The sequence below is a fragment of the Orcinus orca genome, chromosome 16, assembly GCF_937001465.1.
Source record: "Orcinus orca chromosome 16, mOrcOrc1.1, whole genome shotgun sequence".
Lineage (NCBI taxonomy): Eukaryota > Metazoa > Chordata > Mammalia > Artiodactyla > Delphinidae > Orcinus > Orcinus orca.
The window spans coordinates 65,401,643-65,473,731 of NC_064574.1; positions in this window are offsets into that span (position 1 = coordinate 65,401,643).

A 72,089-nucleotide genomic window follows, 5' to 3' on the forward strand; every position below is an offset into this window, starting at 1 on the left:
AGCAGCACACAGCTGCATAAGGGCAATTAATATGCTAACATGGATTAAAACTGTAGGTCTTCTTAAGAAGGCAAAACATCAAGGCTTTCTTGGCTTCAAGCCTTCTTACTCCGGTTATGTGATTCTGAAATAGAAGGAGCTTTTTCCTCGGCTCTTTTGTGATCTTATGTGTACCCGTGTGCGGAATATCAAAGTTTCCTTAATGCAGGGGCATTGCCAGGGAGCGCAGTGCCGTCGGCCACCTTCCCTTCTGGCCCCTCAGGTTTTTTTTCTCTATCCGGAGGCGCTATTGGCTCATGTAATTGGAACGTCCAGGAGAAGATTTATCTCACTGCAAATTTTACTTTGGTTTCATTAACTATTTGTGATTTGTACTTGCCTCTTTGCAGAAAGGGTTCTAAGGAATCTATTATGTGGGTAAGCTCGGATTTCCAAAAGTCTTTTATAGCCCTTGCTGGGAATGCTTTGAGAAACTAACCTCCCCCAGGGCAGCAGAAAAAAAAGCAGGCTGGGAGTTAGCTTTGCCATCCTTCCAAAGGGGACACGGCGTTTGGGGTTGGCAGCATCTTTTATCTGTGGGGTAGAGCCGGACCACCCTCACCAGCTTCTGATGTCAGCAGCTTATAGGTCGTTAATCAGCTACTGAAGCTGGGCCCCGGAAGTCCTTTCCCAATAGTTCTGTGGGACGGTTTCTTTAAAAAGATGCAATTTTCAGATGTATGAGCTTTTGTAAGAACACATGCCTTGCATATGTAAACAAGAGCCTACAATCTTACTTCCCCCTCTCATTTCCTGGGCCAATCCTTTTTCACCGCATGCAGGGAAACCTCAGTTTTGGTCAAAGTATCAAGAATTCTGAATTACAGGAAAAGCATCCAACTCCACAAGCCACTATGGGACAGCCACGATGTGGCCTGTGAGGTGATGGTGGGAATTTCATCAGTGTGGGAGGCCTTTAGCCTCTGCAGCTTGATGTCATCGGGAAAGAACAAACACTGTGGAGATTGCAGATCCGAGTTCCAGTCCTACCTCTGTCACTTAGGAGCTGTGCGCACGTGGGCAACAAATTTAGCTCCTCCGGCCTCAGTTTCCTGAGGCTGACATGCTCTGCGCAAAGGATGCTATGTCACTTGTACTTTGCCTGGGACATAAACGAAAGCTCAACAAATAGTTTTAATTACTACAAGAGGTAGCCAGGAACAGTGGAGTGAGCTTTTGGAGTCAAACTGACCTGGTTTTAAAGCCCAATTGCTCTTTTTTTTTTTTTTTTTTTGCGGTACGCGAGCCTCTCACTGTTGTGGCCTCTCCCATTGTCAATAAATGGCATTAAAAATTCTCTAGAAGGAATCAATAGCAGAATAACTGAGGCAGAAGAACAGATAAGTGACCTGGAAGATAAAATAGTGGAAATAACTACTGCAGAGCTGAATAAAGAGAAAAGAATGAAAAGAACTGAAGACAGTCTCAGAGACCTCTGGGACAACATTAAACGCACCAACATTCGAATTATAGGGGTTCCAGAAGAAGAAGAGAAAAAGAAAGGGACTGAGAAAATATTTGAAGAGATTATAGTTGAAAACTTCCCTAATATGGGAAAGGAAATAGTTAATCAAGTCCAGGAAGCACAGAGAGTCCCATACAGGATAAATCCAAGGAGAAATACGCCAAGACACATATTAATCAAACTGTCAAAAATTAAATACAAAGAAAAAACATTAAAAGCAGCAAGGAAAAAACAACAAATAACATACAAGGGAATCCCCATAAGGTTAACAGCTGATCTTTCAGTGGAAACTCTGCAAGCCAGAAGGGAGTGGCAGGACATATTTAAAGTGATGAAAGGGAAAAACCTACAACCAAGATTACTCTACCCAGCAAGGATCTCATTCAGATTCGACGCAGAAATTAAAACCTTTACAGACAAGCAAAAGCTAAGAGAATCAGGACATGGAAGCAACCTAAGTGTCCTTCGACAGTTGAATGGATAAAGAAGATGTGGCACATATATACAATGGAATATTACTCAGCCATAAAAAGAAACGAAATTGAGTTATTTGTAGTGAGGTGGATGGACCTAGAGTCTGTCATACCGAGTGAAGTAAGTCAGAAAGAGAAAAACAAATACTGTATGCTAACACATATATATGGAATCTATAAAGAAAAAATTGGTTCTGGAGAACATAGGGGCAGGACAGGAATAAAGACACAGACGTAGAGAATGGACTTGAGGACACAGGAAGGGGGAAGGGTAAGCTGGGACGAAGTGAGAGAGTGGCATGGACATATATACACTACTAATGTAAAATAGATAGCTAGTGGGAAGCAGCCGCATGGCACAGGGAGATCAACTCAGTGCTTTGTGAACACCTAGAGGGGTGGGATAGGGAGGGTGGGAGGGAGGGAGACGCAAGAGGGAGGGGATATGGGGATATGTGTGTATGTATAGCTGGTTCACTTCGTTATAAAGCAGAAACTAACACACCATTGTAAAGCAATTGTACCCCAATAAAGATGTTAAAAAAAAAAAGGCAATCTGGCTCCAGATCCCAAATCCTTAACCATTGGGTTGTATGAGTTTGTTCCCATCTTGCAACTTTTAAATGTTTGTAAATGGATTCAGAAGGAAATTGACAAAAAAGAGCACTCTGGCCATATTGAATCACTGTGTCAAGGGCTGGATGCAGGCATGGACTTCCTGGTGTGACCAGGGCACCTTTTAAGGGCCAGTGTCGGAGACTGGGCTCTGAGTGGTCTGGGGAAAAGAGGCTTCCTATCTGAGGTCACACAGGGTGCAGAATCTCTAGGTTTGGAAGACAGGGAAATGGTAGGGAGACCAAGTTTAGGGAGTAAGTCCCAGGGGTCAGAGTAGGATCAAAGTTGGGACAGTGCGGGGAAGAATTCATTCAGAGTCGTGTGGCCCAGGCTTTCAAAGAGCAGGATCCAGATTCCCTCAGAGGTTCCAGAAAGCAGGAACTACTGGGCACTGTCTTCAGGGAGCCTCTGCTGGATGAATCTGAACTAAGGCTTTGCTATTTCTCTCCATCCTGAGAGAGTCCCATTGGCTTGGATTAAATGGGAGGAACAGCCTGCTATTATTGGCGTTTGCACTGTAATAATCAGGAAAGGCTAGCTGTGCTACAGTAACACCCCAAAATCTCAGTTTCTTAAACAATAAAGGCTTCTTTCTTTTTTTTTTTTTTTTGTGGTACGCGGGCCTCTCACTGTTGTGGCCTCTCCCGTTGCAGAGCACAGGCTCCGGACGCACAGGCTCAGCGGCCATGGCTCACGGGCCCAGCCGCTCTGCGGCATGTGGGATCTTCCCGGACCCGGGCACGAACTTGCGTCCCCTGCATCGGCAGGCGGACTCTCAACCACTGCGCCACCAGGGAAGCCCATAAGGCTTATTTCTTACTCCTGTCACAGTCTGGGCAGCTCTCCTGGTGGTTCTCTTCTAAGCAGTGACTCAGGGATCCTGCCTCCCTCCATCACGTGACCCTGCCATCTTCAACACAAAGCCTTAATGGTTGCCACAGAAGGGGAAAAGAGAATGTGGGTGGCCACTTGGGTTTTGGGGGGCCATACCCGGAGGTGGCATTCATCACTGCTGTATACCTCCCGCTGACAGATCATGAAGGGCTGAGTAGATCCTGTAAGGAGATGGGTTTTACTGCAAGAGCAATAGGGGGCTAATGGGAGGACTCAGGAATGGGGGAGCATGATCGTTTTTGCAGTTCAGAGCCTTTGGCTCCAGTGAGTTGCACAAGGGGTAGGGTGGGAGGAGGCCGACAAAACTCTCACCTTTCCTTGTCCTAACTGAGAGATGCTGGATGAGCACAGGTGATCTAAAGTGGGATATGAATCCTTCTTTGAGTACATGACTTCTAGCAAGCCTGACATCACAAGCTAGGGGCACATGTCCAATATCTGGCTCGTAGACATGCCCTGTTTGGCCCTCAGAAAGATCTTTTAAGTTTATTTTTAAATTTTGAAACAGTGGACAGCGTTTATGAATCAGGAGATTTCACACAAAAATCCAGATGTCCAGATATATTCGTTTGCCTGGACCGCCATAACAAAATACCACAGACTGAGGGGTTTAAACAACAGAAGTTTATTTTCTGTAAGTCCAAGAGCAAGGTGCCAGCATGGTTGGTTTCTGATGAGGCCTTTGCCTTTGCAGGAGGCTGCCTTCTTGCTGTGTCCTCATGTGGCCTTTTCTCTGTACATGTGTGTTCCTGGTGTCTCTTCCTCTTCTTATAGGGACACCAGTCCTTTTGGATTAAGGTCACCCTTATGGCCTCATTAAACCTTAACTACTGCCTTAAATAGCCCTGTATCCAAATATGGTCACATTGAAGGTTAGGGTCTCAACATATGAATTTCACCATAATTTCAGTTCATAACAGCAGATTTCAGTTATCCATTGAACAAATGTTTATTGAGCACTTATTACCTGCCAGGCATGGTTCCAGGTGCTTAGGATACAGCAGTAAATAAAGTAAAACCTGTAAATAAAGTAAAAGACTTTTGGGGTAATATAGGTGAGAGGTGATAAATGCTGTACGAAAGAATAAAAAGCCGAGTAAGGAGGGCTGGGGTGTGGGGAGGGCAGATGGCAGAGGGTAGTTAGTTGGAGTGAATCTCATTGAGAGAGTGTAGATTAGAGCAAAGACCTGGAGGTGGTGAGGGAATGAGCCATGGGGATGTCTGGGAAAAGAGCTTGCCAGGCAGCACGTGCAAAGGCCCTGAGACGAGAGTGTGGCTGGTGAGTTTCAGGATCAGCAGGGAAGTCAGAGTGACTGGGGTGGGAGCAAGCAGGGTGGGAGTGATAGGAAAAGAGGACACAGAAATGGTGGCAGTGGGAGAGGAAGAGCAGATCATGACGGGCTGACAAGCTTTTGTCAGGACTTTAGCTTTTACTCAGAGTGAAATGGGAAGACTGCTCCCCTAAAAAAATCGGAAGACTAGGCTACACTGGACCCAGTTGGACCCACTGGACCCAGAGCTCAGAAGCAGCTTTCTCCTTGGCATTTCCCCTCCTGTTTGCCGCAGTCTCTGCTACTCCCTGCTGCACCCACCCTGGCGTGCTTCACTCGCAGATATTTCTCATATGGCCCCTAAAGGTATTTAAAGATGCAGTCCCTGTTTTGCAGATTAATGTGTCTCAGGCAATGGCATTCTTGGGAATTCCTTTGAGCGAAAACTTCTTTCTGGTTTGCAGAGAAAACACATGCGTCACGGGGCCGCTGCTAGTCTGGACTGATGCTGGCTGTATCACAAGTCGTTAGAGGCGTATTGAATCTGGTGTGGAAGGATCCATCATGACCCCCCTTGTCAACTTGTCTCACACTTCAGAGACTCCTCCCACACTCTGTCTTGGAAGCACTTGGCACTGATGTGGGGCTTAATTAAAAGAACCAGCTTCCCTCCACTGAGAATGGATGGGCTGGGAAGAGGACACGGGATTCCCCAGTGTCCTCAGCAAGGCTGGTTGAATTGGAATGTTGCCAGGGCTGGGGCTGCATCGGGCACTTGGAAAGCTGCATGTCTTAGGAGGGTCAGCTTACAAGTGGACATGCCTTCACATGGGGTAGCTTTGCTGTAATCTCCATGGGGGCAGAGGACCCTGCAGGACTTTTCAGTGCTATGATCCTGGCCCTGAGCCCAGCCCTGGGCATTGGAATGAAGGTTAGGGAGGGGACATGATCATAGAAGAGATGAACCTGAACTACAAATATTGGTCAGATCCCCTGTCCTCAGCAATAGCGTGAGGTAGAGATTTTTGTCACCATCCTCAGAGTAATGACATACGGGTGATGATTTAAATGAGATAATGGGATATTTTCAAGACTTTAGCCAGCGGTTCTCAGCTGTGGTTGCTTTTTAGAATCATTTCAAGAGCTTAAAAAAATGGATGCATTGGCCCCATCTCAGGCCCATCAAACCAGAGTCTGTGGAACAGCCTGGACATTAGGATTTTTAAACTCCCAGATGATTCTAAAGTGCAGCCAGGATGGAAAACCAGCACTTTGGTCACTTGGGCACCATTTTTGTCATATCCGACCCCAATACAAAAACAAAAACAAGATAATGTTCTCAGTGCTAGCTATTTACCATTGCCTGCCAAAGACTGTGGGCCGGAGGCCACTCTGTTAGAGAGGAAGATTAGCAAGCATCAGGGGGCAGCAAACCAACACTCCCTTTCAACACAAACAGGAACGAACACATTTAAAGGGGGACACCCTTCTTACTACCAGCTCTGGCGTTATTTAATCCCATGGCCAGGCGCCCCTCGTGTCATCTCCGTGTGTGCCCATCACCGGACGCGTGAGCCCTACACCCAGGGGAAACGCTGAGAGAACGCGTGTGCCTGGCGCCCGGGCCAGAGTCAGGTCTTTCCCTCCCTTTTCCCTTTCCCTCCTTCTTTCTTCCTCTCCTTGCTTTTCTTTCCTTGCTCCCCTTTTCTTTTCCTTGGGTTTCATCCTTCTCCTCCCTTTCCCCCTTTCTTCCTCAAATTTTACAGAATCACCTGTAACTGGCTGCACCCTCCTCTCCAGCCCTCTTCTCGGGGCTCAGCCCCTCCATTGCTCCCCGGCACACATTACCGCCGCAGCCCCCAAAGCACGAATCTGAGCAGGTCTCTCTCCTGTTCTAGAACCTCGGTGACCTCAGACCTTCTCTTGCTCTCATGCTTGAGCCCCCTCCTACCAACCTTCTCCTCCAGGACCTTCCCACCGGCTGGTGAGGTCCACTTTCCAAGCCCGCAGGGTACCCTCTGTCTGTTTACTCACGCTGTTTCATCTGCCCGAATGCCCACCCTCCTGCATCCCTTTCGGTCCAAACCATATGGGATCTGGGAAGCCTTCCAGGGTTCCCTTTGTGCACTGCCTTGAACACTTTACCCCAAAGCCCGAATGGCCCTACTGCTTCCTGTCCTGTGTGGACTGGAGTGGAGGGGTTGAAGGCGGAGGCTCGAAGCTACACCGCCTGGTTTCTATTCCTGCCTCTGCCACTTGCTGACGGTGATCTTGGGCAAGTCACTGAACCATCGTGTCTCACTTTCTGTGTTTGTGAAATGGGGATCATAACTGCACTGACGCCACAGAGCGGTGGTGTAGATGAAGTGAATGAATGCCCAGCGCCTAGCACGGTGATGATTACGTGCGACAGTTGGTGCACATGTCTACCCTCTCTGAGCGCTCTTCCTGGGCAGGATCCTGGTCCATTCAGCTCCATGCCACCCATGCTCTGTGCCAGGCCCCGTACAGACGTACACTCCAGAGTGAAACACCCAAGGAGGAGGAGAGACTCAACCCCCGTGACAGTGGCAAAGGCTGATGTGACAGCTGACTCCTCTCGCCATCGCGGACCTGTCCGGGCTGCCTCACTCAGATCCCCTGTTGTGAGGTGACACAGGTGTCCAGAGGACCTTGGGGCGTTATTTAGACGGCACGGCCAACTAGTGAATTGTCTCACAGGCCCCCCAAAGCCTCCTCTCACATGTCATTTTTCCAGGAATCCCAGCGACCCTTATTTCTCCGTGATGCCAACTGGATGATAGACTGTGATGCTCCCTGCTTCCCCGGAGCCCTGATGATTCATCCAGGGCCCCAAATCTTTCTTCGTCTGTGCTGCCTAGGGAAGTGATTTCTGTATCTGAGGATTGTCTGCCCAAGGCAGGAGCCGGCTTGCTCTTTCTCCCTTGCTGTTTGGAGAGAAATTAAATAACCAGGAGGAAGTTATCCCATAGCCCAGGAGCAGAAGCCAGCAGGTCTTGGAGCCTGGTGGGAAGGAGAGAACTGTAATCCCCTGTGGGGAGAAGTGGCTGGGGAACCTTTGTCCTAAGGAAGCAGCTGTGGATTTCACGGGAGCTGAGGCTGTTGGCTGTCACTGCAAAACCCTAAAGGCCCCGGGAAATGGGAAAGAAAGAAGAATGTTTATGTCCCCCTTCCTGTGTGCCTGCCTTCATTTAATTTGATGCTTGCAACAGAAGTTAGCAAATAGTCTACACTTAAGTAAGTAGAAATGGAAGCTAAGAGAGGTAAAGTGACTTGCCTAGGGTCACTCAGCTAGTAAATAGCTGAGTTGACATTCTAATTCACATCTGTCTAATCCTCTTTTTACCATCTCATGCTGCCAGGAGAGACAAGGCAAAGGAGTTGCCACCTAATGGGGCCAGAGAACTAGGGTCTTCTGGGGCTTCCTCCACTGCTACTACTGCCACCTGACGTTCAGTGACTATTTATTATACGCGCTGTGTGCAGAGCACGCATTGTTTCCTTTCACCCACCCGCCACCCTGTGAAGGTGACAGCATTACACCCACTTCACATCTGAGGAAATGAAGCTCACAGCGGTGAGGCGACAAAGCCCGGGGCCACTTGGATGTTTTTCCCATTGTGTCCCATTTCCCTTAACTGCTTTTCCCCCTATTGGTGGGAAGCTTTGGGGGATGTAATTTTATCTCTACTTGCGGTAGCCTGGGAGGCCTCTTAGCACAGGGCCAGGAAGAGCCCTGGAGCGTCCTACAGAGCAGCAGCTTCCCCACCATGCTTCATGGGGCTCCAGGGGTCCACAGAGTTGTCCTAGGCAGTAAGGAGAGGGAACGGGAGCAGCAGAGCTCCGGGATCATGATTCAAAACAGGCAGAGCTGCCTTTCCCTCATCTGTTACGTGAACTGGGCTCCCACAGCCCATTGCAGTTGGGGAAAGCTCTCTACAGTACGGCATGGTTGCAAGCTAGAGTCAGACAGCCCTGGTTCAAATTCTCGCTCTCCACTCACTAGCTTGAGCAAGTGACCTCGGGCAAAGTACTTAATCTCTCTGTGTCTCAAGTTTATCAACTGTAAAATGGAGAAGATAATAATAGAACCTGCCTTACAGGCTTCTTTTGAGAATTAAACGTGCCGGCGCGTGCAACTGTTCTGTCTGGAACACAGTAAATGCCAGTAAGTGGTAGCTCTGTTCCTCCCCATGCCTCAATTTACTTAATCCAAAATGTCACTTTGGGCAAACACTCATTTTCCAAAAAGGATGGAAAAGATCTAAACCATTTATCCTTCCATCCAATCAGCCAGCCAACCGGCTTAACTCTTGTTTGTGTACCTACTATGTGCCTACTGCTGTGTCAGGGGATTGAGTTACAGGAGTGAAGTGAGGGCAGGGTGCAGAATAGTCTATGCGCTCTGCATCCATTTATCCATCTGTCCCCTTGTCCGTCCGTCCGTCCATCCATCCAAGTATTCACTAAGTACTGTGGCAGGTATAGGCAGTGACCTGCTTGGGTATTTCACCGTATCCCGTGCTTGCTTCTAAGTCTGCATCCCTTCCCATTCCACTTGGCCTTACAGGTATTCTTCATCTTGGCTCTAGCACCTTATATGTCCTCCTAGTCAGCTGGGTAGCCCCGAACATGCGGCGGGCAGACTGCCAATAGAGAGGGTGAGATGTCAGTTACCCCAGTGGTTATGGGTGCAGAGTATGGGGTGGACCTCTTTACAGGCACTTCCACGATATTTTATTTTGTTTTACATTGTGGTGTGTTGCATAATCCCTGATCTTGTTCTAAATGTCCTTCTGAATGTAGGAAAAAAGAATGTGTCCTAAACACAGGACAAGGGGCATCCCCAATGAGAGGGGACCTATGAAGATTGGGAATTGATCCCCACATTGCACAGCAGGATGACAGAGTGACAGGTTTTGCAGTCTCTCCTCTCCCTCCGTCTCTGTTTCTCTCCACGTGTGTACGCATTTGTATGTGTGTGTTAGTGACATAGCCACACTGGTGTGTGTGCTTTGTGTGGAGATATATGAACATGTGAATGGATAAACAAGCATGCATAGGGTTGGAACACGTGCATATCTGAGTGTGTGTGAAAGTACACATAGGAACATGGGTGCCGGGTGCATTCATTGACGTGTAAGTGTGTGTTTCTATATGAGCCAGCATGCTGATGTGTGAGTATGGGTACATGGGCAGCTGTATCCACGAGCAGCTAGTTTTCCCCACATCTATTACTCTATTCTTCTGTGGTGATAGACTTTTTGCCAGGTGTGTGGCTTCTCAGAACAAAGGCTGCTCTCCAGTCTCCCCTGCAGTGAGGCATGGCCATGTGACTGAGTTCTGATCAATAGGGTGTGAGCAGAAGTGATATTAGCAGCTTCCAGTCATGACTCTCCCCATTCCTCTCTTTTGCTCACCCCTGCCCCACACTGGTCAGAATGAAGGTATGAAGATGAGCCCTCTTGGACCACACAGTGAAGGAAAGACCGTATGTGTGGAAGAACAGCAACACAGTGGGAGATCCTGGGCCTCAGGCGCCTGGAGCCTTCTTACTGGCTCTGAACTACTTACGTCCAGATTGTTTCATGAGACAATGATGAGCTTCTTATTTAAGCCACCCTCTTTCGGTTATAGCAGCCACAGAAGCTGTACTAGGCTATATCTGATGACAATGTGTGTATATGCGCATAGTTCTAGTAAAAGTAGTTTCCTCCTTGTAGACTTTGAATGTCTCAAATCCGATACCTGCATGTTATCTGGTTAGAAGGCTCTGCCTGGAATCTTGTAAATTGTTTGGCATTTTTGAAAAGGGAAGGATGTGAGGCCCCAGTGTTGAGGACCCAGCTCTAGGGCCATTTGAGATGCCCAGGAGAGTAAAAAAGGCATCCGCCTTCTAGTTAGAGATCTGACCACTGCCTGTGTGACCACAAGCAAATCCTCCGTTCTTCCCACCCAGGCTATGGTTTCTTTCTGCTAGAACGAAGGAGTTGGACTGTGTCATCTCTATGGATTCTTTCCAGCTCAGAGGTTATATGACGGCAGCTTTGACGTTATTCGGAATTCTCTTGGCTTCTGGTTCCCAGTAGTTCTCGGTATATTCCTAAGAAGATGTATCTCACTGGAAGGCATATGGGTCCTGATACTTCAGGTCAGCGGCTACGAGAGAGAAGTCCTGCAGCCAGCCACGTGCACAGAGGCCCGTGGACCTTCGGCTTCACAGGCCCTGAAGACCCGCAGAATCTGGCTGTCTTAGCCCAAGATTATTGGTGAAACAGGCATGAATTTGTTCCACTGTGCTGGGGTGCAGAAAACCTCACCTCTCTTCATTTTTCTAAGTCAAATAAAATCGGACTCCGAGGCCCCACCCACATGACTGATGAGATGTGCCGTATCTGTCAGCACTAGGCTGCCCCCCACCCCGCCCCATGGCATTTTATCAAATCCCGGAGTTTATTTTGATGCCAGTGGGGGCTTGGTCCTCACCCATCTGTTTTGGGAGATGCTTTCCATAGTTGAGCTGTGGCTCAGATACAGGGACCTCCCTATAGCCTTTGCAGTCATGGTTCTTGGCCATCACCCCTAGGATCCAGGAGTCACCCAGTCAGAGGGTTGTCTCATCTAGGGCACTACAGGTCTCTGGCGCTCATGGTCTGCCTCCCTCCACCCTCTGGGCCCTAGGATCTCCAGTTCTCCCCAGGGTGACACTATTCCCTCCTCCATTCACAGCGCCCTTCTCCTCTGGCTCCTCTATGACAACTCTAGCTTAATTCCATGGTCAGTCTGACCTACCCACTAAAGACAACAGTGGAACTTTCTTCTGAAGGACTCCTGGAACGCAAAGAAGTTCTGGACACTCCTTTCCCCCCCGACTAGCCTAGACCTTCAACTGACATTGTCCCAGAGAAATATAATTTGAGCCACATGTATAATTTAAAAATTTCTAGTGGCCACATTAAAACAGGAAAGCAAAATGGATGAATTTATTTTAATAATATATTTTATTTAACCCAAGATAGCCAAAACACTACCATTTTGAACATGTAACCAATGTAAAATGATTAATGGGCTATTTGACATTTGATTTTAGGGCTACGCCATTGCAACAGTGTGTATCTTATGCTTACAGTGTCCCTAATTGGGACTAACCACATGTCAAAAGCACACAACAGTCACATGTGGCTAGTGGCTACCTTAGAAGAATGAGTGGAATCTTAGAACAATAAAGCAAAACCAGAAATGTGGCTGTTCTTTCAGGAGGTGGGGAGAAAGAGAAAATTACTTCTCATCTTTCTCTCCTTGAGCAGAGAAACAAGACAAAAATTAATATCTCAATAGATTATCTTGACACATTAGGTTACTGAGAACAGAAATCCCTCAAAATAACTTAAGCAAAATGGGAACTTTTTTGGAAGGATACACGAGCATCTCAAGGAACACAGGAATGGGAAATACAGCATTTCAGAAACAGAAAGGCCAGTGGCGCCAAAGGCAGGTTCTTTCTATTTCTGTCTCTGTTCCTTTCTCTGGGTGTATAACTTTCTCTGCTGCAGGTTGTCTCTTGTCCTCTCTGTAGTAAGACTTTACTCTTTTCTCTCAGGGATTGGCTTTCTCCATTTTCCACCTCAGAGAGCGGGCTGACTGACCCTGTGGCCCTGAATTTACGTATTGCACAAGTCCAGTACTTGTGGACTTGTGCTAACTGACCCAGTCTCTTCATGAGTGTCAAGTCCAAATTTGTGAGAGGAGGAATTTGATGGGCTGATCTCAGCCAATGGCTTGGCTTCCCCTGGTCAGAGTTTTCCCTTATCCAATCAGATGTGTCCAGGGAAGGGTGGAGTCACTCCCAGTGTTGGGATGACATCAGCGGCATCCCAACTGATGGACGAGGAGGCAGTTGTTAGAGAACAGGGATATGGGTTGGCAAATGCCCACAAAGCATCTACTTCAATGATGAGTAAGGAGTTGAAGCACTAAATGTTCAAGGCTGCTCATTTTCTACCCAGTAAAAATCCAACAGAAACAAAACAGCCTCCGGACTTTTGTATTGGACAAAAAAGGCAGCTTGAATTACACCCACGTTCATAGCAGCATTATTCTCAATAGCCGAAAGGTGGAGGCAACCCAAGTGTCTACCAATGGATGAATGGATAGACAAATCTAAGGAAATTCTGACACATGCTACAACATGGATGAACCTTGAGGACTTTATGCTGTGTGAGCTAAGCCAGCCACAAAAGGCAAACACTGTATGATTTCACTTATGAGATATCTAGAGTAGCCAATCGCAGAGGGAGAAAGTAGAATGCTGGTGGCCAGGGGCTGAGTGGGGGGGAGGGGGAAATGGGGAGTTGCTTAATGGCTACAGTTTCAGTTTGGGAAGATGAAAAAATTCTAGAGATGGATAGCGGTGATGGTTATATAACCATATCAATGTACATAATGCCATTTAACTGTACATTTAAAAATGGCAAATTTTATATTATGTGTATTTTACCCAATTCTAAAAACTATTGTCTTGACACCTAGGTTTATTTTAAAGACGTGGTCGTTGGTTAAGGGAATTAGGAAAAAGCAGATCTGCTTCCTCTGGGATTTTCTCTACTCTTACAAAGAAGGAGTTGTTCCTGGATCACACTTGAGGTAATTAAATCTTTTTTGCTCACATTAAATTATACACAGTTCTCTTCCTCTTTGGCCCAATTCTAAGGGTCAAAATTGTTCATTCTAAACAAACGGGAAGTCCAGGTGATAACATAGTCTTTTACACTGTAGGTTTAACTAAAACACAACTGTTCTCAGAATGGGCACTCCTTGAAGGGAGAATTTATGACAGGTTATAAGAGAAAATATATTAAGTTATAAATCTTTGCAATGTGTTTCTGCCTCGGGCCCACCTTGCTTGCTTTCTTTTCTGGTACAGTATCTAGGTGAGGGTAGAAAAGAAAAACCGGCCAAAGCCAGAGAGCTGAGCCTGAAGAGGGGAAGGAAGAAAAGCAGAAAGGCTGCCAGGGGTTGATTTATGAGGGAGTTTTAGGGAGGGCGGAAGGAGAGAAGAGAGACAGGCTGGGGAAAGGATTTTTGAGTTTTGCTGTGCACTATGAAGGTCTTTTCGCCTTGGCATTTTTAGCAAAAACTGCAGCAAAGATGTAAATTGCCTTTCAATTACCATTTATTTGAATGTCATAAGGAGATGAGGTAAGGCACAAGGTGACAAGGCTGCATCTGGGTCATGTTTGCATCCCGAGGACCTAGGAAACTGTCTCTGGCTGTGCCTGGGTCGGTTGGATTTGACAGAGGGGTGAGTCCTGTGCCCCTTCGTTAGGCTCCTGTCCTTATCGGCTCCTTTCCTCTCCTTACGCCACCCAGCATCTTGTGAAAGTCCCTTCTGAAGTGATCAACTGGAAGAAGCAAAAGCAGTCCCCTCTGTGAGGGAAAGACTGCAGCAATTATCACTTTATGTCACCCCGGAGCTCTGTGAAAGAGCTGAAGCGAGGAAAGATAATGGTGGTGACAGAAATTATGTCGAGAATAGCTGTACATCACTTCATTTAGTACAGGGGGAAGTCAGAACGTTCATAAAGTCGATTTGATCTGAAAGCAAATACCTTAAGTCATTCAGACTCAGTCTTGTTGGACCGTAAAGCCACTGGCAATATTGTGTATAAAGAACTCTATAGAAAAATAAATTATATTTATTGAATTGGACTTCAAGTAATAACCCTGCCACCTACTCTTGTTTTTCCTGGCCCTCCATGTCCTATGAATTTTAATGAATTACAGAAAGTTCTATGGCAACATAATCACTTAAACAAAAAGCTATCCAGGTAATAATACAAGCACCTTTATTAAGAAAAACTCATTCGCCTTTTAGGTCTGATCATTATTTTCTCACTGCTCCGATTGCCTTTCTCCAAAATCATGTTCAGAATGATACCGTTTTGTTTAAGGCTCCAGGTTCTCCTTGGAACCTACCGTTTGATTCTACAGGGAACTCACTCTTGGATGCCTTTGGTCAGATTCCTTCCACCTCCAAGCTCTGCATCTTGGCTTTTGGTGGTCAAGCCTGATGCTGTACCTGTCCAACCCAGCGCCTCCTTCTTACAGAAAAGATGCAGGGAGCTTGGCTGATCCCAGAATCCTGGCAAACCATAAAACGACACATTCTTGGAATCCCACATAACTGTTTAAGTCTTGCTTTCTCGATCCTGATCTGCCTGCATTGCCCCTTCTGAAGACTCAGCTCAGGTTGCACTTCCTCCAGGAAGCTCTCTCTGATTTATCCCCAGGCCTTTCCCAAAGGCTCTGTGCAGTGAGCGTTTGTTGAAATTTGTGTCCTTGGGACCTTTGATCTCCCTTTGTTTGAAGAATCCATCCATTCATTCATTTATTCAACAATGTTTATTGAGAGTCTACTATGCTTCAGACACTGTGCTTGGCACTGCGGACTCAGCAGTGAATAAACTGGACACAGATTCCTTCCAAATGGAGCTTACATTTGAGAAGGGAGGCATAGACAAGTATATAAAGAAATAGACATATAGTATATGAGATAATAATAAGAGCTATGGGGGAAAATATAGCATGGAAGGGTGGTAACAAGTGCTGTGGGAGGGAGGTATTAGAGGGGTTTTTTCCCTTTTCTTCCAGCTTTATTGAGACATAATTGACATATAAAGTTGTATAAGTTTAAGGTTTACAATGGGTTGATTTGATACACTTTGGTCTCACTGAGAAGGTGACATTTGAGCAAAGCCTAGGAGGACTTGTTCTTACGCATGAGTTTTGGTGGTGGGAGACAGAGCTGGCCTCTATCTGCGGAAACTCAACAGGTGAGATGCTTACTTTCCCAGCATGCCTTGCAGCCAGAGTGAGCCAAAGACTTTGCTTTAGAATCTGGAAAGTTAAAAAAGCTGGGACATTGGGGAAGCCATCCTGCCATAGCTGTGCCAGCAAAATGCTGGCTCCAGGGTCATGGGGCAGGAGTCCAGTGCAACTTATAGTGTCCAGTGCTGGAGTAGTGCTGTTAAACTTTAACAGCCAGTGTTCACTGACTGCAGTCGCAGAGTCCTCATCATAGTAGATTTGAGGCTGAGATACCAGCTACAGCTGAGCCTCCCTTTTCCTGTCTGTTTTCTGAGCCTTGTTCTTTAGGCTCTCTGGTGCTTCTGTGGGCTCCCTGGTATTTTTCCAGTAAATTTCTTTTCTGCTCAAATAAGCCAAAATTGGTTTCTGTTGCTTGCAACCAATAACTCTGACCGCCTGCCACATCTCATTCCATCCTGTCCTGCCTCCATCAGTGTTTCTATCTCAATGTATTGTAATGCCTTGTTCATCTGTGTGTCTCTTGTTTACCACGAGCTCTTGAAAAAAGGGACCACATATTGATTATTCATTGTCATGCCTCTGGTTTCTAGCCTATGTTTGCCACATAGTAGGGGCTCAGTATTTTTTGTTGAATCTAGGAATGAACAAGAAAAGGAAAGAATGCATAAATGGAACTTCCAAGTCTATGCTTTTCTTCACAGTATCCTTACTTTCAAAGTCCAGAAGCCATATCCAACCATGCCAAGGCAGCTCCGTTACTCAACTCTCGAGCCCGTCTCCTGCAGCAATCATGCAGATCAAAGGTGATTGCTTCTCCATTGCTGGCTAAAACAGCCTTCCATTCGGGTGCAACTGCAGAACCCATTGCTTTTAGGAAAGGGAGAACAAATGTCAAAATGAGTCCTCAGTATCAGTTCAAAGAAGGGAAGGTGAAAGTTTATTGAACGCGGTATGCAACCAGGACTTCTGGACTCCATTTCTGTAGAGCCGATGATCTTGGGTGCATCATCACATAGGCCTTAGTTTATTCTTCTGTAAAATGGGGAGATTGAGTTTCTCACTAGGTGCACTATTGACAAATTGGGCTGCATAATTCTTTGTTCTGGGGATAGTCCTGTATATTTTAGAATGTTTAGCTGCAACCCTGGCCTATTCAATAGATGCCAGTAGCATTCCCCTAATTGTGACAAAGTCCCCAGATATTGCCAAATGCCCCCCAGGATGTAAAATTGCCCCCAGTTGAGAACCACTGAATTAGATGATATCCAAGCAGATTACAAGTTCTAGGGTTGAAGCAAGAGTTGGAGCTTGTTCTCTGCCATATTCTAGCACCTAGCCCCCTGTGTGGCATCATAGCAAGCATTCAATACAAGCTGAGCAAATGAGAAGAAATATATAGTTCCTTTCAGCTAGATAACTTCTTTAGCATCAAAAGAATCCTGTAGATGGTAATGGTACTGATTACTCATGTGAACACCCCTACTTGGGTACTATTTAGCATTCCTGGATAGAAATGGGCTAAGGCACTATTATAAAATGGGTCCATCTTCCCACTTTGGCAAAAAATAGTGATTATAATTGTCAGAGATGATCCACCCAATCCTGAGAGCTATCTCAACCTTATCCCCCCCAAATTAATTCCGAATTTTATGAATATGACAAAAAGGTTAGTTGAGAAGAATGAGTCTAAATTTTGGAATGAGACTTGTATACAGTTTATTGTTCAGTTAGCATAAAATATATATGATTATGAATATTAATTTCCAGTTCCAAAATTGTTCATTATCTTTTGCTATGTGTGACTAAGAAAGTGGTTTCTATCCAGTCCATCCAGGACTTTCCTCCTCTTATTTTGCATCTTATACTTATCTACTTTTGGCATTCGACATTGTCTGATAGGAATTGCATTGACTATATAGATCAGTTTGGGGTCCATTGACATCTTAACAATATTAGGTCTTCTAATCCAGGAACATGAGATGTCTTTCTATTTATTTAGGTCTTTAATTTCTTTCAACAATGTTTTGTAAAATTTTGCACTTCTTTTGTTAAATTTATTCCTAAATGTTTTATTGATGGTATCGTAAATGGAATTGTTTTCTTAATTTCATTTTTGGATTGTTTGTTGCTGGTATATAGAAATGCAGTAGATTTTTTGTATATTGATCTTATATCCTGCAACCTTGTTGAACTCATTTATTCATTCTAACAGTTTCTTACATGCAAAAAATTCTTTAGTGGATTTCTTTATATGCAAGATCGCAACATCTGCAATAGGGATTGTTTACCTCTTTTTTTTCTAATGCCTTTTATTTCATTTTCTTGCCTAATTGCCCTGGCTAGAGCCTCCAGTACAATGTTGAATAGAAAAGGTAAGAGTGGACGTCCTTGTCTTGTTCCTCATCTGAGAGGGAAAAGATTCAGTCTTTCACCTTTAGGGATGATGTGAGCTGTAATTTTTTTGTAGCTGCCCTTTATCAGCTTAAGGAAGTTCCCTTCCATATCTAATTTGTTGAATGTTCTTACCATAAAGGGGTGTTGAATTTTGTCAAGTGCTTTTCCGTGTCTATTCAGTTAATCATGTGGTTTTGTACATTGTTCTATTTATGTGCTGTATTCCATGACTTGATTTTCAGTTGTTAAACCTACCTTGCATTCCTGGGATAAATCCCACTTGGTCATGATGTATAATCCTTTTTATATATTGCTGGGTTCAATTTGAAGTATTTTTTTAGTATTTTTACATCTGTATTCTTAAGAGATATTGGTCTGTAGATTTTTTTCTTTTGATGCCTTTGTTTTTTTGCATCAAGGTAATACTGGCCTCATAGAAGGAACTGGAAAGTATTCTCTCCTCTCCTATTTTCTGGAAGTGTTCATGAAGAAATGGTATTAATTCTTAAATGTTTAGTAGAATTCACCAGTGTATCCATCTGGTCCTGAGCTTTTCTTTGTGAGCAGTTTCTTGATTGATTATTCAATCTCTTTACTTGTTATAGAGCTATGCAGATTTTTTGTTTCTTCATGAGTCCATCTTGTTTTTATAAACGGTGTTTTACTGGAACACAGCCATACTTATTCTTATAGATTGTCTATGACTGCTCTGATAAAAAAATTGGCAAAGCTGAATAGTTGGGACAGGGGCTATAAGGCACACAAAGTCTAAAATATTTACTACGTGGCTTTTTACAGAAAAAGCTTACTGAGCTCTCTTGCAGAACATGAGGTTTTAAAGGAAGGCATGTATTGCACAATAGTAAATATCCCATATTTAACGAGTATCTGTTAGGTTAAACCATATGAAATTGCCATTTGTGCAGGTCAAAAATGGTCAAATATTGGCAGTTACATATGGTCGATCTAATATAATTTGCCAAGCATATGAAAATTAATGGAATACAGGCTGTGCCCTCAAGGAGCTCCTGTTCAGTGGGGAACACACACACACACACACACACACACACACACACACACACACACACACACACACATACACACACACACGCTTACCCCTAATGTCAGTGAATACAGTAATTGCTGATATAGAGGCACGAACTAAGTATTGCAGGAGCACAGAGAAGTGTTGTGTAATTCTTCCCAGTAGTGATGAGAGGAAGCCGCTGGGAGCTGGAGGGGTCTCCAGAGAAGTGACTGTGTTTCTGGCTGCTGTGCATTTGAGCTGCACCTCAGAGGACATGCTGGGTTTCATTGGGTACAGAGGCATTTTCCAGAGTTTTCCTCAGGGGTGGGGGTGGAGTTGACCTTGAGCCATAAGAAACATGCTGCATTTCTCCTCTTCAAACAGAATTGTGGCAGACAATTCAGTACCGGAAAATAGTTGCTTAGAATTACAGGATATTAAAGAGCAAGTGAGTATGACTCCCTAATTTTTTAAATGAAGCATGGAGGCAAAGTGATTTGCCCAAGGTCACTCAGCTGTTGACCAATTATTTTCTTGGCAGGACTAGAACCTGTTTCTCCTGACCATCAACTCAAGGCTGTTTCCATTAGGCCACTTGGATGTGCAAGACGGCAGGGTCAGAAAAATCACTACTGGGGACACTGGTGACAGACAGCCCTGGGTTTGAGTTCTGGCTCTGTCACTTACTGACTCTGTCACTCATCACAGGGGTTTAAGAGCCTGAATTGCCTCATACATGGACCTCCCAGAGTAGAGGTTCAGAGCTCAGAGTCTGAAACCAGACTCTCTGTGTTTCATTCCAGCACCACTAACTATTTACTAGCTGTGTGACCTTGGGCACATTACTTAACCTCTCTGGGCCAGTGCTATGGGGATAATTATAGTACTTACTTCACAGAGCTGTAGAACTGAGTTTAGGACTAAATGCATAAGCCACATAGAATAATGCCTGGGACGTATAAAGTACTATATGTTAACATTATTATAATCAAAACAGTGGATTGTATGACTGTTATAAGGATGAATGAGGGTGATTAAGGTGAAAGCGTTTTCTAAACTTGTAAAACAATACAAGTAGAATTTATTATTATTCTCTATGTGAATTAAAAGACTGGCAGCCTGGAGAATGAAGTTGATGACTGTCATTTATTAAAGACTTACTATGTGCCAGGGACTTTATTTCTATTATTTAAGCAGCACAATAACCCAGAGACGGTGGTTATTTTTTTGCTGACAAGTGTGACAGGGTAGCAGAGCATAGGAAGAAAGAAAGTACACAGACTATGGGGCGGACTGCCTGGGTCTGAATCCTCACTCAACCACTTACTGGCTATGTGAACACAGGTGAGTTTGTTAAACTCCCCATGCCTCAGTTTCCCAGTCTGGAAATGAGAATGATGAAAATAGTAGTTTCTGCTTTATAGTTTGCTCTGAGGATTAAATGACTTAGTTTCGTAAAGTGCTTAGGACAGTGTTTAACACAAAGTATTTGCTTAATAGGGTCTCTGAGGCCACTTAGTGGACAGGTCCTTGCATTCCTTGTCAAGGGCTTGCTATGCTGGAGCTCACAGCCCTGTCTTTGCTCTTCATTTGGCAATACTTTGGGAGCTCATGCAGGGGCTCTGGGGCTTAGGGTCCAGATCGAGAAGTTGCAGACCACAGGCAAAAACTGGCATTCCTCCTTCCCTGACATCTCATTTTTCCATTCTTCAGCTGCTGTCTCTCAGTTGGCGAGGGTCTTGGTGTGCAGCATGTGGTATTGATCTTAAGATGTACCACTACTTTGTATCTCACTAAGAAAAAAACATCACACTACCAATTAAGCTATGACACATGCTAATCATTTAGAATTTTACTTTTATATTCATGAAAAACGCCTGCTAGCCTTTTTGAGACATAGATTTGAACACGTATCACTCTAACGGATATATCAAACAGAAAATGTTAGCAAAAGATGGTTTAGATTGGTCCTAAAATCTCTTCACGTTCAATGCACGACTCTTGTGAATCACTTTTCAACTCAGAGCCATCGGTGGTCAACAGTGTCTGTGTTTTTCCACACAGTGTCAGCCTCTGTGCTGTTTGGAGTGCTGGTGATGTGGCATTTCCTACAAGAGAGCTCCATCGTTGTCACTGGGATTTTCTTCAAGCCGCTGACACTCATTCTACAAGGTTTGATGTTGACATTTTCTAGATCTTATCAGGTCGTTGTAATGAAAGTTTTCAGATAAGAACCAAGACTCATATCCCTTCCTTAGATGGTCCTCAATAGTTTGTTGACTGACAGGTCAAGGGGTTGTTAGGTGTCCCGTCCTGCCATCTGGAGTGACAACCAAATTTGGACACACACAGAAAATAATACCTATGTCTTGAAGGCCACTGACCAACGGCTATGGTAAGATGCCATCAATAGTGATGCCTCAGACTGTCAGAGATGTTAAGAGGCAGGAAAAGATTTATATCCTAGAATAGATAAAGTAAGGTGTTTTCCAAGAAGGTAACCACTCCTTTGTCTTTGCCTGGAAGGTGAACCCCCTTCCTAGTTTTATTGCAGAGTTTATTGGGAAGATAATACTAGGTGGGCCCTGAAAAAGTGAGGATAGGGGGGCAAGTTCTTTTGGGGGGCGGCAGAAATGAGAAGGACAGAGAGAAGAGTAAATCCCAAGCATAGGAAGTTGGACAGCCTCTGTGAGAGGCTGATCCCTTCACAAGGCCTTGGGGAGTCAAGACCTCAGGGTGATGGTCAAGGTGCACCCACGGAGGTGTGCTTAGTCTCTGGGCTTCCAGCATCCTCTGGGGCCCATGGCCAAGCAAGACCCATCATAGTAGAGCTGCCTGACTCCAAAGAGTGAAGTGGCTCCCAGAATATTCCGCTCTTGCTAAGAACTTTGAGGTCCTTCCCTAGTCCTGGAGAGTGAGAAGAAGCTCTGATAATAACTGGAACTGAATTTCCCACCCGGCCAATGGGATGAGGCTGGGATTCAAATTTGATTTAGAGAAAATAAAGTACTGTGACAGTTTTTATCCACTTAATTTATAGAATAAGAGCTAAATTCATATCTGTTGCATGTCTGTTAAATATGTTAAAGAACGTTTTTGAATTGAAGAGCTGCTCTGGATGGAAATGATCCTTGAGTCTAGCCCCAGTTCCCCCAGAATTTCTCTCTGCGGCTTCATTGTGCTTTATATGGTATTTCTCAATGGGTAACTAATAGGCCTTTGGGGCTGGACAAATTCTGCACATTGCAGATTATTTTGCAATCAGCTACTTACGCTGTCAATCGTGTCTGCTTAGTCACTATGACAGCCCCAAATGCTCCCCACATTTCCAACCAACTGCATAAAAACATCAAATTCTCTGAGAGCAAACATGGGAGAAATCAACTACGCGTTATTCTTAGCGCCGCGATGGTTATTCTTAGAATTGCTAAAAATGCAAGAAACTCTAAACAAGTGCTTCTTATCTGCTTTCTGCCCAACATAATCTGGGAAACTGAGAAAAGAAAACACAATCATAATGGTTACCTAATTTCAGACTAGTGGCCATGAGAAAAGCGCTCCTTTTGGTGAGGGGAAAGAAAACAAAAGGACACTGTCCTTCTCTAGCATTCTTTTTATATGCCAGGTACTGAAGTAAAGGTATTGCATGGATTCCCATTTGATCTTCACTCCAGTGCTGACATAGCCATTGTTGTTCCCATTTCATGGGTGAGGGAGGCAAGGCTCAGGGAGGTTATCACCTGCTCAAGGTCATACAGCTAAGGAGGGATCCGAGAGCCATAATCTTTTCATCACAAAACACTCTCCAGGTTAAACCGGGAAAGAGTGTATCAAGGCAGCTTTTAAGACAGCCTAGTTGGAAGAAGAAGTCAAATCATGATTGAGAAGGGAGGACGAGGCAAAGCTGGGTAGGTGGTGCTGAGCGTGGACCGTCAGGTGAGCTGAAAACAGGAGAACCAGAAGCCAGGAGGGCTAAGCACAGGGCTCAGTGGGAGGAATGAGAGAGAACAAGACATGTATAACTGGGCTTGTGGGCATTTGTGTGTGTGTGTGTGTGTGTGTCTGTGTGTCTGTGTGTGTCTGTGTGTATGGGTCCCTGAACCTACCTCTCCGGTGTCTCCTTTGCCTGGATCAGATTCAAGAATGGGAAGGGAGACTAAAAGGAATCATACGGTATTGACGGGCTAGACGATCAGCTGTGTTCCCGACGTGCTTGGTTTAAGGACGCGATCTGTGCTGTGTGCTTCTAAACGGAGACTCCTGCAGTAAGGAGAACTGTGCTCAGGCTCCTCTTGCAAGGCCACTGAAAGCTTTTGCTTCCTTAGATGCTCCTCCGGCGTGAAGCTGGGACAGCGATTTCATTCCAGCCCTATCGGATTCGCCGTTTATTCCTGCTGGTTCAGCTCAATTACAGCCAGTGAGCTGACACGGAAGCCGCTTGCCCAGTTCTGGGCACTGGATGGTCGCTGCTCCATCCTTGGGACAGTCCGTGCCAGGTCTCTCTGCCCTTCCAAGATTTCAGCTGATGTTGCTTCCTTGCTTTCCTTTAGTACAGGGCCACCACTTTGAGAATCAGTCATTTCATTTTCTGTGCTCCGGCCGTGCTGAACACATTTCAGTTCTCCGAATGTGTCCGGCCCTCACATGGCTTTTCACCTATGGGTCCCTCCACCTGTAGCTCTCTTCCCTCTCCCTGGCCTCTGTGCCTGGCCACCTCGTCCTTCAGATCTCAGCTAACACAGCACTTCCGTCAAGAAGATTTTCTGATGCCCGCAGGCTGGGCAGGGATCCATGCTGACGCTTCCTTTTCACTGTGTCCACACACCTCCTTCCCCCGCTCCTCAAATCAGGGCACTTACTTATCGCCCCTAAATAGTAATTATGGTTGTCTGGTTACCTGTTAGTCTGCTCTGTTAGGTGGTTCGCATTATGAGGGCAGAGACGCTATTTCTTTTATTTGATGTGGGCCAGATTTCAGTTCTTGAGATTCAATTTTGCAACTATCTAGTTAGTTACTGACAGTATTGGCATTCTTCGTTTAAATGCAGAGGGAAGTTCCAAAACCCCCTTAAGAAAGATTTGACTATGATTATATGAAATGAGTGGTGCCCACCTGGTTTAGTTTGATGAAAAGAGAAAGCTTTCTTCTCCTGTCTTATTCTGGCATTAGACAATCTACTCTTTTGAGGAAATTGTCTTCTGTTGAGATGTACACATTCCTGGGAGGATTAATTAAGTCATTTGTTATGAAGTAGTTTTTCTCAGTGGTCTCAAATCAGGCTGATCAGAGGGGTTACCAAAAAAGTTTAAAAAATACAGATTCCTGGTCCCTACCCACAAACATTCTGATTCGGTTGAATTCCAGAATGAATGGGTCATCAGCACACATTTACTCAGCCAGCCCTTTAAAGGGAAAGCTTTTAACACCTGCAGAACAGTGTATTCTGATGGTAACTTAGAGGGTTAGATTTACAGAACCTACTTTATCACTGATTTACAACGAAATTAATCTCCTATGAGGAAGACTGTGGATTGGCTCAATCTACTTTCATTCCATCTTCCTTCCAAAATGCTTTTGTTCCTGGAAAGATAGAAACGACATCTCCCAGAGAGGGCTTCTGAAAATCAGACAATCTTGCTTGAAACTCAGATTCAGAACTGAGTTAAGTCGGGGGCAAGGTAAGAGGCACCCTTGCTGGTGCAGCGCACAGCAGAGCTGGCTCGGCTCTCCAGCTGCAGATGAGTATGGTGGGAGCAGAAGTTCTTTGGGGCTCGATGCTGCCCTTTAGCTTTAGGAGACTCCAAGAAGCTCAGTCTAGAAGCTGTTCCTTCAGTTTTCCCAATGATTCTAAAATCCATCGCTGCACAAGCAATGAACAGAGCCCAAAACCCAAGAGATACTATGCTTTAGTAGCTGAAGTGGATTATGTTCTCTGCAACCAAGCCCTAGAAAATCACCTAACAATTCTAATTCAGACCTCAGACTTTACCATTCACGTCTATATCGTTGACAACCTGGGATCTTGGGAAAATGAGCTTCTGCCTACTAGCTGCTGTGGAGGGTCTTCTCTCCGCAAAGTTTTGACCACTAAGTGGGTTGTACCATGATTCCATAAAGTCCAGAATTTTTTGCTTCCCTTGTGGTTTCCCCATCCTAGATGAAGGTCCATCAATGACCTGTCTCTTCCCTTTCTAGAGCTTTCAGTCTTTTATCAGCAGTTAACCTAGTGTCTGGTATAGCATAGGTTCTTATAAACAATTGTTGAATGAGTTAATTAAATAATGAATTAGTGAGGGAGTGGGTAAGTGAGTGAGGGAGGGAGCAGTGCATGTGAAATGGTAACACAATGCCTGGGACAAAGTGAGCACTCAGTGAATAACTACAGAATAAATAAAGATATGAACAAATGGGTGGTGTGTTAGTACAGTGCTAAGTACATAGTGCTTAGTACATAGTAGGTGTTCACTAAATTTTTATTGAATGAATAAATGAATCATGTCTGTGATTCTAGCATAGAGCCTGGCCTACAACATTTTTAAATAAATGAGTGAATGATAATTTCCTACATGCATGGATTCTTTCCCCTACTACTTCTGCCTCCACTCCCTCCCATTCACCTTGCCCAGGTTCCCATCTCTTGCCTTGGAGCCTTTCTTGGCCCTAAGTGACCCATCAACATCCATTAATCTGTCTTCTGTCAGCCAACTTCTGGCTCATCCCCAACCAAACTTTTCAAGAATACATATTTACATACCTTACAAAAATGAGGAGGTAAATAATAATGGACATTGTCTACTACCTATTATGTCTTAAGCACCTACGATGTGTTTTCTGTGTATCCTCATACAGCTTCACTACAGCATAAATATCTCCAGTTTTCAGATGAGGAAACTGGAAGTTAAGTATCACGTCCAAAGTCATACAGCTAGTAAGTGGATGAGCTAAAATTTAAAGCCTGGTCTCTTTAATGCTAAAGCTACCTGCTGATTGTGTAGCTATGAAACAGATGGGAAGCATCTGAATGCACATGCACTGACATTAGGGTCTTTCAACAGCGGCTCAGTGACGTTCTGGACTGAATACTTCTTTGTTGTAAGGGACTGGCCTGTGCCTTGTAGGATGTTTAGCAACATCTCTAGCCTCTACCCATTAGAAACCAGTAGCACCCTTCACCCCAATTTTGATAACTAAAGATGTCTCCAGATATTGTCAAATGTCCTCTGGGGGCAAAATTTGCCCTGATTGAGACAAACTGTTCTATACAATTGAAGACGAAGTAGTTCAGCATATTTGGGATGTTGCAAGCAGGGAAGGTGCTCAGAGATGATGGGGCCCTAAGCTGGCCAAGACCCTGGTTTGACTGACAATCAGATTGCCTGAGAAGTCCTCCCCAGGAATCAGGGGTCAACCTGTGCCCTGTTGGGACATGGGAACACCATGTGAGTTCCACACCCCATGTGAGTTCAGGAACTAGGGTAAGGCGCATGTGGAAGCAGTGGGGTGTAATGGGGCAGGTGATAACTGGGAAGAGCACATGGCTCCAGCTTCAGACTCACTATGACTTCATTGCGTGCCTTTGGGCCCATCTCAATCATCCTATAACAGTACTGATATTTATTGATGGTTATTATGTGCCAGACACTGGCCTTAACGCTACATATGTATTTACTCATTGAATCCTTATGACCACCCAATAGCCACTCCATTTTCTTGTGGGTAAGGAAACACGTGATGGAGTCAGAAATCTCTTATTTCCTCCGTGTAGAAAATGAGGTGTTGGGATAGCTGTTTTCTTAGGTATCTCTCAGTCTGAAAATTCTAGGATTCTAGGCAGTCATTGATGTAACATACATTTATTGAGCATAAATATATGCTAGACAGTATGGGGCATGAATCTACTCCAGAAACTTATAGTTCTAGAGCAGGAGATGAAAGACAAGCACAATATTTATTTAAGAAATTAATTGTAATGGCCACTGTTAACTAAGTACCTTTTAGATGTCAATCATGGTTAGGTGTCTGACCTACATTAACTTTAACCCTCATAATAATCCTGAGGGGCCATTATCACCTTTTCTCAGATGAACAACTGAGGCTCAGGGAGGAGAAAGACCTGCTTGTGACTAGCAGAGCAAACTGAAATCAGAGAGGCTTAGAAAATGTTCTATTACGTGCAGGAGGTGGGAAGCGAATGTCTCATTCCAGGCTCAGAGAGGCCACCCTACCCCTCTGTCATTTGGGGGAGGGAGTGGAAGAGGTCATGCAGACTCCAGACTCTGAAGACTTGGTTTCTTTGACTCAAGACTGTTGGAAACTTCGTGTCTTTCCCTCTCTCCTGAGAAAATCCATGGAGGGAGAGAGACTCTGGGTGGATGTCCTGAGGAGCTGGTGGCTCCATGAGTACAACATAAAGTGGTTTTCTCTTCCCAGCTTATTCCTGAGAACAGCCAAAAGGCCCAGGTGTGACTGGGGCTCCCCTGCTCAGAACACCAGGTGATGCTGTTCCCACCTGGTATCCATGGTCATATTGTCCCTATAACTGCTCTCTGTTGCAGCTACAAGCCTAGCAAGGTCCTTTCCCCATGCCTTGTTCATGCTCTTTCCTTAATATGGCCTTGTCTTTCTAGTTCCCCCTCCCTGTCTAACACCACTTGGCAAACTCCTACTCATCCATTGTGACACTCAAAATCACCTCCTCCCAGAAGCTGTCCGTAATTCTCCCAGTTTCAGTGGCAGCTCCCTTTGTACTTCCTTAGCCCTTGGCTTACATCTTTATTTTCATAACCAGTATTCATATTAATGTCTTCCTTAGTCACTTGGAGGTTCCTAAAGGACAGAGACTTGGGCTTTATTTGTAAACTGTGTATCCCATTGTGCCCAGGTGATAACATGCCTTCATTCATTATTCCACAAATAGTTTTGAGTACAAAGCAAGCACTGTGCTAGACTTTGGGATAGGTAAGGTGAATTTTCTCTAATAACCTGGAACCCAGAGTCTACTGCAAGAGAAAAGCAATATAACAAAAATTGTGACTGAGTGTTCTAAGGGCTATAAAAGAGGTACATACAGGCACAGAATGAAATAAAAGAGGGAGGCTGACTCTGAAGGAAGTCAGAAAAGATTTTCCAAAGGGAATGCTTCAGTTGGGCTTTGAAATATAAATATAAGTGAGAGCTTGTCAGGTAGACAAAGGGAGTGGAGAGGGAAGGCTCGTTAGATGGAGGGAACAGCCTGAGTGAAGGCCTGGAGGTAGGAAACAGTGAGGTGAGGTCAGGGCATTGTACCTTTAGCACAGATGAAGGGCAGAATTTGTGCAGGGGTCGCAGGGCATGGGGCAGAGAGGTAGCAATTAAGGGGGTAGGGAGTAAAGGATTCTGTATGCCCTACTGAAGAGTTTGAGTTTATTCTGACAGGTGATGTGGAGTGTCTGTCAAGGCCACAGGCCAATAGCTTGCTGCCAGCATCCATTGGCAGAGTCTTGGCAGCCATGTTTCTTCTGGATGAGCCCACATACTTGGGCTTAGCTTATTGGACCAGGGATGGACATCTGTCCCAAACTGGACCAACCCCAAATCCTCTCTCCCAAAATTTGTAATCAGAGATGAGAAAGAGTTTAGTCAGTCTCTCTTTGAGGCTTTGACATGTGAAATTACAAAGTAAACTCCCTTTTTGGTTCATCACGGTTGATGTTATGAGCTGAAGTGTCTCTGCAAAATTCATATGTTGAAGTCCTTAACTCCCCAGCCCTCACTTTGGGATGTGACTGTCTCTGGAGATAGTCTTTAAAGAGGTAATTAAGGTTAAATAAGCTCATTGTAGTGGGTCCTAATCCAATATGACTGGTGTCCTTATAAGAGGAGGATATTAGGACACAGATACACAGAGGAAAGACCATGTGAGGACACAGGGAGAAGAAGGCCATCTACAAGGCAAGGAGAGAGATCTCAGAAGAAACCAACCTTACTGACACCTCGATCATGGTCCTCTAGAACTATGAGCAAATAAATGTCTGTTGTCTAAGTTACCCAGTCTGAGTAGTTTGTCATGGCAGCCCTAGCAAACTCATACAGTGGGTCTCTAGCTAACTTAACCATTTGGGCATCTGGCTTGTGGACTGCAGGTGGATCCCATCTCTTCTCAGTAGTCCCCAAATGGTGGGCCCTCCCTCAACCTCACAGTCTACAGTGGGAATGTTCTGATGCCTGGTGATGCAAGAGTGGGCTCTTTCCCTCCTTATTTTGGAAACACACTTGCTTGCTGTTCCCAAACTGAATGCATGTACACTGGACTTTGATGGAAATTTGAGCAGCTCTTTGCTCAAGGATACAGGTTCAGGTGCTAAGTACCAAACTATGTAGCGTCTGGGGCAGCTGGACCTTAGCCTAACCACGCTGACCAAAGGCACCGCTCAGAATGCCCCAGGGCCTAGAATTTGAAGCACTACTATGTGGATGCTCTCCCCAGTCCCAATGCCCTCCTTTCTCTCCTGCCCCTCCCTGGCCCTCTCCCTTTATCCACTTCTCTCGAGAGTACACCAACCCTCCCATTCTTGAATCCAGTCCTCACTCCACCCAAAATCTTCAAGTCTCCATACTCACCAGTCCCTTCTGATGTCTGGCAGGTTTCCAGCTTCAGGCTCTGACTGTCAAGGGCTCTTCTCTTATGCCTTGGTTACTGATGTCTGTAGAGGGCAGTTCCAACTCAGGGCCCGTTGGCTGGGCCGTGGGGACGGCTTTTTTCCTGTCGATAGATTGGAGCATCTCCTTCTACTCTGCATTTCTACAGCTGGCTGCTCCCTAGAGTGTTTAAAATGAAACTGATCTCATCACCCCAAGAACTAATTTATTTCCAAAACATACCCCTGCCACATACAGCTCTTTCAGATCTTCACAAGGATTTAATATTCCCCTTATTAACATAACTTAACATTCATTCCTCAGAAGCTAATAGCCTAGCCTCATTATGTTATTATTTGTCCCTTTCTGGCCCAGAGTTAAACCATAAATCCACTTAACTTGGCAGTAAATGCTCATCCCAAATTCCATGTGTGTTCAAGCCTGGCTGGTCTTATTTTCCTTCACTGGATGTGGAAGCCTAGAAATGGTGAGGTGGCCATAGTCTACCTGCCCTGGGCATGAAGGGGCTCAAAGCTGAGGAGGGAGAGGGTAATGAAGCAGACATCCAAGAGAAGCAGAGAAGAGTGATGGAGATGAGAATACATTCTCAGTTCCAGATCATATTCTGGTTTCTGTTTCCAGAACCCTCCTGCCTTTGTGCAACTGTGGCAGAAATGGAGGTCGTCCTGGATGTATAACCTCCCTTTTATAGTAATGGTAGAACCCCTAGTTTTTGGTGTAGTACATGGCTGCCCAGATTAAAGACTACATTTCTCAGCTTCCCTTGCAGCTATGTGTGGCCATGTGGCTATATTCTGGCCAATAAGATGTCAGTGGAACTGATATATATATATAACTTCTGAGTTGTGCTCTTTAAGCCAAGTACTGCTCCCTTCACTCACCTTTTCCTTCTTTCTGCTCCCCGGATGGTAGATGTGGTGGTGAGCATTCTTAGGCCATGCCAAATGATACCTAAGCACAGCAGAGCAAAAAAATGGAAAGAGCCTGGGTCCTGGACAAAATGGAGTCACCTTGCAGGCCCTGACCAGCTTACATCTGAACTATTACATGGGAGAAAAATAGCTAACTTGTTTAAGCCACTGTCATGTTGGGGCTCTATTACATCAGTGAGATCTATAGCCATCCTGATTATTGCTCATGGCTTTTTTTTTTTTTGATCTGGCCACTATCTGTTTTTTCCTGCAAATTCTTCAACTCAACCTGAAGTAAGAGAACCCACCGTTCCTTTCTTGGTCACTCAAAGAAGCAGTAAAACTGGGGTTGTCACAGCCATGCTCCCTTTGGGTGAAGACCTATGTGAACAGGAACAGTGAAGCCAAATTTCAGAAAGAAACAGACACGAGAGCTACAGAAGCCTGACAGCACTTGAGCCCCTGGTTCCAGGGGTGCCCGTCTTTACCGTGCTTTCTGTTGTTTCCTTGTGTGGCCCACTAAATTGCTCTTTGGGGACTAGGCTCCCTGAAGTTCAATTTCTCGCTTTTCTCAAGCTACCAGTTCTTACTAATTCCCATAAGCCATCATACATTCCCTCTGCCCTCTCTTTTCCCCTCTCAAGTTTGCTGACTTTCTTTTTTATGGCTGGCTACCCATGAGCTCTGTAATAGAAAGGGAGCCAGTGGTGGAGTTTTTAACCAGATGACAGATGGGTCAGATACGCCTTTTAGGATTTTCACCTGGGTGGTGGTATAGGTGTTTATCTAACGCAGAATTGAATTCCCAGCAGCCAGACTTGGGCAGAGAGGATTCTGCAGGACCCTGTGTTTTTGCCTAAGCCTCAAACCTTCATCATTTCCAGACTGGGACAGTTCCTCTCGCTTTCCCAGGGTTCTCTCAGGCCCAGTCCACAGCTGCTGCCCCATCGCAGAGAATGGTCTATGAGTCACCCTGGGGGTGGGTAGGAGACCCGGGGGTAAGGATGGGGGCTGCACTCAGAGAGAGACTTTTGTATGCAGCTGCATTCAGGGATGTCACTGAGGCGGAAAGGCTAAGCAAGTAACGTGCTCAGTATCACAATGCTTTTGACTGGGAGTCCAGGACTTGAAAGTAGATGGAAGCCTTAGCTCCCTCATCTGTCAAATGGTGATAATAATCTCCATCTCACCAGGTTATTGAGGGGCTTAATCAAGATCGTGTGTGTTAAGCAGGTTGCCCTGGTAAATTCTTGATAAATGGTATCTGCAATTATTTTTGACAATTTTGATTCTTACCAGACGACTCTCTGGGCCCACTGGGCCCAGCCACAGGAGGTTGGATGCAAGAGATGGGAGGTGGGGTTGCCAGGCCGCACAACTCCGTGGCTCTCCCTTGAAACGAGCGCTCTGTGGAAGGGCCACTGACTGCAGGCTTCAGTCCTCAAAGGAGATCAGAGAGAATCCTCTGGGCGATTCCACTTTATAGGTTTTTCCCAAGGAAACAACCATTTCCCTCTTCTGTGGGAAGCTGAAGCATTTCCCTTCCACTTCAGAGATGCCCTCTCCCCAAGGCCACCCTAGCTGTGCTTCCAGCAGCAAGACCCCTGGGGTGGGGCAGGCCTGCTGAGCCTAGAGCCGCCTATGCAGCTGCTCCCCGTCTGTGCTGCACCACATGGGCTTCTCTGCAGCTGGGCCCTGGGTGAAGCCTCAATTAATGCCAGAAGAAGGGAGCCCACAGCTGCATCTGGATTCTTCCTGGCAGCTGAGGTGAAGTCTCCGGTGCTGTGGGGAAGTCTGCCCAGGGTCACGCCCCTACCAGAAACCTCCTGTGTTACACATGGCCCTCTAGACAGAGGCCGAAATCCTTAGCCTGTGGAGCAAGGCCCCATGTGTGACCGCCAGTGGGCTGTGGTGCACTGGTGGATTCTAACTGTCCATAGGAGAGCGAGCAAATTAGATCAGTGCGTATACGGGAGCATAGACCAAGGGGCACGTTTGAAGAGCGGCAGATGGTCACTATTAGGAAAATTTGCAAGCTGAAGATGAAGTCTGAATTGCTCAGAGCAGAAAGAATTTTGAGAGGCGGCGTGAGAGGGAGAGAAGAGAGGTGAAGTGGCCGGTAGGGGTGAGGGCCTTGGGGTGTGCAAGGGGGAAACAATCCTACGGTGTGCAACGCAATCCGCCTTCCCTAAGCCTCCACAAAATCGAGAAGAAGCCACCCACTTCTTATCAACAGGTTGTGGAGGGGATTTATTTTGGGGGTGTGTTGAAGTACTTAACTGGCCTCCTCGTGGATGAGACCCCAGCACTGGAGGTGGCCCATGGGAGGTCCTTTACACCTGGTTATGTGTGCAATTTATTCTTGTCACAACTTAGAATAACACTACAACTGGAGATACTTCCAGGATCAATATCCTGCAACACAAGAGGGGAATGACCTCAAATGTAAGCTCCAGAAACTTAGAGCGTGTTGTCCACCTTACTCACTGCTGTATCCTCAGTGCGTAGAACAGTGCCTGGCGCACAGTCGGTGCTGAATAATGACTGTCCCGTGATCTCCTCCGTTCACCTCTCTTGCCTCTTCTCCCACCTTGTTGCACACGCTGTTTTAGCGCCACTTCCAGATTCCGGCTCTTGAAACGTACCCTACCTTATAACTACATTCATTCAGCAAATATCTACTGAGTTCTTCTTGTGTGCCAGGCCTTGTGGTAGAAGCTGGAGGTGCCTGGTGAACAGAACATAGAGTTACACACCAGTGGGAAGGCAAAGCATCAACCCAGTCTTTAGACAGGGAAATGCAAAAGCATAAGGTGTAACAAATGCGGTGGAGGGCAGGTGTGAGGGGTTAGAAGACTGTGTTAAAGCAAGATCTATTCCAGAACGAGGAACTTAGGTTTGACCTGAGCTCTGGAGGCCCCCTAAGCCACTGACAGCATGAAAGTCTCTCAGTGTGACTGGAGAGGCTGCGAATGGGAGGGGGCAGGCGTGGATATGTAATGTTAGACACATCAGCAGAGACCAGACCCTGCAGAACCTTGTGAGCGGTATTAAATGCTTTGTTCTTTATCCTAGAGGCAATAGGGAGCCACTGAAGAGTTTTAAGTGAGGTGGAGAGGTTTTACATGATCAAATTTGCTTTAGGAAAAGATCATTCTGGCTCTAGAGCTCCTCTGAGCTCCCTGCCACCAATCCCCACCCCACAGACGAGGCTGGGGCCATGCAACTACTTTGCTGGTGGTGAGGACAGGCACAGTAGTGACTGAAATCTCAGCCGTGGATTTATTGACCCTTCGCTAGTGTTCATAATGAACTCTCGGCTTCCCTAGGAGGTGCTGAGTAGATCTGCTGAGTATAGGAGGAGGAAGGGGGGGCCGTGAGGGATGGATATGGGGCTCCGTGTTCTGTTCTCACGTCTGTCTCTCTCTGTTGATGCCCACTGCCAGGATGATGTATTCGAATTCAATAAGCCTCACTTGTCTTTTCCTAGAGAGGGAAGGGCTATAGCAGTGGGAGGAGTGGGCCCCTCGCCATCAATGAAGGGGGAAGCAATTCAAATGAATCATTCTATCAGCTAACAGGGGGAACCCGTGGTGGGTGCAAGGCCATTGCTGTGTTATTAATTCCAGTTCTCAAGGTTAACCTTGGCAATTCTGGTGGCACTGGGACCTGCAAACCCTAAGTCCAATGAGATGGACGTATATACACTACCAAATGTCAAATAGATACCTAGTGGGAAGCAGCCGCATAGCACAGGGAGATCAGCTCGGTGCTTTGTGACCACCTAGAGGGGTGGGATAGGGAAGGTGGGAGGGAGACGCAAGAGGGAAGAGATATGGGGACATATGTATATGTATAACTGATTCACTTCGTTATAAAGCAGAAACTAACACACCATTGTAAAGCAATTATACTCCAATAAAGATGTTAAAAAATAAAAATGAGATGGCTGTGCATCACAATCTCTCTCCTCTGGGAACTAAGGTGGAAAGTCTTTTGCTCGGTCTGCCTGGGATGTTGATACCAGGGGTGGGAGCAACAACCCAGCAAAATGAGGGGGAGAGGATATTGATCTTATCTCCTGCCCAGGAACGCTTATGATAATGTCCTCTGCTGATGGAGGGCTTACCTGGTAATTGACTTACGCAGACAGACAGAGGACACTTGGTTCAGCCAGAATTGCTCTTTGGAATAGAAAGCTCCCTTTGTTGGGAAAACATTTTGGTGGGTGTTCGGGGCTGAAGTTTATTCTTGGAAGCACCTGGGTTGTTCCAGGGAGGTGGGGAGCGACAAACAAGAGAGGAAGAGTAAGTTTCAGGCAAGGTGACCGTCTGGTGGAAAGCCACTTGCTCTGTAATGCGATCCTTTCCCATGACCTGCCCAACAAATTTACGAGAGTCCTCGAAAGTCACAAAAGGGTCAGTGGGAGTTGATTTCTCATGGACCCTGGAGAATCAACTGAACTCTGTGTCTCGGGTACGGCAGAGTGCAACCAGGCATGGGCTGACTTTGATTGCGTGCTCTCCTCTGGACCAGTCACAATGGCCAGGAGAATGTGAGGCTCCGATTGCCTTGGGCCTGAGCCACATGCTTTGTGGCTGGAAAAGGGGTGGAGTCCCCCTGGAGCACGTGGGCCGAGAGCTGCATGTAAGGGCACTCCACCATGCACACATTCTGTGATTTGCCATCTCTGTGTCTCTTCTGCTTTTGCCTTCTCCCTCTCTCTCCCTCTCTCTCTCTCTCTCCTGTTTCTCTATCTGCTGCCATCAATGGTAACCACAGCTACCAGCTACCTATAACTAGGGGCTAATATGTGTCAAGCCCCGTGCCATGGAATTGACGTAGTTATCTAATGAGATAAAGAAGGGAATTAGGGCTTCCCTGGTGGCGCAGTGGTTGAGAGTCCGCCTGCCGATGCAGGGGACGCGGGTTCGTGCCCCAGTCCGGGAAGATCCCACATGCCGCGGAGCGGCTGGGCCCGTGAGCCACGGCCGCTGAGCCTGCGCGTCCGGAGCCTGTGCTCCGCAACGGGAGAGGCCACAGTGGTGAGAGGCCCGTGTACCGCAAAAAAAAAAAAAAAAAAAAGAAGGGAATTATTCTTATTATCCTCATTTACATATCATGAAACCGAGGCCCAGAGAGTGTACACCACATAGCGGCTACGTGGCAGGGAGGAGGTACCAGGAGGGTTTTACACCCAGGTTTGTCTGGCCAGTGCCCATGCTGCTGCTTCTCTACTCTGCTTGGGGAGAGGAACAGCTAAAACTTCCCCAGGAGAGGGAATCTGGCTGGGTCTGACTGGTTCCACCCAATGTGGAGAATCCTGGCCCTCTCAGTTAGATTTGCAGTGCTGCTTAGAATTAGGAGTCCAATCTCTAGTCCAGTTCCTGGTGACTGTGGGCAGCTTGTATCACTCAAAGCCCAGTGACTTGAGTGGGAAAAACTGCTTGTGGCCATTTTCTCAGGATGATGAGGGGAGGGGAGAGACTGGGGTGGAAGATGGTCCTGCGACTCTGTCCTGCCAGGCTCAAGAATACAAGGACTTGACAACTTAATGTTCTCAAACCATAGACTACTAAAGCTGGTCTGGCATCCCCATTTTGCAGATGGAAAAACGGAGTCTCTAAGAGGGGAGAAAATTACTGAGGTCTAGGTCCCAAATGGGAAGTTTCAGGAGATCTCTGGACACAGACTCTAGGACTCTTTCTGCTCAAAGGACTGGCTTCCAGTCCCAGACCAGAAGAGACACTTAGAAAGGCCACCCTCACACACTTGGAGACAAGAGGGAGTTTGTTAACTTTGTTCTTTCCTACCTGGGCTCATTCTATCCCCCCTCTCAAAGATTTTAAGAAAAGCCTGTTAAAAAAAATAGAAATCCAGTCTCATTCTGATGTTTCATTAACAGAGACTGCTGGCATCTCAACAGTTTTAATTAGGGCTGAATTTTACTGTATTCAAACCTCAGGGAGCATCAAGGAAAGGGAGCCACTGAGCAAACCAGAAGATCAAATGAATAGATTAATTAAATATCACCACGTGGGCAGCTTGAGGCAGGAGGACCTGCAGCCCCTCCCTTCCTGCCACGGATGGAAACAGGAGGAGGCGTGCAGGAACTGTGGGCACACGAACAGCATGGTGGCTCAAGACATAAGGGTAAGTTTCAGTATGACACCAGCCACCAGTTCTTTTTCAGCCAAGGGTTCGGTTTCCTTTGTTAAAGGCAAAGTGTGCAGCAATGTGTTGCTGCTTCTCCAAGTCCCCCCCCCCCAAGGTACATGGCGTTGTGGCTCCTACTCGACTGAGTTTATTTTATTTAGCATTCACATTCTGCTTACTCTATGCCAGGCGCTGTTCTCAATGCTTTACAAAAATCAAGTCATGTACTCCTGACAGTACCTCTATAATAATTCACAGTTAGGAAGGATCATATCTCCGTTTTAGATGAGGAAACTGAGGCAGAGAGAGATCAAGGAATCTGCCTGAGGTTTTACAGCTGCTAAGGGGCAGAGCTGGAGTCCAAGGCCCAGCTTCTAGGCCGGAATCTGTGTTCTTAACCATTATACCTCTCTACCTCTAGGTGTTGGGAACTGACTTATTCCTTTGTGAGTCCAGGGCCCTGAGGACTGCATTTCATCTGCATCCTTAAACCTCAAGCTCCAGGGGCCCTTCCTCTCATCAGGCCAGCAGTTAGCTCTCAGCAGGACCAGAATCTTAACTCCAGATTCACTCCTTAACTCCTATGGTTGAGTCAATCCAGAGCTCCTGACCACTTGGCTTAGAATACAGAGTCTGCCACTCGCTAGCTGTGTGACTTTGGGCAAGTCACTTAACTTCTCTGTGCCTTAGTTTCTTTACCTATAAAATGGGGGTAATGACAATAATAATCCAGAATAAATGAATTAATACGTGAAAACCCTTGAGTCAGTATCTGGCACGTGGAAAGCATTATCTAAGGGTTTGATTCACTATTACTGTTATTTTTATATTATTGTTGTATTCTTCTTCCCAAAAGGCTTCCGATTCTCTCACTTCCTGACCCTGAGGTTGTTTTCTATTTTTAGCCCTGATTTGTCCCTCAGACCTCAAGCCTGAGCTGTTCCTCTGGTTCTGAACTTTGCCTTCTCAACCCCGTCTTGATGCTGACTCGCCCCTGTGTAGCGCCTATTCTGGGGAAGCACCTTGCGCGGCCTAGCCCAGCACCTGATGCTGAACACCTGTCCCCTCACCCTCGGAATCAGCACAATCTGTGGTCCCATTGCTCATAGATGGACAGGAACCTTCTGGGCTCCAAAAGGGCTCTGTTTATAATAACCACAAGAGTGATGATAATAAAAACAGAACAAACTCCACTTCTAAGACCACTGGCAATCACTCAACCGATCATGAAATGTTTGCTAAGAACTTTTACGTTCTAGTCATTGTGGGGATATGAAAGATATAAGACAACCCTACACTTAAGGATTAAAGAAAATTTTTAAGGCATAAAATTCCCATAAGATAAAATTGACCATTTTAACCATTTAAAAATGTATACGTCGATGGTATTAAGTACATTCACAATATTGGGCAACCATCATCACTATCTAGTTCTAGAACTTTTCTGTGATCCCAAGTGGAGACTCCATACCCCTTAGTGATCACTCTTCGCTCCCCCTCTTCCTAGCCCTTGTCAACCACTAATCTGCTTCCTGTCTCCACGGAGTTTAAGGATATTCTAATCTATTTGCAGAAACAAATGGAAACAGTCACTCACAGAATGTAGCACCATGAACTGAACGGTGCAGCACCACTGTGGTTTAGCTGTGTGGACTCTGGAGCCAGACTGCCTGCTTTTAAATCGCAGCTCTGCTGCTTATTTCTATGTGCTTTCAGTAGATTAATCGACCTCTCTGGGCCTCAGTCTATAGATACATAAAATATAAAATGAGAGTTGTAGGAGTCCCTCCCCCAAAGACCAATGGTGAGGATTAAGTGTGTCAGTGCCGGTAAGGATCTGAGAAGAGTATCTGACTGTGCCCCATGCTGTATAAAGATGTGTCATTGTCACTGACATGGATGGGAAGTCCTGTGGCTTAACAAGTTTGAAGGTAAGAACCCTTTCTATCTTGCTCATCTGGAATCCCCAGCACCTACTATGATGTGTGGCATTCGGCAGGTGCCTGGTAACTATTTGTTGTATGACTGGATAGGAGTTTAGGGAAGAAGGGAGACCATGTTGGGATGCACAGACTGTTTGGGAAGCCTATGCTCACTGTCCAAACAGCTCCTTGGCAAATTTTACTAAGAACCACGTCAGTGCCAGATATGGTGTGACCTGTTGCAGGCAGAACGGAACGCCAGGCCTGTCCCCAAGATGAATACGGTGACAATGACTATGACTAAAATTAATCAAAATACCGGTTATTTGTCCAGCACTTAACATGTGCCTGACACTGTGCTAAAAGTCTTAAATGCATCAGTCTGTTTAATTTTATCATGACTCAACCTGTCAGACAAAACCCACTAGCGCAATATAATAATAGCAATGAAAAGCCCACTTTTTTTTTTTTCACAGAGCAAAATGTCAATAAGTGCAAATGAATCTTGTGATCATTGAGTCTGTATGGGAGGTGGGGTTGCTGAAGAAAGTCAGGTGAGGACAACGTGGAATTCGGATGAAACATCTGTATCCTTGATCCAGCCAGCCTGTTAATCGCCTGGATATTTGCCGCCTGAGCTGTTAGTAGCTTTTGGTTTGCATTTTTCTTTTCTCATCCTTTAAAAGTCCCCTTTGACTCTTGCGTAGGACAGATCTCGTCGCCTTGTTGCCTCTTCCAGGCACGCATGGCGGGATGGTAAAGAGAATGCTTGCAGATGCCTCAGCAAACCAGTTCCGGGAGAGGAGAGGAGGTCTTGTCTCCATCTCTAGGGCAGTGCTCAAAGCGGACTAGTCGGTCCCAGGAAGGGGTTACAGAGGCAGGCGTCAAGGCGCAATGGCGTGAATCAAACCCCAGATTCATTAAAAAGTGTCCAAGTGGATTGAATATTTCATGGCCTGAGGGCTGAAGTCAAGGTCTCTTTGGAATATAAAGCAGATGTGCGTGTGGGGGAGTAGATGGGAAAGAGAAGGACAGTAAGGGAGGGGGAGGGGAGGGAGTGGGGAGGGAGGGAGGAATGTGAATGACTATAGGCGTCAACCAAAACAAACTAACTTCTCACCTTCATTACTGGATGATCTCAGCGGGTGATGGACTTTTTGGAAGGCTTTCATAGTGCTATTTGAGCTGATCCTGTCAAGAATTCCATGAGGGTAGATAGAGTGGGTTCCTGGTCACAACTCACCACGTCGAGCAGCCTGGAGTCCAGAGGGGTCAGCCCCCCCACCCCCACCCCCGCCGCCGCCCAGGCTCTCTGGGGCTGAGATGCAAGCCCAGATGCAGCTTTTTTATAACTAAAAGCTGAGATGCAGCGCCACCTTAGAATTGGCAGCATGCCTGGAGACGAAGGACATTTTTCACCTCCTAAGTAATGGGTTTTCAGAATCTTTTCTTCCAGAAAGACATTTTTTCTTCTTCCCTTTCTTTATCAAGGAATTAGCTCAGTAGGAAGATAAACTGAGGGGAGTGTGGATTCCCCTGGGGGACCAGGAAAGCCTTTGGCTCTGCCCTGTATCTCTGTCCCTCCTCAGGCTTTGTCTACGTTCTTTCCATCTTTGTGCCCTGTTTCAGTCTGCGGGGGTCTGACCATCTCTGTGCCCATCTTTCTTTCAGTGTGTTTGTCCCGTGTGTCTTTTTCTGCCTGTCTCACTGCCTCCCCTGTGCCCCCACCTGCTTCTTCTCTCTGTCTGCCCATCTCCCTGCCCTGTCCGCTCAGCTCGCGTTCCACTCCCCTTTGCCTCCTCTGCCTTCTGTCGCTGCTCTGCGTCGGTCTCGTCCTCTCTCTTCCCTCGTCTCTCTGCTCCTTTTCTGCCTCAATCTGCTCAATTCACATTCCAGCATCTTCGCCACTTTCTCTACCTCCCTCCTTCCTGTCTTCCTTCTCTTCTCTTCCCCTCACTCCTGCCTTTCTCTTCTCTCCTTTCTCTCCTATTCCATCGGGGCATTTTGTTGGTGGCTTTAGTCAATTCCAATCAATAAGCATCTCTAGACTCCCTACCACAGCCAGGTGTTGAGCTGGGGGCCCTCTGGGGATACAGATCCAACTGGTCCCTGTCTGCAAGTGGTTCTTAGCTGATAAGGTTTTAGGAACTTAATACAACTTGCATTTTGTACTTAGCCTCAGCCAGGAGAAAAGGTTGGGATGATTGAGGGGGACGCAGAAGCTTGGGATCTTAGCGGGCAGAGTGGGTAAGGAGCATATGCGACTGTACTAGGCAGTGCTGTGTCACCAAAGGGGCAGCCCCTGCCCTTCCCCACCTGGGGGGGTGGCCCTTACCTGTTCAGTGTGTCAGGCCTGGCACTGCTTTCGCCCTCAGCAGCCAGTACCATCACCTCTCCATCATCTCCAGGCTTTTTCAAGGACTGATATGTTACATAGCCGTCTGGTCTGGACCCCGGGATTGTACATTTGGTGACTTCTGAAATAAACCACGAGACTCAGGGAGCCTCCCGGCTCTAATTATTTTGCCAACTCCTGTTCTGCATATCAATTTCCCTCCCCGCACAATTCATATTCTATACATCTGTCTCGTAGGGAGGATGCCTGGGGAAATTACACGGTTTTGCGCATGAGATTTGTTAGAAGTTGGAGGAGAGACTATCTTATTTCATTTGCTAATGTCTTATTTATGGGTTTATTCTTTTCTTAATATTAATGAGACTTACCATCTCCATCTTGCTGTGACAGCTTTATCAACACCTCTGTGGTTGCATTTCCATCCAGGTCATAGAACTGCGATCATATTAAATTGGCGTAAATAACAGGACAATCGACTGGTTGGGGATGTCAGCAAGCCCAAAGGGCTGGGTCTCACAGAAGCTGCCTTCTCAGGTGGGGAGTGTATTTGCTGGACACTCGAAGAGCCAAAGTCCACTATGTCCGACAGTGACATAGTAGGACTTTATAAAAGCCTTTCAGCTCCCCTGAGTTCAGTTTCTCTCTGCAATAGATTCTTCCTTTTGAGGCAGTAGGTGCTATAGGAGAGGCACAAATTTTGGAGTCAGACTCACCTGGTTTGTGTCCTGCCTCTGTGAATTAATAACTATGAATTTCCTCATCAGTAAAAGAATAAAATTTTTTAATAGCTATAGCATTTACCAAGCACTTGTAAATGCTTTACTTGCCGCATTGTATTAATTCTCACAAACACTGTTAACACAGATTTATTTTCTTGGTGAAGAAACTGAGTCATACACACATCTCAGGTGTTCATTCCATCTGGCTCTTTACAGAAAAGTTTGCTGACCCCTGACCCAAATGACAGTTTGAACTCCCTTGAGTTGTCCAACACGGCAGCTCTGGAGCCAGGATTTGAACATGTGTCTCATTGAGTTCTGAATAACTAAGTTTTTCCTACCATGTAGGGTAAGTATGAAAACTCATGAGATAGGAATCTCTTTGTAAAAAAATATTTATTACATGGATCCAAAGAGTTAGGGGCAAGGATGGTCAGTGCAGCACTGTTTTCTACCAGGAGGACTTGGAAATAATCTGAAGGTCCATCTACAAGGTATATGGCTAAATAAATGCAGGTACATTCATACAATGGCAGCTTACACAGACATTAAAATGAATGAGGCAGACCCATGTGTACTGAAAGCTGTCCATAGCAATTCACACAGTCATACATCTATATAATTGTGTAAGCGCTATATCTACTGTATTTTGTTACTCCAAAATGCCACTTATTTCAAGATGCACCATTATTTTATGTGCCACTGAGAAAGAGAGAAATTGGCCACTGTAGAATGCCTTTAATTGTAAGATGCATTCTTATTTCAGAGATTTTAAACTTGAAAAAAGTGCATCCTAGAATACATGAAGTATGGTTTGTTTATATATTCATGTAAGAATGTGTGCATTTATGAAAGGCATAGAAAAAATAAAGTCGGGCTGGATATACACCAAAGGGAATGGTAATTATTTCCAGGAATGTAAGGGAAATTGAGGGGTAAAGGGAGCGAAGGGGAACTTTCACTTTTTCATCTTTATGTCCCTGAATTGCTGAAAAATTTTACAAGTGTGTATTACTTATGTAATTGTAAAGAGTATTTTTAAATGACAAAAATCATTTAATTAGATAATACCTATAAAGTGACTCATCAAGTACCCGGCATAGAGTTGGAGGACAGTCAGTGTCATTCTCTGCTCTGCTCTCTGGTCGACCACCAAGAAATCACTCAGTGAAGACAGACAAAATATTGGGAACATTTTCTGAACATTTATAAATTTACAATGTCCTTGCTTCTTATAAAAGGTTTCTGTTTGCAGGTAAATATTTGGTCAGGTTTTTAATCTTCAATTTTCTGTTCTTCCCCAAAGGCAATCCCCCTGTTAATTATAGACTGTAATGAACTCTACAAATACCACACTATGTGTAGAGGTCTGGGGTTTAAGCTTCCTTGAAGAGCATATTGATACAGAAACATTAGGAAACAAGTGACTTATTAGCCATGACCACAGGAAATACTTTATTAATATCATTTCAAAAAGAAAGAAACATTTATGCACATTTTTTTCGTATCCATTCTCCATACTGCTGAAGGAGAATGGGGACAGGCCTGTTCAGAATAACAAATAATCCCCCAAATGATCTGCAAAAGTGGAAATTTAGCTTGATAGTTCCCCACAGTACAAACAGAATAGAACACTTATCCAAGTTTTATTCTTGTGTTGCCTAGCAATTTGCTATGACATAATGGAAGGAAAAAAGCCTTTTATACGTGGAAAAGGGACATTTATATTAAAGGAATTGGGGTCATAGATTTCAAAGTTGTAAGAGACTGTGGAGGTGCTTAGCCCAGCCCACTGCCCTGTGCAGGAATCCTGTATTACACTCTCTGTGGCAGTGGCTCAGCTTTTCCTTGCAGAATTTAGACGATTCAAAGGAATCTCTGTTTAACTGAACAATGAAAGCGTGCTGCAGTAATAGCCATGGTAGCAGGAAGCCTTGGCTGTTAGGGGAAAGGGATAGCTAATATAGTCTGTAGGGTCCAGGGATACCTCCTAGAAATGTTGGTTGATTTATCAGTTAGAAGGGCTTTTAGCTGCATGTAATGTAATACTTAAATAATAATGGCTAAATAAGAAAGACAGTAATCTGATATAACTTAAAAAAATCCAGAGAAAAGCAATCCCAGGGCTGCTTTAGTGGCTCAAGGATGTACTTAAGGAACTAATTTCTTTCCATCATTCTACTCTACCTTTATTAGTTTGTTAGTCTTTCGTACTTAGGTTTATTGCCCCGTGGTTGCAAGATGGCTTCCAAAGCTCTGGGAATCATATCTTCACATGATCAGGGGTAAAGAAATGAATCAGAGAGGTGACCCAAGAGGGAGCAAGAGAGCGAGAGAAAGCTCTTTTCGTGTCAATATACTTTTATCAAGGAGGACCTAGAAGAAGCCCCCTACAAAGCTTTCCCTTACATACACATGTCTAAAAACAGAGAACGTGGCTCCCTAGCTGCAAAGGAAGCTGAAAGTCAATATGTTGCTTCTTTAGCCTCTATAGTGGGAGATGGGCAAAGGTGAAGGAGTGTTGAACATGGCTCCTGGGTTAGCTAATAAGTGTCTGACATAGTTACCACTGTGCCCACCGCTATTAATCCCTCACTTCTTTCTTGATTAGTTCAGGAACGCAACTTAGGGGAGGATGGGTCTTCTCCAATCCCAAGGGATGAATCATGATTGGACTAAGAAAGTCAGTTCCTCATGCCAGTTAGGAATGGGAATGGGATGCAGTTCTGGCAAGAAGATGTGAGAAGATAGCTCCCAGAAGCCTGGGGAGCTTCTAGGAGACTTAACTCCTATCCAGAAAGGACAAGTTATGCTCTCTTCCCCTCTTTCAGAATTTGAACATTTTTGTTTGAGGTCCTGGTACTTGGAGTTACTGCAGCCCTATTAAAACCATGAAAGGATAAGTGTGAAGACAAAACCCAAGGCACTGAAAAAGGAAGACTGGAAAAATAACCAGGGCGCACATCCTTCTGAACTCTGGAACTTCCTACCTCCGTACTTTTTGTTATGGGTGATTGTTATCTTTGGTTTGCTCAAAAAGGCAGATCCTGGGACAAAATGCTGATATGCACCTCAGTAGAGGATACAATATCAGGGAGCATGTGTGAGGGACCGAGAGAATGAAGGCGGGAAGAAGGAAGGGTCAGTGTGAGGAAGCATTATCAAGTTGGCTGCCACTGAGTGTGACAGTCCTCTAAGAAGCCATGTAAACTGCATCTTGGGACAGTGCATCAGGGGGAGAGGGTGGACAGTTTATGCACCAACTCTCACCTCCTGTTGATCAAAGAATTGCCTATGGTGTTTTAATTGTCTCAGACTTTTGAGTTTTGCATGCATGGGTACCAGCCAGGTTCAACAGTGTCCAACAGCTTAGCATTAACAGGGAAACCTTGGGAAGGAGATGAGAAGTGTGTGGTCCAGGTGCAAGGATGAGTTGAGGTACAGTCAGATTGCACCTAATTCTGATGGAATCTCAGCGGTGATAGAAGCATATGGTGATATGGTATCTAATATAGTCCATGCCTTGCATCAATCAGATCCCCTCTTGACCTCCACTTTTGAAAACAATATACCCTTACTTCTTCCCTGAGAGAAGAGGTACAAGTCTGATTCATCACAGAGTCCTCTTCAAGGTGGTAGCTGCAAAGACTCAAGGCAAGGGGGTTTTCGCAACTATGATCCCTGCTGTTGCAGCTGATTGTGAGCTCCTGATTCATTCTATCATCTTCACCTTTCACTACCATGCTGCATTACCCTGAGCCCTTGTTGCCTTGCCCTTTTGGGGCCATGTTTCCTGAAACTGCAAATTTTCTATGATCTCAGGGAATAGAAGCACCAAAAGATAAGCCGGTGGATTCTCCCTGCCCCCATTGGGTAGTTGCACCCCTAGTTTTTCATGTACTAATAATCAATTAACCTCACTGGCACTGTCACTCTTTTCTTTGGCTGCTGGCCCACTGGCATGAAGAACACAATGCACTGAGAGCAACAGAATGATACATGAGAGGCATCTAATTTAACAGTAAATATCCTGTTGTTTAAGTCATTTTGAGTTAAATTTTGTTTTTTCCTGGCAGTCGAGAACACCCTCACTAATACATCACAGGAAGTGACAGCTAAGGTTGAGATCTGAAAGAATAGCAGGAATTAAAATAGGCAAAGATTATGGGCAAGTATGTTTCAGGCAGATGGAGAAACATGTATAAAAATCTGTAGAGGAATAAAAATGTGAAGTATCTGTAGAGTTTAAAATGGTTCAGCATGGCCAGAATCAAGATTATTAAAGAAGTTGCTTGTTAAAATTTCTTGTTTAATGTTGGCAATTTGCAAAGGAAAGGTGAGTGCCTTTGAGGAATCCAACCTTAAGAGAAACCTTGCGTCCCTAAAATAATAGCAGAGGTTGCCTTATCTTTTGAGAATTAAATAACATTGGCTCATATCCCTGACTGCATCTCATGCTATTGGATTAGTCTTCCCCAAGATTTTCCTAAACTTTATGGCTTATGCTCCTGTCTCCAGCTCTATCCTCCCTTACTGTTAGGTGCATTTGTCTTTTGCTTTCTGTGACTGTGCTCTTCTCCACATCAGCCCAAATATTCGACAAATCTACTTTCCCTGACCGCTCCAAAATGTCAGTCAACCAAGGGATAGTCAAGATTCACTTAATGTATTTTGGGATGTGGGTGAGTGGGTAGAGAGAGGCAGTAAAAGGGGTTCAATTATAACACAGCCAATGGCTTAAGAGGACATCCTTATTGTAAGGTCCCTTTGCCAGACCTGCCAGAGCATGAGGGGAATTCTCACAGGCCAATGTCATTCTTCAAGTTTCCTGTCCTGCAGGCATGATATTGTCTTTCACCTCCAAGAATCTCCTCACATCCTCACTACTCATCTTGCCCAGCAGCTTCCAAATTCCTCTTGCATTGTTATACAGAGACGTTCAGTTTTTCATGGATGTCTTAATCCTTCCAGAGTCTAAGAGCCATCCTTCCACAACCAAGATTGTTCATCAAGGTGGTTTTGCTAAACAAAGGCAGACCTCTCCCCGAATCTCAACTCTTAATCTGAGAATTGTTTTCTCCACACTTCCTTTGAGAGAGAAGGAAAACCTGGGAGTGAGAAGGAGTTGATCGGGAGAAATTTCTCAGAGGGGATACTAATCCTGACCTGAGTCCTGAAGGCCAAGTTAGAATTAACTAGGGAAAGAGGTGCGGAGAGAACATTCTCCTTGAGCGAAGACATTGAGGATGAGAGTGGTGAACTCCCATCACCTGTCTCCTGCCTCCTTCCCCTGCAGCATCTTTTAACCTTCATCACATCATTTGAGCCAGTGGATAAAAGAAGGAACCCTGCGGACCTGATCTGAAAGGCCAGCAGTCCAGAGGCCACCAGCCACTGTCTCTAATGAGAACACAGGGGAGAGTCCCTTCAAGCTGCGCATGTGCTCACTAGGGTGGCAATACAGTAAGAGGTATGGAACATTCCTTTTAAGTTCCAGCCAGCCTTCCTGTAACATAGAGGTCAAGAGTATAGACCTTGGATCCAGGCTGCTAAGATTCAAATATTGGCCCAACCACTTGGTAGCCATGGGATCTTGGGCCAGCCACTGAACCTCTCTGTGTCTGGGTTTCCTCGTCTGTAAAACTGGGATAATGATAGCACAGGGTTTCCTGAAGATTAAATAAGTCATGTCTATGTTAACTGCTTAAAACAGTGCCTGGCACAAACGAAGCCCTTATTAAATATTAGCTCAATGCAAATCCTTAACTCATATCATTGACAATGATGGTGGCTTGTGAGTCTCATGTGTAAGCCATGAAAATAGCTCTGATCCTGGCCACTTCCACCACACAAGTTTTTTGTTTTTTTTTTTCTTTGGTGTACGGGGGCCTCTCACCGTTGTGGCCTCTCCCGTTGCGGAGCACAGGCTCCGGACGCGCAGGCTCAGCGGCCATGGCTCACGGGCCCAGCCGCTCCGCGGCAGGTGGGATCTTTCCCGGACCGGAGCACGAACCCGCGTCCCCGGCATCGGCAGGCGGACTCTCAACCACTGCGCCACCAGGGAAGCCCCCACCACACAAGCTTTTATAGCAGGAAATGGATCTGATGTCATCAATTAAGTTAATGGACATGGCTTGCCTAACTCAGACCTCTATTGCACATAATGGGAACAAAATTGGGAATCAGAAGCATGGACTTAAGAAGAAAAATCATCTTATACGTTGCAAAGGAATGCCCAGCTTCTTTATGGAGCTGTTGTCCGCTTGCTGGGAACGTGTTCTTTACGCTCCTTTTGGTTGCTACCAACAACGATGCTCGTGGGAACGTCAATGTATACTGATGTCTAGGTCTCACCTTCATGAATTCTGACGTAATTGGTCTGGGTTTTAGCTTGGACTTTGGGACTTAAACTCTCCAGGTGGCTCTAACTGTGACCACAATTGAGAACTACTATTTTTAATAATATCCACTGGCAGACCACACTGAAGACAAATTAAATGAGACTCACTGTGGGTGAGGCTTGGGCAGCAGCATTTTTTAAAGCTCTCCTGGTGATTTAACGTGCAGCCACCACTCCCGTGGTTTCAGAACGACCACTCTGGAAGCTCACTGATTCGGGTCTGATCTCAAGTGCTGCTAAGGATGTACTCAGCCATGTCTCGTCAGTTTTATAGCTTGCAGTGACAAAATAACAGATCTATCTTAAAAAAGAAAACCTTGTTATTGAAATTTCTGCCAAAAGCCCCCAACAACTTTGGCTTGGCAAGTGTAATGGTGTATTTATAATGTGATTTTTGATAATGTGAGGTTTCTTAAGATCACAACCCCCACGCTGGTAATAATGCACTGCTATGCTTTTGATTCCCAGAATTTACCATTCTTCTGGTAAAATTATGCCCAGGATTTTCTTTGTAAAACCACTTTTCTTTAACTCTTAGCCTATGTTTTTCGCTTGGTTGGTGGAGCAGAAGGAGGTCTCAATTAGTGTAAACCAATTAGCATATCCCGTCCCTATGGGTATAGTGATTGGGTCTAAGATGAGCACGTGATCACTTTCTGGCCAATGAGAGTTGAACTCAGGTTCAGCTACTGGGAAAGAGAAGCTTCAACTCAGTGGGATGTGAAAGTGAGGTATGAGGTCTTGAGCTGTTGAGAGGAGCCAGGCTGGCTGAGAATGAAGCCCTCACACAGAGGAGAGGTGAGCAGAGAGTCGTGGTGAACTTGTTCTGCTTTCTTGATAAAGCCCCTGAAACCAGCAGGGCCATATTACCCTCCAACTTTCCTCTTACCAGAGTCAATGAAGTCTCTTTCTGTGAAAGCCAGTTTCAACTGGAGTTTTCACTTAATCGCAACGAAGCATCTAACTGACATAGCAGAACAGAGGAGAGAATTTAAATAGCAAAGCTTAGCTCTTCAAAGTAATTTCTTGCCTACTTCTTCATTTGGTCCTTGCCATGGCGCTATGGAGTCAGTGTAGCCGAGCGCCAGACTGTGAGCTCCGTGGGGACAGGAAGCCAGGGTGCGTGGCTCCTTCCCTGCATCACCCGGCACGGAGCTGCACCGAGTCAGGCACTCACTAAATCATTGCTGAGAGGATGAGTGAATTCAGAGTTTTCACAATGTGGTTTCAGCCTCACTCAGGACTCCCCTTTATCTAAAGTGATCACCCACCATTCCTTGAATGGATCTGATATTTTTAGGCTCTTGCCCAAGTCACTCCTTCCACCTCGAATGCTTTCCCTGTTTCCTCTGCGTTTTAGATCCTCATTCACCCTTCAAGACCAGAACAAATGCATCTCTTTATGAGGTTTGCTTTGGCTCCCACCAGTTTGCTAAAATGACATTCTCACTTTCTAAATTCCTGTAGGGAAGCAGATAAAGATTCAGAACAACTCAGACTGGAATCTCTATAGTGTCACTTCCTAGCTGTGTGACTTTGGGCAAGTCATTTAGCTGCTGTAAGCCTGGGTTTCCTTAGTACGAATTTGGGATAAAAAGCCTGCTGATCTAATATGCCTGTTGTGGAAAGCAGATGAAACACACAGTGTATACATTTTCTGTGGGTACTGGCACAAAGAAGACAGTGATTCTAAGAGGCACTATTCTTCTCCCTGTTTCACGTTATTGACGAACCCGTGCAATTAAGTAACCCATGCCTAAGGTCAAACGACTATTCATTCACTTGTTTATTTTTAAGTCATTATTTGTTGATCCCCTACTATGTGTCAAGCTCTGTGGGTCCTAAAGATATAGTGATAAACAGGACAGATAAAATCCCTACTCTCATATTCATGAGGGAAAGTGGATCTGATATAAACAGATAACCACATGCATAATGAATGTCACAAAGGGGAAGTCTAAGGATATTATGGGGAGGGAATATCAAGCCACTGGAACATGAACGTAAGACTTCCCTGAGTTATGACAGTTAAACAGAGGTGGGAAGACCATGGATGCCCTGTTCCCCCCTGTTACTTAAGAGCCAGGATCAGCCTCTTTTTGTCCCTATTGGTCCTGGGGGGCTCTGACTTGGGCAGCCTGGCACCCCTTCTGTGCAGATCCCTGCCTTGGCCAGCCCCAGGGGCATGTGCGGACCTCGGAGAAGGACTTCATGCCTCTGGCTTGTCTGTTTCTGGCTCTCCTTATCAGTACTGCCAGTAATTATATCCACCCCTTTTACCCGCCTCTCCTCTCTGACCAGACTTCTGATTTTTCATTGTTCTCTGAAATTACCTCCATGAGATTTTAAATAAAAATGAGAAATGGCCTCTTACAGCCTCCACGTTAGCTCAGTGCAGTTTTTCCTTCCCTTCTCCCCTGCCACAATCAACGAAGTCGACACAGCCCCTGCTTCCAGAAGCTTCGGATGGAAAATGCCTGAGGTTGAGGGATTATTAATGGGCAGCACACAGACTGTTGGCACACACAGTAGTGGAAAAATCTAGGGATTTCACATGAAAATCCATATTTCTGGCTTCTCCTGAAAGGTCAGAAGAATTGGCATCACCACTCCCACATCTCCAAATGACAATCCCCAGCTGAAGCTGAGTGTTGGCTGTCTCCTTTAGGGCAAGCGAGCTGCAGTTCACAGCAGACCCCACTGCTCCCTGTTGATCCCCAACCCAGCCTGCTTCAGTCATTTACCGTACTTTCTTGGTCTTTGAAGGCACATAAGTTTGCATTGAATTTTAATTTGTATTTAAAGTCGATCTGACACATTGTAACTGCTGAATTAAGAGTAGCTATTATTAATAGTAATTGTGGTATTAATATTCAAAGAGTACAGCCCTAGGGCTGGATAAAAAAAGATATAGGACCTTTCCTGCATAACAGTTAGGTAGGGATAGTGATAACTCAACAAATATTCAAAATGACCATCTCTTCTTCCTAATCAGCCTTCCTACCTTAGAAAATTTCTTAGTAAATTGCATAAAATCCTTACCCATAACAGAAGCAGAGCATGTTGCAACTAGGTGATTATTATTATTTACCATCATTACATAATTAGATGTAATTTCAATAACTGCCTTAACAGAAACTACATGAATAAATATTCCTTAGGAAAACACAAATTAATGAAAAGAGAATCCAAGTTGGTGGTGAGATCTGCAAGGTCTAGAGAGCACTTTCCCTTTTGGTTCAGGTGAGGATGGTATGCACAGAGTCCTCAGGGATGTGGACCAGCCAGGTGTCTGGGTCTTTCTGAGAATGGATTCAGAGCAGTGAGTTTTCTTTGACTCAGTCTCTAGCAAGGTGGCTTTGTCCGTCAGTGAGGGGGAGTAACAATTTAGCTGAACTTGAATCTGCGTTCTACTAAATGTATGTGTCTTGCTCTAGCTGATCCTTCCTCCCTCCCTCTCTCCCTCCTCCTCCTTCTTTTTCTTCTTCCTCTCCTTCTCTCTCTCTCCCTCTCTCCGTCTCTCCTTCATTCAACAGTCCTTGAGTAGCTGCCTTCTGCCGTGGGTGCTGTCCTAGGTGCTGGTGATACAGTGGGGCACCAGATAGGAATGCAGAGTACCGTGTTGGAGTTTGCAGTGTAGCACCTCCTCCCCTTGGCTCCTGGGAAATGAGATTCAATCTGTCATTCCACACATACTCGTTGATCACCTACTATGTGCCAGTCAGGGAACTAGGTACCGAGTAGTCTGCAGTAATCAAGCGAGATATGGCCTTCCTGTCTTGAAGTTCACGTTCTAGAGAGAGGAGGAGCCTGATAAAAAACAAACAAAGCAAGAAAACAACAGGTACTGAAAAGTGCTATGCTAAACATAAAATGGTGTTACAGGTGTCTGAGGTGACACACTTACCACAGAACCTGGCTTATGGGCGCTTAAAGGTTCTGTTCCAGCTCTCTTCCCTGTCCAGACAACCTGTAAGATCTCTCTCTTCCCCATGAGTTTCATTCTTCTCTCCCTTTTTGTCTTGGAGTCTGGAGTCAGAGAAACTTGGGTTTGAATCCCAGTTCTGCCACTCTAATGCGTCTCTGAGCACTTTGCTTAATGAACCTGAGCCTTAGTTTCCTTATCTGTAAAGTGGGTGTAAGGACAGCACCTGCCCCTCAGGACTGAAGTGAGGACAGTACTTATACAATGCCTGGCATATATTAGGCACTGAGGACATATTTAAATGAGTGAATGATCTGAATCCTACTTGTGCCGTCAACTCAAGCCTCACCTCCTCTGTGGAGCCTTCTGGTTGCTTCCCTGCACCCCTATCACCACCGCTGCACAGTGCCTTTGCCATTCTAGAGCCAAGCAGTGTATTGCTGATTTATTGTACCTGCTAATCGTCAGTCTCACCAAACCTGACTAAGCTCCTTAGTGTCCTTTGCAACCCTGACTGCCATGTACCTAACACCCTTCTAAGCCCTTGACAAGCAGGTGATACATGTTTACGGATTGCCAATGTGCACACACGTTGATTTTCTTTGTGCTGATGCCTAATCATTTTCTGTAGACCAGGTGAAGGGGAGACCTGTGTGTCACGGTGTTAGCATCACATTTGAAACCCCCTCACTTCTTATAATGATGCTGACACTCACGTGTATAAGGCTGTTAGGACTAGAGTCCTCAGATTTACAAAGACTGAAGGCAGTGGATAAAACCCACCCTTCTTGCATGAAGGAGAAATAAAGGATAATCGCACGGCTTTCCTCAGCTCCGTGTGTGTGTGAGCAGCGTTACACTGGCAGTAATTACAGAAAGGAAAGGAAATGGAATAAGTAGCAAAGGAAGAATTAGTTGTACTCGACCTAATTAAAATCCTGTAGGAAGAATTCTTCCCTTATTTGCAAAGGTGCTCTAACATGACCTTGAAGCCATTGTATTAACCACTGTACTTTTCGTTTGAAGGGGAAAAATGGCAGAAAGATCACCTAGGAAAGGCAACCCTTTACTTGCCTTTCAGAAATTAAATGACCTTGATTTCTGAACCACTTCCTCCTAATGAGATTAAATTGCATCGAGCCCTGTCAGTGAACCAGGGAAAGATAATCAAGCCGGAAGAGGAGCTCATCCAACAGATTCTCTGCCGAGAGGTGAGGCCTTTGGGGACGAGAAAACGAGCAGGGAGGTGAGGGCCTTGGGCCCTTGGTCAAAGTTGATTGAGCTGTTTCACTTTGTTTAAAAAACACACTTTGAAGAAACAAAGCCTTTCTTCGCAGGTAGTGTTTATACTGTATCACGTGTCTTCGTGGTAGAGAGGTATTATTCTACAATCTACCACAGTTTAGAAAAGTTCCAGGCAGATTATCTGCGCAGAGAGAAGTTGCAGTCAGAATATGACAACCTCCAGCACGAGAGCTGTCATTTGTGTATTTTTTATCATGTCGAGCCTTTTGTACACATTATCTTATTTAATTCTTACAACTATTCATACTAGCTGCTAGTATTCTCCCTGTTTTGCAGATAAGAAAATGAACACACAGAAATGTAAGCTGCCCAAGGTCACACAGCTTAACTGAACGGCGGGTAGGGGCTAGAATCCAGGCTTGTCAGATTCTGAAACCACTGTGGGTCTTTTGTCCCAACTAGGCCATGCCTCCTACAGGAGTGTTTTTCTCAGGCAAGATGTCAGAGGCCCTTTCATCCCATGTGGGAAGTGTCTTTGGCCCACATTGCTCTGGTTTGGTAATGGTGGTATATTCTGTAACCTGTACTCTATAGCTGTTTATGACTGTATAAATTGGCAGATGTCTGAGAAATGCCTTAGGTAAGGTCACAAGAGACAATGTGAATCTCGCCCTCATGGACTGATAAGAGTTTGTCCATCCAAATATGGAGAATGGAGCTAACAGCTGAGGTAGCTAAGGAGACATAGCAGCACAGTGCGGTCATTATGATTATGGGCCCTGGGGTCTAATTGCCTGAGTTTAATCCTGGATCCACCACTTTGTAGTGGTGCCACTTTAGGCAAATTATTTAAGGTCTCTGTGACTCTGTTTCTTAATCTTCATGGAATGGAGAAAATAACAGTACCTACCTTGTAAGGGAATCGTGAAGATTAAATGAGATAGTTATATATCTAGCATACAGTAAGTGCCTAGTGTATATTAACTATTAAGATAAATTTGGTCCCTGGTCATGGGACAGCCTGAGCTTCTGGAAGAAGACAGAATTGGGCTTCCCTGGTGGCACAGTGGTTGAGAGTCCGCCTGCCGATGCAGGGGATACGGGTTCGTGCCCCGGTCCGGGAAGATCCCACATGCCGCGGAGCAGCTGGGCCCGTGAGCCATGGCCGCTGAGCCTGCGGGTCCGGAGCCTGTGCTCCGCAACGGGAGAGGCCACGACAGTGAGAGGCCCGCATACCGCAAAAAAAAAAAAAAAAAAAAAGAAGACAAAAGTGGTTAGTTCACTGGAAACTGATCACCAAGGGAGACTTGTTTAGGGATGAATAGAGCTGGCAGGAGGAAAAGAGAACTCGGAGCCAGGAAGTGGAAGGGTTCAAAGGACTTGCTACATTCTCAGTAGATGTCCCAGGTAGATGTCCATGGAGAGAAGGCCTTGCTAGGAAAGGCCAGGCCAGAGGGAAGAGGAGAAAGCAACTTAGGAGAATCCCTACATTCTTCCATCCTTCAGTCCATTCATCCTTCTATCTTTATCATTCTATCTTCTACTCTTCCATCCATCCATCCATCCACTCCTTTCATTCCAGAATCTGCCATCCTTTCTAGACTTCCACCCATCCCCCAATCTTTCTCTCCTTTTGTTATTCCATCTGTTCATCCAACTATCCCTCCTAACCTCCTATCCTTTCACCCTCGGTATAGCATAGTGGTTAAGAGGCCAGAACGTGGAGATCCAGAGCCTGGACTCCAATCTTATGTTATTTACTTCTTGTATGACCTTGAACAGATTTCTTAACCTCTCCAAGCTCCACATTCCGTGTTTGTTGATTGGGGCTGTCTCCTGAAAGCAGAGGGGAGTGACTGGAAGATTTTAAGCAAGGAGTGACACAGTCATATTTGTGTTTTGGAAAGTTTGCTCTGTCTGCTTTGGGGAGAATGAAGTGAAAGAGGGCAAGACCAACAAGTGAGAAGTCACCTGGAAGTTGCAAATAAACACGGCAAAAGATGGTGTGAGCGTGAACCAAGTAACGATCGCTGTCACTTCTTATGTGGTTAGGAGGTGTCGTAAGCAGTGCTGCCTGCTTTGCCTGAATTGTCTCACTGAACTCTCCTAGTAACCCTAAGAGTTAAATACTGTTTGATTATTTCCATTTTACACACGTGGAGAATGAGGATTAAATGTTTCAGGAACTAACTAGGATCAGACAACTGCTAAGTAGCAGAGCTGGGATTTGAACACAAGTCATTTGACTCTGACATATGCTCTGCAGCTCCAGGCTGCCCCCGGTGCACAGACAGTGGAATCAAGGATTAGGAGGAAGGGGCTACTTCCAAGAGACACTGCCGCTGCCCCAGCGGCAAGATGGCTTGTTCAACAGATTGCCTGAGGCACGGGCATGCTAAGCTGGCTCTCTGGGGGGAAAAACCCTGGTTGGTAGCTTTCACCAATGTATATGGTATAAATACTCCCACCGTGGCCAATTTGAAGTTACTAATGTGATGTCACCGAATGTGGAGCTGGGAGAAGACAGTGGCTGTAGGAGAGAAGAGCCAGGAAGGCCTTGGGAGTTTTCAGCTTGTGGTTGTGTGCAGGGAGGTGCGGTTAACTGTTGCAGGTGGTTTCTAATTTCCCTTGAATCGGACACAGTTTTCAAAATCCCCTGAAACCTGGGAAACTGTTTCCCAGAAAATTGCTTATTGTCCCCAAATTCTCAAAGCATTTCAAGGTTTTCATTGTTATACCAAAGCCCTTATACTCCATTAAAAAAAAACAAAATCCCAGTGGCACTTAATAAATAAATCAGCACTAAGCATTTATTTAGCTTTCGTATTTGTGGCTGGGCTGGGGTCCAGCTGATCTAGGCTGGGCTTGACTCAGTGCGTCTGCCATGTGTCTCTCCTTCTCCACCTGGGACCAGCAGGCTCGTCCAGGCATGGTCACATGGCAATGGCAGAAACACAAGATGGTAAACAGAAACGTTTAAGGTCTCTTAAGCCCTAGGCTTGTAGCTGGCAGCCTGTCACTTCCACATTATTCTGTTAGCCAAAGCAAATCACGTGTTCGGACTCAAAGTCAAGGGGTAGGGAAATATATTCTGTCTTTTTAATGGAAAGAAGTGAAAGTCATATGGCAAAGAGCCTGGATACAGCGAGGTGTTGGGGCATTGAGGCCGATGATTCATCTACCACTGGAGCATCTCTCCAGGTGAGCAGAGCAGACTCAGTGCCTGAGGACCATAGTCAGACCTTACCATTTCCTCCCCCAGGGTATGCCTCTGGCCTCTACACCCCTCTGTTTTTCCTTTACCTTGGTAAGGAGAAGATGGGGGCCCCTAGAGGCTTGGGCCTCCTTGGCTTCCTCCTCTGCTGCTGGGAAAGTTGGTTTTGTCCTGCAGTTTAGAGACCTGAGCATTACATCATCCCTCCTTTGCCACTTTGACAAGCCAAGCTACTTTCTCCTCGCTTAGGGTTTCGAGCGAGCCCTTCAGAAAGGTGCTGCAGATGCAACTTTTCCTATTGCATGTTAAAATTAGTGCCCTTTTTTAACAAATAGGCCTTAGTTATACCACGCACACACAACAAAAGAAGGAAGATAATTAGGTGTACACACTGCAGTCAAGCGTATTGGGTTCCTTGCGATCATTAAACTTAATTACTTTCACTTGTTATTCCTGGGGGCTATAATATCAGTATTAAATGTCAATGGAATCTGCAGTATGTTTGATTTAGCTGAAACAAGGCTTCGGTAATTTACTGCCTCTCTGAGAGATTTTTATCAAAGCTAGGAACATGTTGAGTGCCTCCTCTCGCTTTTCATGGGGTCTGCTGGAAAACACCTTTGCTGAAGACTGGGAGGTTGTCTTGCTACCTTTCTCAATGGCCTGAGAGATTCTCTTCTTTTGAGATTCCTGCCCACCTCCAAGTGAAATTAACCACAAGTGCTAACCAACGGGCATATCTTATTTAATCCTCATAATTTCCCCATTTTGCAGAAGAGGAAACTGAGATTCCAAGAGCTTAAGTAATTTGCCTGAGCTCACACATCTTGTCAGAGGCAGGTCCAGGACACTGGCTAATGGGGAAAGTTCCTGAGCATGAGATCAGTGTAATCACTTCTTTTGTGGTTCCCAAATCTTGGTATTGATTTCTCTTCCAACTTCTTGGTAAGTCTTATCAAAGACTTCTTGATAAGTCTTATAAACCTTCTCAACCTCAAATTCTAATAAAACCCAAAGTACATGAATGTTTGTCATGTGCCTGTCATTGTACTAAGAGTTTTAACCACTTTATCTCATTCAATCCTCCTGACAATCCTGTCTATAGCATATGCTCATTGTATTTTGTCATTCTCGCTACTGTTACGACTATACATTAGGCTAATGTCGGCATCTGTATCCGTCAGGAGTTTGTTCAGATGCAGGTAATAGCTGCCCACAGTGGTTTTTACCAAATAGAACTTTATAGTCTCACATAGCAACAAATCCTGAGAGGCAGCCCCAGTGGTTATGGCTGTTTACAGCGCCATTAGAGACCCAGACTCCCTCCGATTTTCATCTCAGTCGTCCTTAGAGGTCGGCATTTTTTCTTCATGGCTGCAGAATGGTCGCTCCACTGCCAGGCATTGCATCTATCATCAAGAGAGCAAAAAGGAGGTGACGGACCTGAGGCAAAAGCTCCCTCCTCTGTGGCTCCCCTTATTATTTGTACAGGGTGACTCTCTCTGATGCCTACTCCCAACATCTCACTGCCCTGGGGCCGCTCCTCACTCAAGAGAGCCTGGGAAAGACATTTTATTTGGGTTGCACGCGTGGATGCCATGAACAAAAGCAGGGTTTCTATGTAAAGTGGAGGAGAACAGATATGGGCAGGAGACGGAGAACAAGCCATGTCTGGCACAACGACCTCCGAGGACTAGATCAACAGGCTTTGCTTATCGAACCAGGTTGAGGTTTTTTCCCCTTGCAAAAGCTCCTTTTCACTATTATTTTCTGCAATCCTCACACAACCTTTTGAGGAAGTTGGTCCACTTTCATTCCCAGGTGCTCAAAAACATTTTCCTAGTCCGTTTTTTCAGCCTCAGAAACGAGCAGCAGGCGGAGGGGGAGGGGCTGCCCCGGCCGAGGACAGACCAGAGCAGGGCTCATATCTCCCCAGCAACAAGCAGGATGGCAGGCCGGGAGAGCCTTTTGAATTGGGAACTGGGATGGAGGATGGGTGGAGATTTAATTATGCGATTAGCTAGGCTTGGAGTCAAACCTCTCAATATGCTCCTAATTAATTGATCAGATGCACCACCTGCCAACCTTCTCTCCTCTGAAGGCTCCCAGAATGCACTGTGGGCGCAGGAGGGAGAAGTCTGCTCGCACTTGGGGAACTAGGGACTTCCCCATGAAGTGGGTGTGCAGTCAATGAACATATGAGCCCAGGGACCCCCGGAGCATGCCTATTAATGATCAATTAGGGTGAGTAAATGAGGGCTGCTAGGAAGAGGGAACTTAATTCATTGATTATGTGCATGGGGGGAGGGGGACATGGTATACAGTGAAGATTTCCAACAGCCATTTCCGGCACAGGTAAATCCCGTATTCCAAGCAGGAAAAGAGTGAGAGAACAAGAGTAGCAACAGAGTTCAATGATAACTGACATATGACATGAGGGTTTTTGTTTGTTTGGGTTAAGAATTTTTAATTCTAGGGCCTCCCTGGTGGCGCAGTGGTTGAGAGTCCGCCTGCCGATGCAGGGGACGCGGGTTCGTGCCCCGGTCCGGGAAGATCCCATGTGCCGTGGAGCGGCTGGGCCTGTGAGCCATGGCCAATGAGCCTGCGCGTCCGAAGCCTGTGCTCCGCAACGGGAGAGGCCACAGCAGTGAGAGGCCCGCATACCGCAAAAAAAAAAAAAAAAAAAGAATTTTTAATTCTAAAAATCACGTATGCTAAAAATAATGAAGAATAACATTTCTTGAGTGATTACTATGAATGAGACACTGTGCTCAATGCTTTAGTTACGTTGTTTTATTTACTGCTTATAAGAGCTTATGAGAAAGCTACCACCCCACCTGCATTCCAGAGGAGGAAAGAGGGGCTCAGAGAGGTGAAGGCAGGTGCTCGTGTCACATGGCTAGGAGGTGGAAAAGCAAGGATTTGAAGCCAGTTTTGTCTGACTTCCGAGCTTGTACCTTTAAACACTAGTCATTCTATCTCCAACTCACGCATTTTAGGAAAATTGGACCATGCTAACGTTATAAAGAAAGTAACTGTTCATAATCCCAGCACTGAGGGACAGTCTGTACAAGCTATACTATTCTTCTCCCCCAACTGTCTTAGCCTCCAGCCCCATTTTCATTTCCCTTTCATCCACCTCACTCCCTTTCACTATCACCAGCACTGTTTAAACCAGGGGTAAATAGGTGACTCGAGCTAGGCCAGTCACATCTGTCCATCGCAAATTTAGAATAGAGTCACAGAGACCGTTAGCTGGGAAAAGGAGGGTTGCTGAACAGCTGAGGTACCTGGACCATTGGGGCCTCCACGATGGATCTTGTGGAAGGAGATGAAAGCACAAAGAGCTGTTCTGCAGGGAGTGAGGCAAATTTGAGGGAGCATGTAGTTCTGATAAAGAGCTAGCGGAGACAGTCGCCAAGATTACAGCTCTTTGAGGGCAGCCTGAGTTGTCTACAGTTGTGTCCATAAGACCAGCCCTCTTTTAATTTAGTTTCCTTGAGTGAGTTTCTCTTCCTGGTAGCCAAATGCTCCCTGACTATACAATGATTGTTAATATTTTCGAGTGTTTCCTCCTAGTTTCCTTCCTTCCTTCTTTCCTTCTTTTCCTTCTTTCTAGTGTGTATAATCTTAGATGCAAAGACCTGAGTTACTCCTACTTCTGGGGTCATCATTGGTCTATGCAATGCCCCTCTCATTTTACTTATCGCCTCCACCCTGTTCTTTCCCAGTCCCTCTTCCCATCCCCTCCCTCACAGGCACCTGCTCTAATGTTTTTGATATATGTCTCTAATGCATGTTTACCTGTAAAATGTTCAGGGTTGTTTTCTATGTGTATGTGATTTTAATATACTTAAATGGTGGCCTGTGATAAATCTTCATCAGTTTTCTTTTTTTTTTTTTTTTTAGTTAGCATTACGTTTTTTTTTGTTTTTTGTTTTTGCCGTACGTGGGCCTCTCACTGTTGTGGCCTCTCCCGTCGCGGAGCACAGGCTCCGGACATGCAGGCTCAGCAGCCATGGCTCACGGGCCCAGCCGCTCCGCGGCATGTGGGATCCTCCCGCACCAGGGCACGAACCTGTGTCCCCTGCATCGGCAGGCGGACTCTCAACCACTGCACCACCAGGGAAGCCCAGCAGTACGTTTTAAGCCATTTTCCCCTTATGTATCTTCTCATGGTTTAATCATACTTCACATATAATTTCATATCCACTTTTATTTATTTAGTACTATAATGAGAGGGAGTTTTATTTATTACAAGGTCAGGTACTTAGCTGTCCACGATACCCCTTTCTCCTAAGAACTCATATTGGAGAATAGCTCACAAAATACCCAGTTTTGTGAGGTAGTCTTTTCTTCAAGTCATACAAGGAGACACATCTCTCAACTTTTTCTTTGAGTTTCACTGAGGAAGATGATGGAGTGAATTGACAGAGAGGATTCTGGGTCTGAGACCAAGTGAATTCTTTGCTTTGCTGCCTGAATGGAGAGCTGGTGAGCTGGAGGGGATTTTAGGCTTACCCAAGTCTCAGCTCCAGCCTCTAGGAGCTCAGGGATAAGACTGGTGGATGTACTAATTAGGACTCTTTTGACTGAAATAACAGAAACCGAATTCAAGTTAACTTAAGCTAAAAGGGCATTTACTGCCTCCTGTATTGACAGTCTGTGGTAGTGCAGGTTTGGTTCATGGCTGTATCCAGTACTGAAAATGAACTGAAAAGGGTGTCAGAACCAGGTTCTTTCCATTCCTTGGCTCAGTTTTCTCTTTGTTGACTTTGTTCTACGCCAAGTTCCCCCCAAAGAGAGGCAGAAATGGCCAAGGACAGCTTCAGGCTTACACTTCTTCTCCTTAGCAACCCCAGCCAACAGAGAGCAGCTCTTGCCCGGCAATTCCAGCAGAAGGCCCCACGTTCATTCCAGTTGGGCTGGGTTGGACCACATGCCCATCCCTGAATCAGTCACTGTGGCTGTGCTTGCCTAGGGTTGGGTCATGGGAGTGGGATCAGCTCCATGTGAGCATGTGGATGGAAAGAGGGAAAGGGATACCAGGGTTCCACTAAAAGAAGAAACAGGAATGGGTGGTAGGCAGGCAATGACCAAAAGAGTTCCATCAGCATGGACCGAGGGCAATGCAAGCATTTCTTCAAGTGTATGTCTAGGGAAGGGGAAGAGTAGGAATAAGGAGTTGAAGCAGGTAAGTAGGGGGATCTTGAAGTGTATCAGCTTCCCAGTGCCGACCCTGCATGGAAGCCCATGCCCGTCTTGAAGGCCACAGTAAAACAGGAACCAGAGAATAAAGCACAGTCTTTAGATTCAGACAGACCTGGATTCAGATCTCTGTTTGATGGCCAATAGGCACATGGAAAGATGCTCAACATCGCTAATTATTAGAGAAATGCAAATCAAAACTACAGTGAGGGGGCTTCCCTGGTGGCGCAGTGGTTGAGAGTCCACCTGCCGATGTAAGGGACAGGGGTTCGTGCCCCGGTCCGGGAGGATCCCACATGCCGCGGAGCGGGTGGGCCCGTGAGACATGGCCGCTGAGCCTGCGCGTCCGGAGCCTGTGCTCCGCAACGGGAGAGGCCACAACAGTGAGAGGCCCGCGTACCGCAAAGAAAAAAAAAAAAAGCTACAATGAGGTATCACCTCATACCAGCCAGAATGGCCATCACTAAAAAGTCTACAAATAACAAACGTTGGAGAGAGTGTGGAGAAAAAGGAACCCTCCTACACTGTTGGTGGGAATGTAAGTTGGTGCAGCCACTATGGAGAACACTATGGAGGTTCCTCAAAAAACTAAAAATAGAATTACCGTATGATCCAGCAATCCCACTCCTGGGCATATATCCAGACAAAACTATAATTCAAAATGACACATGCACCTCTATGTTCACAGCAGCACTATTTACAATAGCCAAGACATAGAAACAACCTAAATGTCCATTGACAGATGAATGGGTAAAGGAAATGTGGTACATATATACAATGGAATACTACTCAGCCATAAAAAAGAATGAAATCATGCCATTTGCAGCAACATGGATAGAACTAGAGATTATCATACTAAGTGAAGTAAGTCAGAAAGAGAAAGACAAATATGTGATATCACATATGTGGAATCTAAAATATGACACAAGTGAAACTATCTATGAAACAGAAACAAACTCAGAGATATAGAGAACAAACTTATTGTTGCCAAGGGGGAGGGGCAGTGGGGGGAGGGATGGATTGGGAGTTTGGGGTTAGCAGATGTAAACTATTACATATAGAATGGATAAACAATAAGGTCCTACTGTGTAGCAGAGAACTATACTCAATATACTGTGATAAACCATAATGGAAAAGAATATGAAAAAGAGTATATATAGACACACATAAAACTGAATCATGTTGCTGTACAGCAGAAATTAACACATTGTAAATCAACTATACTTCAATTAAAAAATCTCTCACTGTTTGACTCAGGCAAGTCCCTTCCCCTCTGTGAGCTTCATTTTCCATAATTGTAAAGTGGAGATACATATGTAAATACAAGACGGTGGCATAAAGACAGCACCGTGCCCGGCTCATCATAGACTCTCAAATGTTATGGTTATTTGCCTTTCCAATCACTTACACCACTTATCACAACGTGTCAAAACTGTATATTTGTGTATTTAGTTCCCTCATTCTAGTGTGAGTTCTTAAAAGGCAAGGGCTGTGGCCAATTCATTCTGTCCTGCCATACTCAGAACATAGCAGATGTTCATTAAGTATTAATTAGATAAGTGAACGTTGTTGATTTGGGGTCTGACTCAGGACTGATTAGATGAGTGGCTAGTGATGGGAATGACCCGGAGACCACGATTCCTCCAGAAATTCCCATTTAACTTTCCTTCTAACCTTGGCCAGAGCTTCATATCGTCACTTTAATCCAAATCTAAAGCCTACCCTGAACATCTAATGCTGAGTCCCTGGTGGATTCTAGTGAGACCTTGAGGTTTACATAGAGAAAGGTCCCCCCATAGTGAAACTGGGGAGGGTTTGGACGTGAGCAATAGAGTAAGTGGTATTTTATGAGAACCCGTGTAGAGACGAGCACTCTTTGTAAATTTAGCATGGCAATATTTTAATAAATGAGGCCATTGGGATGTGTGGGGCTTTATGTATCATGCCCTGTATTTATATTCCTGTCAACTTTCCTTGCTTAAGCAATGTATTTATTATAGTCCATTTCACCATGTCTCACAAGATAGGCACTGTATCATGTCAGACAGAAATAAGTGAGGTGGGCTTGGGTCTGAAATAATGAAAAGGCCAGAAGAAAAATTTGGAGCAGAGGGCACGGGAGTAGTTTTAGCTTTATAAAACCATTCTCCGTTTTGCTCAAGCAAGTTGCAGAATGGTGGGCCTGGGTGCCTTGTTGTGTGGTTCCTCACCCCTACTCCCACCCCCACCCCCTAGTTTGGGCCTCAGTAAATGAGAGGTTTGAGGAATCCTCTGATAACCTGAGAAAAGTTAAGGACTGCTTGGTTCCCCTAAAATGTATACAGCATTTTACACCCAACTTGAGAACATTCCTGATGCCGGATTGGTCTGGCTCGAATCACGTGATCTTCCTCCAGACCAATCAGCTGTGAGGCCAATTGTAACCAGTGCTGTGGACTACGGCCATGTTAAGATGGCGGGGATGGGAGGGAGGATTGACAGGTTTTTAGAGTGAGAGGAAGGGGCTTTGCTGGGAGGATATAACCCTCTAGGCATCATACATAAAGTGGTTTTGACCGTTATTCTCTTCCACCTCTCCCTCTCCCTCTTAGCCCTTGAAAACACTTCCTTACCATGGTTTCCAAGGTGCGTAGTGATCTGACCCTCACCCACCAATACAGACATGTCTGTCTCCACTTCTTGTTTTGCTCTACGCTCTGGACTTGCTGAACTGCCTACCTGCAAATCCCTGGACCTGACATTGTCCTTCATGTCTCTAAGCCTTTGTATGTGTTGTTCCCCAACCAGAAATACCTTTCTTCTTATTTGCACATAATGATCGTCAAAATAGCTAATGGATTGCCTAGTTCAGAAAGCTTTCCCTACCCTTGTTCCCCACCTCAGTTCCCTCCACCAAGCTGAGAAGCTGTTAGGTTTTTCCAAAGCATCTTTTTCATATTCATATTCTCTCTCTCTCTTTCCCTCCCTCCCTCCCTCTGTCTCTACCCCCATCCCCTTACATGCACACACACCATGTATCCTTTGAATTGCAATTACCTGTCTATTTCTCTGTCCCACCTATTAGATTGTGAGCTTCCTGAGGTCAGGGACTATCTCTTGTCTCTGTATGTTCAACACCTAACCCAGTACTAAACATGTAGGAGCTCAATAACTGTTTATTAAATGAAAGAAATCCCTCTAGAACTGAGCCCTTCACAGATCATAGGGGAAGGTTTACAATTAGAATTCGGAGCTAGGCACCTAATGATGCAGGAATTATGGCCCTGTAATATTTAGTGGAAATTTTTCAACAAGAGCTTCTTTGGTTCCTAATTAGGGGAATTATGTTAATAAGCCACCTTGCAAAATCCCTGATAATCATGTTCCAAACTTACCCCACTGGGTCTCATTTAGATTTAAAGGATAACAGAAACATTCTGGTGATGAGCACGATTTCTGGCCTCAATTAGCACGTGCTGCCCTTATTGTACCCCAAGGACCTCCTATCAGCTGGACACAAAGAACAAACTCAGCAACCACAGCCTTGGGGCTTTTCCAAGTGCACTGTTACCTTTTCCATTGCACAGGTGCTAAGTTTTCCCACTCTTGTGCCTCACTATGTATTTAGTCCCCTGATCATTTTTACGGTATTGTCTGACATTAATGTCAAGTGTTGATTCTTTGACTCTGCTTCAACAAATGTTCACGGAATGATTTCAGCATCTGGGGAAATAGGAATGGGATCACGTGGAGGCTTTAGCCTTCAAGATATTGACACGTGATTATTAGCCAGAAATGCAAGATGATAGGTAAGGACGTGCAAAGTCACTTATTCATTTACTTTATCTGTCTTTACGTCATGTAGGAGGCATCTATGTTTACCCACTTAGTTTTAGTAGAATGTTCTTACAGCACCCTGTCTCCTTGACCACAATTGCTTAATTCAAAGTGGGCATTGGACTTCCCCAGGAGCTGTTACAGAGAACCAGTCTCTTTCCAACTGTGAGCATTGTAAAATGTATAATTCAGGAGCTATCACATCGAGAAAGAGGTGACGGGCAAAGAGAGCTGAATTGAAGATGGAGGGAGAATCTGTCCTAGTTCTCCTTGTTCTGAGGCCCGGAGTGTCCTTGCCTTTCATGAGGTTTGATTATTAACCATGTTTTAGGGATTATGTGAAGCAATAAATTGCCCACCCTTGTTCAAGGTAGTGATCATTTTCTCCTAATATTCATTCTGGCTTTACTCTTTATGACCCCTGATTTTTGGCTGTCCATGTGGCCACCCAAATTAAAGACCATATTTCTGCCTGCCTCCTTACAACTGGGTGATGACATGACAACGCTCTGGCCAATGGATGCAAGCAGAATACAACTTCTGGGTTGTATCCCTGAACAAAAGGGATAAATCTTCACCTGCCCATTTTACTTTTCTCCCTTCCTGCTTACAGGGATGTTGATGTGCCCATAAGCTCCCTTGCATCATAAAGATGAGGGCAGCACTCAAGGGATGGTAGAGCAACAAGACCGAAAGAGCCTGGGTATGTAACATCATGGAGCTGCCATGTCAGCCCGGGAATGCTTACACCAAGACTATTACATGTCAGAGAAAGAAATTTTTGTTTTATTGAGGCTCTGGTACTCTGGCTTTCTGGTACAGCAGCTGAAGTTATATTCTAAATAATATAGTGAGTTTCTGTTGCTTGCAACCCCAAGAGTCCTAAATAATTCCACTGTTTATTGAACATCTGCATGCTGGATTCTGGAGGATACAGCAAAGGAGGAAATAAACCTTGTCCCTGCCTTCATGATGGTTACAATTTAGCAAGGGGATGTAATGTCAATCAGTTAATTATACGAAAAGCGTTATAATTACATTTGTGATCAATGTGACGAAAGAATGAGTATTCTGAGAACAAATACCAGAAGAAGCGGACTAAGTCTGGACACAAAACATTACATTTGAGAAAGGGAATATTTCCTGCCATATCAGTATACAAAGGATGTCACAGTCATCAGCAACTGCAGCCCTCCAGTGTGAGCTGGTGAGTCCTGAGGGAACTCAGGAAGGAAAGAATACCTGCCATCTAGCAGCCATCAGATGGCAGCCACTCCCTATGGTGAGCCCTGAAGAAACTCAGGATGTGGGCTTCCCTGGTGGCGCAGTGGTTAAGAATCCGCCTACCAATGCAGGGGACACGGGTTCGAGCCCTGGTCTGGGAAGATCCCACGTGCCGCGGAGCAACTAAGCCCGTGCGCCACAATTACTGAGCCTGCACTCTAGAGCTCGTGAGCCACAACTACTGAGCCCGTGTGCCACAACTACTGAAGCCAGCACGCCTAGAGCCTGTGCTCTGCAACAAGAGAAGCCACTGCAATGAGAAGCCCGCACACCCCACAAGCAGCAACAAAGACCCAACACAGCCAAAAATAAATAAATAAATTTATAAAAAATAAAAGAAACTCAGGATGTGAAAATACAGGATACTGACCCCAGATAGCTGAGATGCATATCAAAGGCATGATTTCAGTGAGCCCAGACTCTTACATCTTCCCACTGATAGGAAAGTGTTAAATTCCTTAACTTGGGATATCTGGTTTTCTTTAATTAACAATAATCTTTTGATGTTCTCGACTACCTGCCCTTTGCTGCAAAACGTCTATATAACCTGGCTCCCCCCTCACCTCCTCAGAGCAGTTTCTCAGAGTTTTCTGAAACCCTGCCTCCCAGGCTTGAAGTCCTGAAAATTCCCGCGGAATAAAATATAACTCTCAACTTATTATTATTATTTTTTTTTGCTGTACGCGGGCCTCTCACCGTTGTGGCCTCTCCCGTTGCGGAGCACAGGCTCTGGACGCGCAGGCTCAGCGGCCACGGCTAACGGGCCCAGCCGCTCCGCGGCATGTGGGATCTTCCTGGACCAGGGCACGAACCCGCGTCCCCTGTATCAGCAGGCGGACTCTCAACCACTGCGCCACCAGGGAAGCCCTATTGTGCATTCTTATAGGAAATAGAAATACATAGTATTCATGCCAACAGTCCTTGTTTCCTTACCTATGGCAGACATCACTAATCAATTGTACTCTTCCTTCCTGAGGAGTCCAGACTCAGTACTTTCAGGCATTACCAATCGATCTGAGTTGGTTGGGTGTGGTGAGATTTAATGGCCTTGCCTACCACATGCCAGACCATGTGTGAAGCCCTTGTGTTAGTTTTCTGTGGCTGCTATAACAAATTGTCAGACTGGGGGACTTGAAACAACGGGACTGTATTCTTTCCCAGTGCTGGATCTTCTATGTTTCTTGCCTCAGCATCCTCATTTGTAAAGCGGAGATGGCAGTACCTTCGTCATGGAGCTATTGTGGTATTAAATGGTAAGTGCTCAATGCATGGTGGCTACTACTGTTTGGTGGTGCTGGGCTCCTGGGGGCGCCCCTGGGAAGTTGTTCAGGGAAGTCAGTCTGATAAGGCGCCCCCAGTTGTCTCTCACGCCAACAGTTCCAGAGAGAGGTTGCGGAAGGCAGGTTCCAGTCTTCTTCTCCTGTACAGAGCTTCCATTATTAAAGCATTCTCTGGAAGCAATCAGCTCTGGGAGTCTTGGAACTCCACCTCCATGTTCTAAAAGGCCCTTTGTTCAAGTTGGAAGTGGGGCCACTAGGACACTGAGGAGGTCAGTGGGGTGACAGAGGCCCTGGGCCCTGGCTCCATTTCCTTTCCTCACTCTTCCTCCTCTGCCTCCCCCTCCCCTCCCCTTCCCCTCCCCCTCCTCCTCACTCTCCTTATCCCCCCTCCTCCTTGCCCACCAGGGAGCAGCTGGCCGAGCTGGAGATCTGAGCATTCTCTTTGCATCTGCCAAGCTGAGGCAGCATATCGATGATTGCTTGCAAATGTGAAATAGATAGGAAGTGTTTTGCGCGTCAACGGCATAACAGGGGTTATTCCTCCATGGATGGCGGAGGATGGAGCTGACACTTCTGCTGGGATGCAGAGGAGGTGAAGGGAGGCTCCCACTTCACCTGCGCCATTGATGATTTCTGGGCACTTGTTGTGTACCTACTGTTTTATGGTATTTTGTATAATGGCCTCCACACACAGGGACACCCCCCAACCCCAGGAAAGAAATGGTCATCCTTAAGTTTACAGATGAACTCAAGGTGCTGCGAGACAATACATCAGAGTGGGGATTTCAGCGCAGATGTATTTGATACCAAGGCCTGAAGGTTTTCCGCCACCCCACCTGGGCTTTGGAAAGACACGCTGATGGAGGTGGCATTCGGCTCGCTCAGGGAGTGCCAGGTGCCATCTCCTTCTGGTGCTAGACCAGGGGTCAGCAAACTTTCTGTAAAGGGCCAGGTGATAAGGATTTAGGTTTTGCAGGCCATATGATCTCTGTTTCAACTACTCAACTCTGCTGTTATAACAGGAAAGTAGCCACAGACAGTAAGTAAACAAATGGGCGTGGCTGTGTCCCAGTAAACTTTATTTATAAAAACGGGTGGCCAGCAGGTATGCAATAATTAGCAAATCCCTGAAGTAAATCACCTGAGTTTGACTCGCCTTTTCCAGTTACCAGCTGTGTGACCGTATTTAACCCATCTGTGCCTCGGTTTCCTCATCGGTAAAGTGGCACTAGTGATACCTCATAATAATCATCATAATTTTAACACTCATGAGGTTGTTGTGAGGATTAAATGAGTTAAAGTAGGAAGAACTTTTACAATAGCGTCCGCCGTAGCGTCAGGGGTCAGTGCCAGTTGGCATCCTCATCTTCAGCATAGTTGAAAGGACCTGGAGCTAGAGAACGGGGATGGTACCTCCTTCGCAGGTTTGCTGTGAGAATGAAGTGAGCAAATATATGCAAAATGCCTTAAGTTATGCTAGCACGTAGCAGGTGCTCAGTGACCCCGCAGGTGAATCCCCAAACTCTCATCAGGTCTCCTCCAGCTAGTTCTATAAACCTCTTCCTGGTATTAAAAAAAAGAGGGGAAAGACCCAGTCACACTCTATTAGGCTGCTCAAGTCTTAGCTGGGAAAGACAAAAGTGTGGGAAAGATTAAGGGAAACTTCAGTCACTAGGCAGAAATTCGGGGCTGCAGAGAAGAGAAGGCTCAAGCCCAGGGGAGGGGATCTCCCACTGGGAGATGTAACTCGCCCCTTCTCCCGATATCTTGCCCTGGTTCCTGCTCTGGTCTTCAAGCTCCTCAGCCTTTGACTGAGAGGAAATGACTTCATTCATAGGTGCTAACCCATGTAAATTAGGCTGATGTCTTGGCACAGAAAATCTTTCCTGCCCTCTTAATCTGTTTCACCATATGCTCTGCAGGTTCCGTGACCTGGTGTTCGTAGCAGAGAACAATGTCCTTTTGTGGCCATGTCTATGATGAGTAAGCCTCACCCACCCCAAGCAGCCCTGGGCTCCCTGAGGTCACACACCAACCAAAGGCTTTGGGTCCTCGGCTTCCAGGCCAGATGTCGTTCTCACATTAATGCATAACATTTCAGAAGAGGGATTTTCTGTTCCTGCTCAGTCCCAGGTACCACTCCTGCAGCCTCCCTCCACCTTGTGGAGAGAGTTGGAGTATTGGAGGAGTGAGATACTTGTCTAAGGTCACCCCACTAGCAAGCCAGGAAGTTTAATTCAGCCCTAGGACTGTGTGACTCTAAAACCTAGCATCTTGCTCCCGTATCAGACTATTCAGTAAAATCTTTCACTATTCAATTATGAAAAGGCCAACAGATCAGGAGATTGAACAGATTGAAACATATTGAACAGATTGAAAAGACAGTTTGTTACTCACAGTCTCCGGGAGCAGGGGGTCTGCCACCCTATGCAGGGCCACGTGGGGTAGTACCAGGGTTGGTCAGGAGGCAGCGGAGCAGGAGGAAAGCATGGCCTGAGTTGTCTAGTACCTGGCTGTGGGGTGATTAAGACAGGAGAATATGGGCATAAGCATAAGAATGCAATAGAGGAGGCGGTTGGAGAGTGGGTAGTTTGCGTATGAGAAGTGCTCCCAGGAAAGCAGCTTGCTGTCTCCAGGAATCAGCTAGCTCCGGGAGGGGCAGTCTTTCCCAAGTCAACAAGCCCGCTAAATGTCAAAGCATAATAAAATACAGAAAATAAAAACCATGATTAATACAACTATCCTTGGTGAACCTTCCAAGCCACACAACCATTCTTATACTAGTGGGGTTTCCAGAAGAGTTGGCATGATTTATGTCTATTTGTAATACAATTGCAACTATGAAGTACAATGACATGGTTTTAACCACCAAATAACCACCTTCAAAAACAATTACAGGTATAAAATATACTCTAAAATTCCCAGGAGCTTTTCTATAGATCAGTAAAAATTAATAATAAAATTATAATAAAATTCTGAGCACAAACATAAAATATCTAGATATAAATTTAATAAGAAATGTGCTATTCTATGTTGTGTGAAACTGCAAATCTTTGTTGAAGGGTATAAGAGATAAATAAATGGAATCTATGTTTTCAGTATTAGATACATGCCAATTTAGCCCAAATTATATAAACATTATGTGATATTAATTAAAATATTAGCAGAATTTTTATTATTACTTGTCAAAATAATAAGCTCATCTGGAAGAATAAATAACTGAAAACAATTCAAGGATTTTCTGAAAAAAGAAGAGCAGTGAAAGGATTTCTTCTAACAAAGTGTGTCTACCTAACACAAATATGTAAGTAGTTTATATATTATAAATGTATTTCAAATCAGAGGGAAGAGTTAATTGTAAAATGAATTAACTTTATGGGAAGAAATAAGTTAGATCCTTACCTCATACCTTATACCAAAATAAATTTCACATTGTTTAAATACTTATATAAAAATAAGCAAATAACCACAAAATTTCCATAGAAATATATAGGTGAAAGCTCTATTGTCTCAGGAGCGGGGAAGGCCTTTTAAACTTTGAAATTAACACCAGAAGCCAGCAAGAAAAAACCACTGATATGTCCATCAGCAGATGAATGGATAAAGACGATGTGGTGCGTATATACAATGGACTACTACTCAGCCATAAAAAAGAATGAAATAATGCCATTTGCGTAATGTGGACGCAACTAGAGATTATCATACTAAGTGAAGTAAGTCAGAAAGAAAAGACAAATACCATATGATATCACTTATTTGTGGAATCTAAAATATTACACAAATGAACTTATCTATGAAACAGACTCACAGACGCAGAGAACAAACTTGTGGTTGCCAGGAGGGAAGAGGAGTGGGAGAAGGATGGAGTGGGAGTTTGGGATTAGCAGATGCATAGTATTATATGTAGAATGGATAAACAACAAGGTCCTACTGTATAGCACAGGGAACTATATTTAATATCTTGTGATAAACCATAATGGAAAAGAAT